This window comes from Eleutherodactylus coqui, chromosome 1, assembly GCF_035609145.1.
Source record: "Eleutherodactylus coqui strain aEleCoq1 chromosome 1, aEleCoq1.hap1, whole genome shotgun sequence".
In the NCBI taxonomy this organism is placed as follows: domain Eukaryota; kingdom Metazoa; phylum Chordata; class Amphibia; order Anura; family Eleutherodactylidae; genus Eleutherodactylus; species Eleutherodactylus coqui.
Window position 1 is genome coordinate 393,030,444 of NC_089837.1, and position 53,537 is coordinate 393,083,980.

General features: G+C 42.3%; 1 protein-coding gene across 1 annotated transcript; it reads right to left on the reverse strand.

Annotated features, from left to right (window-relative positions):
* Window positions 1–6,858: 6,858 nt before the first annotated feature.
* TNFSF13B (TNF superfamily member 13b) lies at window positions 6,859–31,696 on the reverse strand. The gene is made up of 6 exons (XM_066579987.1): window positions 31,223–31,696; window positions 19,738–19,819; window positions 17,495–17,551; window positions 11,655–11,767; window positions 10,221–10,371; window positions 6,859–7,022 (listed from the first exon to the last, which is right to left on the reverse strand). The coding sequence occupies exons 1-6, from the start codon at window positions 31,694–31,696 to the stop codon at window positions 6,910–6,912; spliced, it is 990 nt and encodes a 329-aa protein (XP_066436084.1). The 3' UTR covers window positions 6,859–6,909.
* Between the last annotated feature and the right edge of the window lie 21,841 nt (window positions 31,697–53,537).

The window sequence follows — 53,537 nt, forward strand, 5'->3', positions numbered from 1 at the left end:
CAGCACAGCAGTGGGCAAGCGTCAGCAGGCCGTGCTGAAACTACTCAGCTTAGGAGATAAGAGGCACACGGCCCACGAACTGCTGCAGGGTCTGACAGAGCAGACCGACCGCTGGCTTGCGCCGCTGAGCCTCCAACCAGGCATGGTCGTGTGTGACAACGGCCGTAACCTGGTGGCGGCTCTGCAGCTCGGCAGCCTCACGCACGTGCCATGCCTGGCCCACGTCTTTAATTTGGTGGTTCAGCGCTTTCTGAAAAGCTACCCACGCTTGTCAGACCTGCTCGGAAAGGTGCGCCGGCTCTGCGATGGTACGCCTATGGTATTGTTCCATCTTCATTATTTGCATATATTACCCAGAGGAGCATGCATTGCCTTGTAAGTCTCATCACCCAGCTCCTAGTTGTCTCCACACTAGGAAGAGACAATGCCCCACATCTGTCCCATTCACCTACTAGGTGTCTCCACACACTTTATAGGTGTTCTCCTTAAAGAGAGACGAGACCCCTTCTGACTCGGGCAGCGAAATGATGAACAGCCCCTGGCCGCAAGCAATTCTTCACTAGGTCACATGTGGCCCACGGCTATTTGTTGCACAGGCTTGGCCTACAACATTTACGCATACATTTGTGGGGATAAAAAATGTATTCAATACCATAATAAGAATGATGGTGTGTATGGGGCTTTACTAATGTTCCAGAGTTATATAATACCTGCAGCTCAGTTGCCTCTGAGTAAGGGCTTGAAATAGCAATAACAGTGGAGATCCAATCACTTTCCTCCATCCCCATACGAAAATTATAGGAAACTGTTTTGTTAGCATTTGAAGAAAGCTTGACTTTGGAGCTTAGAGCCTCACAGGAAATGATTTTGGTTATAAATGGAATAATCATGAGAAGTGTGGTGGTTTATCACTTTCAATGAAATATTAATGCACAGACACAGAGGTCCCGTCTTCATGCAATATTAATGTGTGCTGGAGAAACCATTGTATATTTATATATTGTATGTTGAATCTATAACTCTATGGAAACTGGTAATTTGTTCTGAAGCCCCAAAAATGTCATCCAAAATTAATAAATCGGAGACCTCTTCATAGATGAATGACTGTCTGTTTAAACAGGTCTTAGATGCTTCGTTTTTTAGTGAGCTTTAAACCAAGCGACTACAACAAGTGAGCGATTCTCACTCACTTGCCCTGTCGGGTCCCATGTTTGAATGGTATGACAGTCACCCGCAATCACTCTTTAGAACAATTACTCAGGTGATTATTCGCCTTTGTAAAATTACCTTTGGATCCACCCCTTTACCTGTGTCTGTCAAAGTATTGTGATAGTCTAAACAAGCAGTTATGGGAAATGTTCTTGAATCAGAGACAGCAGGAAGTAGCGAGAATGTAGATATAAGATATTAATGTGAGAGGTAAGTCACATACTGTCCCTAGGGAATGAGCTTGTGGACAGCCAAATAGTGAGGTAATATTGACAGATAAGGATATTTCAAGTGTCGGAGATGATTGTAACAGGATTGAAGACTAGCTCAGTTTTAGAAAGCAGAAGGACAGGCGATATGGCTGACAGTCAGGCATACAAGTTGGCTGAGTAACTAGGTTGGGGATTTACTATATAATTCCAAACCATAAGTATTACTTGGCCTCCAGGCCCTCCTTTTAGATGCTGTAACAACTTCATCCTTCTTGGAAAGGTTCCCACTAGATTTTCAAACTTAGCTAATTGTTTTTTATTCTTCTGCCATAAGAATACAGTATTACTGTACGTAATATGTGTTCCTCTTCATCTCAAAGATTGCCCCTGAGACTGGACATCCTCTTCCATGACGAAATGTTATTATGGACCTTTCCTTAACCCCCTACTGATTAGGACCAGCTCCGTTTGTTCTACAGGAAAAGGAGGAAAAAAGGTCATTACAGTTTTGGCCAAACAGAACTCCTGCTATTTCAAATGGCGGTAGCTCTGGTTTTATCAATGCTCCTGACATGCTTTTAGTGTCAGTACACGCCCTGAATAAATTCGTTAAGGGGTCTAGTTTTCAAAATGGGGTCATTTATTGGGGTTTTCTATGGTTTGGGGCGCTCAAGAACTCTACATGTGTGCTATGGGGCCTAAAAGGACTTCAAGCAAAATCTATGTTCTGAAAGACACTGACTACTCCTTTCATTTTGGGCCCCGTCGTGCACTCAGATATAAGATTAGGGCCACATTGGGTATATTTATGAACACAGGACAAACAGAGGGATCCATTTTGGGGTCTAAATCCTCATTTTCATGTAAACTATAAAAAATCTTTAAAATAACATATTTGCAAAAATATGAACTTTAATTTTTCTCCTCTAAATTGAATTAATTCCTGAAAAAAACTGTGGTGTCAAAATACTCATCACCCCCCTCAGTGAATACATTAAGGGATGTAGTTTTTAAAATAGGGTCATTTGTGGGGGTATCTATTATTCTGACACCTATGAGCCTTTGCTATCTTGGCTTGGTGCAGGAAAATAAAGTGTTCCTCAAAATGCTGAAAAGTAATGTTAAATTTGTACGTCTGCTAAATGGTTAAAAAAACAAAAGTTTTTCAAATGTGCATTCAGAATAAAGTAAATAGATGGAAATATATATCTTAGCAAAAGTTTGTACAGTATGTTTGCACATATTTGATATATTACAATTGAAAATGTGGAAAAACGATATTTTTTTCAAAATTTTCACAATATTGGAACTTTTAATAAATATACACAAATTATATTGGACTATTTTCACCACCTAAATGAAGTACAACATGTGGCGAAAAAACAATGTCAGAATCACTTGGATATGCAAAACCTTTACGAAGCTATTCTATATTAAAATACACATGTCAGATTTCCAAAATTTGGCCTGGTCATTAAGGCGCAAACAGGCTTGGTCACTAAGGGGTTAAGGGGTGTTTTTTTTTTTTTTATGCGGTCATTTGTGGGGGAATCTATCATTCTGACACCTATGAGCGATTGCAATGTTGGCTTGGTGTAGGAAAACAAAATGTTCCTCAAAATGTAAAGAATCAATGTTAAATTTGTATTTCTCCTAAATGGTAAAAAAAAACCTAACATTTTTCCGATTTGCTTCCAGAATAAAGTAAACAGATAGAAATATATATTTTATCAAAAATTTGTACAGTATGTCTGCACATATTTGAGATATTGTAGTTGAAAATGTGAAAAAATGTTTTCAATTTTGGCGCTTTCAATGAATTTACACAAATTCTACCAGTCTATTTTTACCACTTAAGTGAAGTACAACAGGAGGCGAAAAAACAATGTCAGGATCACTTGGATATACAAAACCTTTACGGAGTTATTCTATGTTAAATGACACATCAGATTTCCCAAATTTGGCTTCATCACTAAGGTATTAACTGCGTGCGAGAAAGATTGGGCAGGACTATAGATGAGCGAGCATACTCAGTAAGGACGGATACTCGAGCGAGTATCATCCTTACCGAGTACCTGCCTGCTCGCCCGCAAAGATTCGGGTGCCGGCAGGGGGCGGGAAGCGGCGGGGGAGAGTGGGGGGAACGGGAAGGAGAACTCTCTCTCCCCCCCACTCCCTCCTGCTCACTCTCGCAACAAAGCGCTCACCCCCGCCGGCCTCAGAATCGCTCGAGTATCTGTCCTTACTGAGTACGCTTGCTCCTCTCTAGGCAGGACCTATCTTCCTGTGTTTTTTTTTCTTTTCTTGGGACGCAGCTGGAAAAAACAGAGAATATGAAAAAAAGCCGCATAGAGCGTAGTTGCACATACGGCCATCTGAAACTGCCCTCAGACATGCCTATACACTATAACAAAAATGGGACTTACAGCTCACTGCGATAACTATAAGGCCTCATGTCCACGGGGAAAATAAGATCCGCTGCAGATTCTCCATGTAGAATCTGCAGCGGGTCCCTCCTGCCCCGCGGACATGAGCGCTGAAAATAAGAATTTAAAAGCATTTACCTATCCGGCGCGGGCGGGGAAGATCAGCTGTTCCTCACGGCCGGATCTTCTTTTTCGGCCGGCGGATGAATTCGACACGCCGGCGGCACGTCGCCGGCACGTCGTCGACGTGCCGCGCGCATGCGCCGGGCACATCCGCCGAGCCGAAGTAACAAAGATGCGGCCGTGAGGAAGAGAAGTCCGCTCCGGATGGGTAAATACTTTTAAATTCCTATTTTAGGTCTCCCGCGGATCCGGACGGCTTCCATAGGCTTCAATAGAAGCCCGCGGGAGACCCGCACGAAAATGGAGCATGGTCCAGATTTTTTCATGCTCCATTTTTTTTTAAATGCCTTTTATTGACCATCCGCGGGTATTTATCTACCCGCGGGTGGTCAATGCATCCCTATGGGATGCGGATCCGCATGCGGGAGATCCGCTGCGGATCTTAAATCATATTTTGCCCGTGGACATGAGCCCTAAGGCCTCATGTCCACGGGGAAAATCAGATCCGCTGCAGATTCTCAATGGAGAATCTGCAGCGGGTCCCTCCTGCCCCGCGGACATGAGCGCCGAAAATAGCAATTTAAAAGTATTTACCTATCCGTAGCGGGCGGGGACGCTCTGCTCTTCCTCACGGCCGGATCTTCATTTTCGGCCGGCGGATGAATTCCTGACGCCGGCGGCACGTCGCCGGCACGTCGCCGACGTGCCGCGCGCATGCGCCGGGCACATCCGCCGAGCCGAAGCAAGGGAGATGCGGCCGTGAGGAAGAGAAGAGCTTCCCGGTCCGCTGCGGGTGAGTAAATGCTTTAAATTCCTATTTTAGGTCTCCCGCGGATCCGGACGGCTTCCATAGGCTTCAATAGAAGCCCGCGGGAGACCCGCATGAAAATGGAGCATGGTCCAGATTTTTTCATGCTCCATTTTTTTTTAAATCACTTTTATTGACGATCCGCGGGTATTTATGTACCCGCGGGTGGTCAATGCATCCCTATGGGGTGCGGATCCGCGTGCAGGTAATCCGCTGCGGATCCTAAATCATATTTTCCCCGTGGACATGAGCCCTAAGGCTAACAGCACACTTTTGTAAAAGAAATTCTGTGTTACGTCTGCAGAAAAAAACTGCCGTTTTTCTATCCGTGTGCATCTCTGTGTGGCCTCTGTATTTAGTTTGAGTGTCCAATTGTTTACTCCACTAGATATAAACGGTATTCGCTACGTGAACATAATATAGGTTCATTTACATTTGCGATGTTTTCGCAGCATGTCCTTTCTTTTTGCAATATCACCCATTCTTTTCAATGGCAGAACATGGTGATCCCCTGCTGCAGCTGTGACAGCTGCACTGTGGGATTCCTTCAGCCCTGCAGGGATGCAAGGTTGTTTCCATGTGAAAGCACCTTGCATTCAGGGGTTTTCATATGGATTGCGAGGGCTATATCAGGCCATGATTCGCAGCCCGATATCGCCCTTGCCAATGTGACACGTTGCAGTTCCCTGCGCCGTTTTCTATTGCTAAAGCCTATTTATAGGGAATGACCATATGTCCATTAGAGGTTTGTGAGGCTGAAATTCTTGGATTCACTATAAGGCCTTAGTCAGACGGGCGTTTTTAGCCGCGATTTGCGCATGCGTCCGGCGATTTTATAAAACCATTGCTTTGCAATGGTATCGGACACATGAGCGCTTTTTATGCGCTCGTCCGATAAATTATAGAACAAAAAATCGCAGATCGCACCTATCTGCGATCTGCGATTCCTGTTCTCTTCTCTATATGCGCTCAATGGGGCCGGCGGCAGCAGCGCCGACCCCATTGAGAACATATAGAAGACAAATCATTCTTCTCTGCCACAGCTGTAACAGCTGTGGCAGAGAAGAACGATGTTTGCCCATTGAATTCAATGGAGCCGGCAATACAGCCGCTCCATTGAAAGCAATGGGCTGCCGGCGTGCGCGGGGTGAATTGTCGGGAAGGGCTTAAATATATAAGCCCTTCCCTGCAATTCATCCTAAAATGTGTTAAAATAAAAAAAAATTGTATACTCACCTTTCCGCTGCAGCCGGAGTCCAGCCACGGCCGCTGTCAGTTCTCCTGAACTGCTTCTAGGCACTATTCAGCCGGCGGGGATTTAAAATCCCCGCCTGCTGAATGATCTGCCTCTGATTGGTCACAGCCCTGACCAATCAGAGGCAAGTTTCACTCACACACCCATTCATGAATTCATGAATGGGTGAGTGACTGCTGCCTCTCAGCGCTGAGCCAATCAGGGGGCAGGTCTGACTCACACCCCCTTCACACCCACTGCAGGACGGCCGCGCGGAGCTCCGGCTGCCGGGAGAAGGTGAGTACATATATATTTTTTATTTTTACATTTATTTATATATTTAAGCCCTTCCCGACAATTCATCCCGGGCTCGCCCGCAGCGCATTGCTTTCAATGGAGACGGCTGTATTGCCATCTCCATTGAATGCAATGCGCTGGACAGCTCCGGCCCGTTTCTAATGAAACGCGGCTAGGAGCAGATTTTTGGGCGATTTGCGGGCGACTTGCGCGCACCGGTCACGCGATTTGCGGATGCGCATCCGTCATGCGATCCGCAAATCGCGCAAAAAAACGCCCGTCTGACTAAGGCCTTAGAAGGACTTACAACCTTTTTCTATGTATGCCTTTTTTTCTAAAGTGGCTTTTTTTTCCAGCAGAGAGGCATGTGGCACTGTATACATCACGGATTTTGCCATATTTTTGTACTGCTGGGTATTTCTAAGTCACAGTGAATTGAAGCCATGTATCATCCTTCTGTCCTGAGAAATGTTTATTCCAAGCTGTGAAAGTGACTTACAGACAGCATCGTTCCAATAATTTCTATGCTAATAGTATAGCTCCTTACACTACACTACTGATTGCAACAAGAAAAAAAGATCTTGTGGTGTTCCTTGCCATTCACAAAAGTTTAATGGCTCCAAAGAAAGTACTATGTCCATTTAAAGAGATGTTTGCATTGCTTCTTCGTATAATAAGCTGAAGTTCATCACCTTCATCCAATTTTGCAACTCCTAGAAAATAAAAGAATGTATTGAAAAAATGGTTCCGACTGTATACATTGCTTATTTCAGGAGTCTTTAAACTGCATATCAAGTATAAACAGTAATGACAGTCATATAACTAAGACGTGGCTTAATAGAACAGAAGACAACTCATTGATTTACATTTACTGCTGTTATTCTGATTTTCGGGGTGCATAAAGTTGTTGTAATTCAGTTTAATATACCTAGAAATAAGTAATATTTCCTATTTATTCTGCTGTATGGCCTAGTATTTTATCCAAGGTTCACATCTCTGTATGATTTCATGTGCAGTCAGTACTTCTCAGTGCTACTTCAATGTTAATAACCTAGTTGTTCTGACAATAAGTGATTCATCACTGTGAAAGGCTGGAAGGTATATGTCTAGTAGTGATGCTTGTTGGTGTAATGGGAAAATAGAATTTACATAAAATCAAATTGGTATTGCATAAATGTAACATCAGACAATGTATTCAGATACTCCTGACACAGATAGGCAATAAAATCAGACGCTGACATCTAAGGTGAGTTTCATATTACTAATCCTATTAAAAAGGCCACTCCACCGAAAACACAATTTTCCATCCCTGACCCCCTCACCTGATTGCCTATCATACTCTAGAGGTCTCCTCTGTGTATTGCAGCCACTTCCATGTAGTGTAGTCCCATATCTGATGCTTATAAGCCAGCATCTTGATGGTAAGATTTCTTACTTTTAGTTTCAGATAAATCTCATGATGCATCAGCACAGCAATAGCGAGATGCTGTGCCATTTCCGCCTGCTGGGGTGCAGTTTAATTATCATTGCCTTCTATATGCTTCTAAATAAGCTGCAGACCATACGTATACAGTCAGAAGAATAAGCTGTGAACTTCTCTATTAGAATTGTGTGACAGGAGCTGTGTGATCATCATCAGTAACTGATAGGAATTTCTGTGTTCCCCTCTAGGCAGTTTCTGGGGTAGAGCCCATGTAACAGCATCACATAGACTGTGAAACTGACTAGTTTCAGACCACATAACGACAAGTAGATCTAGGCTTGTCAGAATTGAGATCACATGACCATCTGAGGAGAAAGGCCAAGAGTTTCAGATAGAAAGGAATAAGTAAGGCCAACTTCACAACTGTGTTGGAACCTCCGGTCAGAGGTTCCATCACAGATCTGACTCAAAATACCAGAAGAAAAAGCGCTGTTAGCAGCATTTTTTTTTTTCATCCAAAAACTGGTTAGAAAGCATACAAACCCCAGTGCCTGTCTGTAGTGACACCAGGGGGCTGGTTCTCCCAGTGTCCTCTGATTAGCTCCTGCCACTGCCTAACTCTCCGCCCCAATCAGCTGCTGGGGCAGGAGTTCTGACAACACTTAAAGCTGCTCAGTTTAAGCTGCTCAGTTCCTGGGAAGATTGCCAGTGTTTGCCTTGTCTCCAGCTGCACCCGCATACTTCCTTATTAATTACCTACTTTGACCCACTGCTTGGACTTGACTATGATTTGCCTGACCCTTCTGTACCGCGTCCTTCTCATTGCCATAGCTAGACCTGCGTGCTTTGTTTCTGTGTTTGTCTGTAAGTCTGACTCCAGCCCCGTGTCCCTAGTCAGGCTAGGGACTGTCGCCCAGTTGTCACCCTAGAGCTTAGCTTAGGGGGGCAATAAGTAGGGACGGGTTGCGGGCGAATTTCAGGGAATTTCTAACTGACTTTTTGAATGGGCAAAGGCAATTTTTAAGAAGATCTGTTTTCAGCTGCATTTTAATATCAGCATTACCGTTTCAACATCAGGGCACCCGTGTCACTGCAGCCAGCCGTACCTGAAGACGGCCGTCTCTCTGCAGCGCTGGGAGGAAGAACATGTGACCGGCTTCATTGCCCGGCATGTGTTCTTTCATCAGCGCTGGAGAGAGACGGCCGTCTTCAGGTACGGCCGTCTTCTAACTGTCAGTCACACGGGCGCATCGGCGCCGGTGTATGGGTGCCGATGTGCCCGTTTGACTGAGCCCTCAGAATATATTGCGGTTCTACTAAACTTAGATTTCCTATTTATGAAGAAAATTAATATTGTCAATAATGTATATAAGTGCTGAATGGTCTTTATTCCATAGTTTATCTCAGGTATAATACCCATATTTACATTACTTTCTACTTCTGACGGAAATGTATGTATTTTGTACAATATTACATGCTTGAATCACCTAATTTATTGTAACATGCCACTTTACGATAACTGATGGTCTGTAAAAATTGCAGCCTTCATCTACCATTTTAATAAGTAATTCCAGATTGTTCCTAATTTTTAGAAAACCTAAATTTGTCAGGAAAGCATCAGTATACAGCAGAAAGAACATCTGTATCTGAAGGGCCTGCAAATTCCTGCTATTTGCTTGGACATCTGGAAACCTTTAATAATCCTAAAAACACAATGCCTCTTTACAGATGGTTTTGATACAGTGTAAAGCCCCACTTACACGCAACGATTACCGCTCAAAATTCATTCAAATGATGGCTTTTGAGCAATAATTCTTGCATGTAAATGCTTCCATCTTTCACTCTTCAGATGAACAATGATTTTTAGGTGAGCATAAAATCCATCATTCAGCTGGAAAGTAGATAACACAGACCTGCATGTTGTGTTCTCCACAGGAGTGGCTGATTACATTGTATTCGAAGTGCAAAGACAATTCAACTGAGTGCAAAGTCCAGCCCACATGCTGGAGGCTCATTTCCATGCAAATGAAGCTGATAAAGTGCTAATGGGCACTAATGCCTATTAGTATTTTTTATTTTTTTTGCAAAATGATCACTAAAACTGTCAAATTTTTCTCAGTTGTTTGAAAGATTGTTTTGTGTGTAAATGAGCCGTAAGACTATAGGCAGAGTTGGGACACAAAGTTGTCTTAAAGAGGACCTCTGAGCTCTCCTCACATATCTATATTAGTAAATAATCTACATGAAACTCGCCAGCCTTGAAGCATCTTTTTTTAACTCAGCGTTGTGTCTTTCCTCTCTTAAATTTAAGAAGAAATTAACAACTTGGTGTTACTGGGTTTTATAAAATTTATTTTAAAATTTTTAGGTGAAATAGCAAAGGAATGGGAAAATGCAGAGTTATGAGAAAAAATACTCCAGAACTGATATTCCTGTGCAGGCCTGAGCTTCCCACAAATTAATTATTGTATCACCGTTTATGACTTACCTGCCGTGAAACATGAATTGTTTGGGTTAGACTCTGGCATATTTTGTATGCATGTAAACAGAGTAACCAAGCTTGGATCATCACCCACTGTATATATTTTTTTCCTTTGGATTATATGACCCATGGTAAACACATCATCCCTATACCAAACCTATGAAAGAGAAAACATTTTTATTAATAGTCATTCAATGCAGAAAATGTGTTGCTACAATAGTCAAATGGCTTTATTTCCAGAATGCTCTCTAATTTCCACCTTATTATATTATTTAAAGCTATGGAAACCGTTTGGGGGGGGGGGCTTTTTTCACTGAAATGCTTGCATTTTGGGCTGCTAATCACCTGTGCAATGGGCTTAAATCAGAACATTTTGGAACATTTGTCTTCTGCAGCTTTCACATACCCGTTTATGCAGACACTGCAGTCTAATAGGAGTTATAGTAATAGTCTCAATAGGAGATCCATCAGTGAGTTTTGACTGAGGGCTTCTTTCTCTGCTCTTATTTCTCCTTTCCTGCACTTTTTTCAGCTAATGTGTGACCACAACAAAGTGATAAGAGCTTGTTCAGTCTAGCACTGACACTCGTCGCTGTGATGCTTGCTCTGCACAAGCTTGACAAAGACCACGTGGAAAAATTGCACCCATTGGCATTCATTGGCGCTTGCTGAGCGTTTACGGAAACCGAACAGAGGATCTTGGCACAGTGAGGTGGTAGATGGCATGTTTCAACATTGGTGTCGCCGACATGAAAGCCAAACCACATTCCAGACAGCCATACATAGCTATCATAGCACAAAATGAAGAACGTCTTAATCAGCTAGGTCAGTGGATTACAACCAGAGAACTATGTGAGGAGCTGAAAATCAAGGATATTGGCAGGAAGGTTCAAACAATATTGCCACACTGCCAAGAGTTGCCTCTGACGTTTTGTGGCAACATAATAAGATAGGTGGCATGAGTTTTAAAGCAACCCTCCTAGAATAATTATTTTACTGAATTTGGTCTAAACAGAATCTGCTGCAGTCGTAATATAGATGTCTTAAAGAACTCAACAAGCCTTTATTGGTAACACATAAGAAAGCTGTTAATGAGCTTTAGAAGAAATAAAATTTAAAAAAAAAGGAAAATATGCATAATTTGGGTCACACTTTTCTGTCTCATGAATGCAGCCTCTGTTCATTTACCCTAACGGGGCATATGGACCTCATAGAGGAAAGTCCCTGCTCAGGACCCTCTTTATGAATCAGAATTGAAAGCTGCTCTGATAACTTGAGCCGTCCAATACTAGATTTCCCTTGTAGCAGACAAGTAGCTGTTTGTTGGGGGTCAGATTTTTGGCAATTGGCTGCATTCTGAGACTAACATTAGGATAAATCACCAAACATATGTGTCAACTCAGACACAAAATATATGCTTATGCATGTATTGTACCTTACCTGGCCATATATGAAATATACTCCATTTTCTTTTATCAACATTTTATTTTGGCTTTCTTCAATAGAAGTTCCTTGTTTCAAACTTAGTATCCATGGTATTAGGGTACTGTCCCCTGAAATTGGGAGAAAAAAAATCTATGTTGTTAGGGGATAACTTGTCATTAATGGAAGATCGTGTGCCCTTACAGTGTCAGACTTGTGTAGGTTGAACCCAGAAGCGAAACTTGAAGCTCCTGTGCCCCAATGCAGAACCTATAACAGGGCCCCCAACTACTATGCTTTTTTCAGAGTACTGGGCTCCCTATATGGAGAAGAGAGCCTTATGGGCCCCCTAAGGGTCCTGGGCCCGGGTGCAACCGCATCCTCTGCATCACCCCAAAGTTACACCAGTGCTTGAACCCATCAGAGAGAAATTAACCCCTTAAAGGGGTTGTCTCGCGAAAGCAAGTGGGGTTATACACTTCTGTATGGCCATATTAATGCACTTTGTAATATACATCGTGCATTAAATATGAGCCATACAGAAGTTATTCACTTACCTGCTCCGTTGCTGGCGTCCCCGTTGCGATGGATCCGTCTAATTCTGATGTCTTCTTGCCTTTTTAGACGCGCTTGCGCTGTGCGGTCTTCTGCCTGGTGAATGGGGCCGCTCGTGCCGGAGAGCTGGTCACCGCGTCGTCATCGTAGCTCCACCCCGTCATGTGTGCCAATTCCAGCCAATCAGGAGGCTGGAATCGGCAATGGAACGCACAGAGCCCATGGTGCACCATGGGAGATTACCCGCGGTGCACCATGGGAGAAAACCGAGTGCATCGCTGGGAAAGGACCGGCGGCCATCTTTGGGAGAAGATTTTTTAAAGTCCTTATTTCATCGGATCGGTGAGTAGCAAGCGGTTTAAAAACCGCTTTAATTTGCTATTTTATGCCAGGGGGGTGACAAGGGGAATGGGGTAAGGTAAAATTTTGAGGTTTGCCGCGAGACAACCCCTTTAATGATCACGCCTGTTTGTGCCTTAGTGACTAGACAAAATTTAGATAATATGAAATATCTAACTTTAACATAGAAAAACTCCTTAATAGTTCTGCATATGCAAGTGATTCTGGCATTGTTTTTCACCACATGTTGTACTTCATTTAGGTGGTAAAAATAGACTGATAGAATTTGTGTATATTTATTAAAAGCGTTAAAATTGTCTTTTTTTCACATTTTCAATTGCAATATCTCAAATATGTGCAAACATATTCTACAAATTTTTGATGAGATATATATTTAAGCATTTAGGAGACGTACAAATTTAACATTGGTTATTAAAGTTTTGAGGAACATTTTGTTTTCCTGCACCAAGGCATGATTTCAAAGGCTCTTTAATGTATTTGATGCAGGGTGTCATGAGTATTTTGACCCCACATTTTTTTTCAAGAGGTGATGCAATTTAGAGGAGAAAAAATAAAATTTCATATTTTTGCAAACATGTCATTTTAAAGACAGTTTTTTTTCCAGTGCACGTGAAAAAGAGGATTTCCACCCCAAAATTGATAGCCCTGTTTGTCCTGTGTTCAGAAACATACCCATTGTGGCCCTAATATTATGTGTGTATGCACAACGGGGCCCAAAACAAAAGGAGCAGCCGGTGGCTTTCAGGACAGAAATTTTGCTTGATGGTGATATTTCACACTTGTAGAGCCCTTTAGCTGCCAAAACAAAAGAGAACCCCCACAAATGGTCCCATATTGAAAACTAGACAGCTTAACAAATTCCTCTAGGGGTGTACTGTGTATTTTGACACCACAGTTTTTTAATAAATCTAAGCAAGGCAGAAGGAAAAAAATTACGATTTTCATTATTTTAAACAATTGTGTCATTTTAAAAACAGGTTTTTTTGTACAGCACACATATGTTTGAAGACTTTCACTCCAAAAATGGTTACCCCATTTGTCCTGTGTTTATAAACATACCCATTGTAGCCCTAATCTACTTACTGGACACATGGCTAGGCCTATAATGGAAGGAGCACCCTTTGGGTTTCAGGGCACAAATGAATTAATTCTAGGCCCGATTGCAGGGGGGATAATGAGTGTGGACCCACTGGACCAGCCAACCGGTTTGGCCTTTGGGATACTCCCGCTGTGGCTGGCAGCTGACCCCTGGTGGTCAGATAGGATATCTAGCCCTTTGTCAGTAAGGGAGATGGGGAATCCATGCCTATAAGTGGGTAGATGTCCTGATAATAACAGCCGCACTGTCTTCTTCCAGGGCCTGACTATCCCTAACAGGACACATGAAAGAAGTACTTGACACAGCACACACCAATACCACACAATAGGGCTGTACAAACCACAGAACCAGAAATGGTTCCAGGACCGGATTAGGCAGCAGACAGACATTCAAAAAGATACAAGAAAGGACAGGAGCAAGATCAGACTGTAGACAAACATACGCACAGCAATGGGTACAAGATGCCTAAGCTGGGTGACTGGAGTATGCTGACAGCAGGCTGCAAAACAAAGGTCAGGATGCAGCAAACATACAAGACAAAGGGCAGACCGAGAAGACAGGAGTGGGGAGGCTATGCAGGATGACAGAGCCAAACACACAAACGGGATAAGGTGCAGAGACAGGGAAGCAACCAGAAAACAGAATACAGATACGGGTACCAGATGAAACAGACAATAAAGATAGGTACAGGCAACCTAGGAAAGTTGGGTGTCAGAGACTGACACAACAACAATTCTCAGGCAAGGATGGAGTGCCTCAGCCCAGCTTAAATAGGAAAATAATGCTGAGAGGCAAAGAAATGGTTAACTCTTTCAGTACTGGGAGAAAACAGACATATGGAGTCCATACACAAAGAAGAAGCAAAGCGATGCTTGTGTCTGCCTGGAACCGCAAGAGGGGAGCAGACATAAGTAGCAGACTTAATAGAGCCATCAAGTTGTCACAACAAAGTTAAACTTCAATTTTTTAAACTTTTACATGATCGCTATTATGCCATTGCATAACGGTGATCACATGATAGGGGAATGCTCACCGGGGCTTTCGGTCACTGCTCCAGGCTCTCGGCTACCTTCAGTAGCCAGGAGCAATAAGATTTTAAATTTCCCGGGCCCTCCCCAGCTTCTGTGCTTATGTCCACTATTTTGCCAATGGGCCCATGCGCAGAAGTCAGGGAAAGGTCCGTTGATAAAGATCCCCATTGTTATCCATTGGATAACAAGGATCATGTGATCAGGGACTGCCCCCCGTGAAATCTCCAGGCTCTTGGCTACCTTTGATAGCCAGGAGCAGGCTTTAGCTTTGGGGAACATCGCCGAAGGCCTTATGTAAGTAATTTCATCTGCCCTCATGGATACAATCCATGAGGGAAGATGAAACTTTAACTATTTTTAGCTTTACATGATCATCGCTATCCAAATGGATAATGGCAATCAAGTGACTGGGAACCACAAACCGCGGCCTCCAGTTATATCTCTCTGCTCTACCCTTAGTACCTGGAGGCAGGGGATTTTAAATTTCCCGGGCTCTTGGGCTTCTGCACATGTGCCTGACACGTATGCGCAGAAGTCGGCAGAAAGACCTTGCAGGACCAGATCGTCACGGAGGCTAGGAGAGTAGTTTTATCTCTCCTCACGGATCTGATCCATGAGGAGAGATGAAACTTTACGTAAATTTAACTTTTTTTAACTTTTATGCGATCAACATTATCCATCGGATAATGGTGATCACGTGACTGGGGGCTGAATCTGGATAATGGAGTGACTTGGTGGCACCTAAGTCTCCTCTGCAGAGTAAGTTAGACTTTTAATTACTAACTCACCAAGCATTCCTAGTAGTGCAGGAATTTTTTCTATTTTCTGAATTCTTACACAATCCTTTTAATGTAACACAGGAAAATGAGTAATTGGAAGCCATTTCCATTTGGTGATAACAGCTGATCATAAGAGAAACCCCACCCAACTGGAGATATAAAAACCAGATAATCTCTTAAATTTTTCTGATATTTTATAGCTTTCCACTTGAATTCTTCTTTTAATCAAGAACTGTTTCATATTTGTGCTATTTATTGCAGTCTAATGCTTGGGGCCTTGGCTTCATATGATCAATCATTTCATGAATTTGTTTGCCCTTTGTTTTTCCCAATAAGTTCTGCAGTTTCAAGTCTTAAGAGTCAGACAGACAACACTAAGAGCAATAAAATAGCCAATATTAATCTGTGTTTGCATTAATATTTGTCCTTCACAGTTGCTGTTTTATGGGTGTCCCTGTGTCATACAGGAAGTGATAAGGTGAAGGAACATGCATTGGCTACTAAAATCAACACTTAATGTTCAGCATTCATAAATTAACCGCAAAGTAGAAAAAGAACAGGCATACATGAGAATTTGTCATAATGCAGCATAAGACGTAATCCAATAAAGAACTCCAACGGAATAATTCAATCTAACGCATCCTACACATGTTTAATTGAATTTATTAGTGCACATATTTTATTTAATGGACATAAATGAAACACAAAGTAATAACCTTGCAACATGGTTTTACCAAGACATTAAGTATCTAGCTTGAGTGAACTTAAGCTGTCAATGATATATTACAAAAGCACTTTTTTTTTTTTGAAGTATTTAAAGAGATCCTGTGACCATCTCTTTGCAGCCCTCACTACCATGTCACAGTATGTCTGCTGTGTAGATCTGTCCAGTAGTTTTGGAGAAAATTGCATTTAATGAGTAGCAGTAAAACTAAAAACGTTTGGTACCATGTTAGGTCTCATTCAGATGAGCGTGAAACGCATGCTGTATTACCTGCGTAAAAAATTTGCAGCTAATAGAACCAATGGATTCCTATGAATCCATTCTTATCTTTTCTCACGCGTAGTAATTGCAAGCGAGAAAATGATAATGAACCAATTGAAATCAATGGCTTACATACTCTGTTCAAACTGCAGGCAGAATATTATACAATTGGAGGCGCTGAGCAGATTAATATATAGTTTTATGGGAAAAGACTCGGTATAACCTGTATTTTATTCATTTAATTCCCTGCTCATTCTGGGCTTAGAGGTCCAATGGGCGGAACTATCAGTGATTGACAGCTATTTCTGTATGCAGAGTCATACACAGATAACTGTCAATCACTGATGGGACCGCCCACTGGACCTCTAAAATCCTAATGAGCAGAGAATTAAATGAATAAATTATAAATTACCTTGAAGCTTTTCCAACAAGACTATAAATCAATCTGCTCAGCTCCTCCATGGGGGCTGCATGTTCATAAACACAGCTTCAAATATCTAGCTTCACTCTCTACAAACGAAGTTCACACTTTGTAGTCTGATGGTCAGTGTAAGGCCATTAGCACACAAACGGATTTACATTGCGGAATCCGCAGCAGGTGTCCGCACTGCCATTCTGCAGCAAATACCGTTCGCAACATGCTATGGAACAGTGCTTCTTTCTTCATACGAGCGGAAATCAACTGCAATTTTTGCTCACGTAGGAAAAATCGCAGCATGTTCCATTTTAGTGCGGATTTCATAATTGACATTGCAGATAGATCGCGGGTACCCGGGTCATCACCTAGCGATGATTCAGGAAAAATAAACATTTGAAAAAGATTTGTCCTGCGCGTGTGCAATGGCTCACCATCCGGACCATCCACAGTACAGATAATGAAAAAAGAAGACAGGTACACTGGGTCGTTGGTGGGGGTGAGAGTTGGATTTTGCTACGGACTCCCGCATGCGGAATCTGGCCCTATCAAGTGCAGGCGGCCTAACTGGAGCAAACAACAATAACAATACATTTCTTAAAAAGGTTAAAAATTAGTACAATGTCCTACAAACCTTGATTTTCTGTATTTCTTGTTTTATCAGGAATTAGTTGCAAGCAGGAATGGTAAACTAAAAAGCAAAAAATAGTCTGTTGTGACTAGTAGATCAACCTTAAGGATTTTAGGAATATAAACTTAACTATTATCATTTACAAACTTCCTAACCCTATAGTTTTATCCTTTCTACTCAGGAACTTCTCGGTTAGCTGTAGTGGAGGCCCACTACAAATAACAGCTCCCATTCTGGAGCCTATGCTGTGACAATGGATTATACTGTTTACTGTTCAGCAGATTCCCAGCAAATCTGAATTTAAAAGAAAGGTTGTTCTTAAACGGATGCAAGTGTGAACATACCCTGAGTAAGGAAGGTCTCATAAGGAATGCTTTGGGTAGGAACTGTTAAGGCTCATTTACATGCAACGATTATCTCTCAAAATTCGTTAAAACGATGGAATATGAGCGATTATCATATAAATGCTACCATCGTGCACTTTTCGTCTGAGTGTTGATTTTTAGCTAAGCTTAAAGGGTTGTCCCGCGCCGAAACGGTTTTTTGTTTTTTTTGCATAGGCCCCCCGTTCAGCGCAGGACAAGCCCAAGGGATGTGGTGAAATTAAAAAAAAAAATTGTACTTACCTGAATCCCCTCTCTGCAACTTCTTCCTTCTTTTCCTCAGATGGCCACCAAGATGGCCACCGGGATCTTCACCCACGATGCACCGCGGGTCTTCTCCCATGGTGCACCGTGGGCTCTTTGCGGTCCATTGCCGATTCCAGCCTCCTGATTGGCTGGAATCGGCACACGTGACGGGGCGGAGCTACGCGATGATGCGTAGAAGGGGGCGGAGCCAGAACGCAGCTCGTGCCCGGACCGACCAGAAGGGAGAAGACCCTTCTGCGCAAGTGCGTCTAATCGGGCGATTAGACGCTGAAATTAGACGGCACCATGGAGACGGGGACGCCAGCGCAGGGAAGGTAAGTGTATAACTTCTGTATGGCACATATTTAATGCACAATGTATATTACAAAGTGCATTAATATGGCCATACAGAAGTGCTTAACCCCACTTGCTATCGCAGGACAACCCCTTTAAAAACGTTGATTCAGACCTCACACTGTGTTCTCCAAGGGATCAGGTGGCAAGGTGGGCTTTATACATTATGTACTGCTGCTTATATGCATAGATTCAATGCTCTGTATGCTTGATGTGTCATTAGATATAATTAAATGTTTGTTGGTATATAATTTTGCATACATGCACATTTTGAGCATATATTTAATTCTATGAACTTGATATGTTGTATGCCTTCCCCCCGCCTGTCTGCTGCACATTGGAGACTCATCTCTATTGTACTGTAACATCTTTTTAATTGTAATGAATAAAACATAGAGAAGTTTTTTTTATGGAAGCTTTGTGTGTGGACCTATAATTTTTGGATTGTAATCACTCTGCAGCCCCTGCAAGAAAACATACTGCAGGCTGTGTTCTCCACAGGAGCTAGAGATAACATTGCTTCCTCTAAGCAACCCATGCCAGAATAATGGAGCTAATTGCAGACTTTAGACCACCTGCTAATGAAGTACTAATTGGCATCAGTGTCCATTAGTACTTTATGCAAAACGGTCACCAAAGCTTTCAATCTTTCAATCATTTGAAAGATTATCTTTGTGTGTAAATGGGTCTTTAGAATTAAGTGTTTTTGAAGCAAGGCTAATCGCATTCATTTAGGACATGATGGTGCACAAAGGATGTGATGTTAGAGACAGCAGACAGACAATCGCTGGCGTTTTGTAGTAGTGAGGATTTGATGTCACAGGAAGAAGTGTATAATTGGGTATCAACAGGGTACTGATGGTACTGATAGCCAAATCTCCTGATAATTCGTCAAATAGGGGCTGCGTAGAGAAGAGGCCCTAGAACCGAACCCTGAGGAGCCCCAAAAGGAATAAGAGAAGAAAAAGGTTTAATGACTGCTTATAACCTACTGTATCAGATTGAGATTTTAAAAACCTTAGTAAAAGAACAACAAATTGTAAGTTACTAGTAAGTAGAATGCACAATGTAGATAAAGGGATGTATTGCTTCCGCTGAAGCTATTAAGCTGTATGTACACAAATGTCTTGATGTGTCAGTTCCCAGGGAACAAACTCTTCACTAGATGTCTGATATAAAGTTTCATCAGTTCAATCAATTGAATGCTGTTTCATAGAAGAACACAATCACTTTACTCTCAACCTGAGCACAATAACTTTGTACCTTTTCCATCAGACACATGTCTTCGTGATCGTGTGTTTTGTAGTAAATTGCCTTCTTTCTGGACATCTGAAGATTTCTCTCTCTGTAAAAAGTTAATTGTTAACCACAGGTTAGGCATTATGTGTAATAATAGTTACAACAACTGCCAAAGTTGAAACATTACATTAGCATTAAGCGAATATCTACCTTCTAACTTTATATACAGTCTATGCATGGATATAATCTGCACATACAATTCAGCAACTCTGTACATGCATTTAGAAGGGCTTAGAAAACATAACAGTTTTGTGTTGATACTGATGCTGTTAATTCAGCGATGTTCTATTTTATTGTTTATTCATTATTGATCATTTGGTGCATGCATGGGGGAGTGTGATGGTATGGAAACTATTATCTGACATTGGGAGTTATAGTTAGGAGCTGCAGAGAAAGCAGGTGGAGAACAGTGGTGTAGTAATAGGGATCATATTTGCGACTGGGTCTCTAAACTAGGGGGGCCCAGAGGCCCCCCTTACCACTAACATGGCTGAGCTGTTTCCCGGCTCCCCTGTCGCTCTGAGCATTAAGATCACAGTATCAGCCTGCTTCATAAACAGTTGTCATACACTCATAGTACTCACACTGCCTGTCATCGGGGTTATGCGGCTAGACCATAGGAAAACTCCTCCCCCTTTTCCATTCTGTGATCGGACATCTGAGAAGGGGAAGGAGTCTTTCCATTCTCTGGCCGCATAACCCTGGTGACAGGCAACCTGAAAACTGTAAATGCATTGCTGGTGTTTGTGAAGCAGGCTACCATTCTGATCTTCATGTTCAGAGGGATAGGGGGCGTGGGGGAGATATTAAGTATTTATTTGGAGGTGAGAAGGGCACAGGAATGTTCTGTTGCTTTATAGTGGCCTCTATTTATAGGAACTCTTTATTATTTTAAAAGGGCACAGGAGGGCTTTAAATAGGGGACAAAGGGCCCTATTACTATATAGGAGCACAGTGGGTCTGTTACTATATAGGGGAACTGTGGTGCTCTATTACTTTAAAATGGCACAGAAGGACTCTATTAATATACAGGGGCACAGGGAGACTATTACTTTAAAGGAATTGCTTTGTTTTTTTTCACTTCTTGCTCCCCATGTATAAGAGAGAGGTGAGAATATGGGCAATAGGGGTAGTGGCAGGATGAGGAAAGTGTGCAGCGACAAGTCATAGCTTTAAGAAATGTTCATTGGAGACTGGGCCGGATTGAGAAGAAAACTGAAAGTAGACGAGACTGATCAGAGAACATGCCACTTGTGATCACTGGAGGCAACTGCACTGTAATCACCACCACTGTGTAGGACTGAGATCTGACTATTATATGGTGACTGCTGCATAATAAATGTTCTCTTATAGATGTGCCATCTGATTATATAATGTATTTTTTGGGGAGGCTCACAGACAGTAGCCGTGCAAAGTGGCTTGGTGAGGGGGCAGTAGGAGGGCCAAAGCTGAACTGTTGCACCCAGGCCCATGAACCTTTAGCTATGCCACTGGTGGAGAATGGTTTGAATTAAAGACCGTTGATTGAAGTAACTGGCCACCTGACCAGTTGTAACCTGGATACGGAAGGGAGGCGCTTGAGCAGAGAGCTGGTATAAGGCAGTTGTAATTAGAGGAAGGAAGAAGTGTGCAGCAGTGGAGTATATCAGGGTCTCTGAAAAATGATAGTGCTGTGCAAGTGCAATTGCAGCATCCGAGGAGCAGACCCTCAGCCGAGGAGACAGTAGGGTAGAGAAATACCTTGTCACAGGGGTCTACCGTCTCCTCCCTAAGGGTAGCTCGGGACCCGACCCCGTTACTGCTATGGGAGTTCACGAAATGACAATCATGGTTACCTGTTGTCCAGTTTGTCACACATGATGCCAACATTCCATCCTTTGCGGTGGATCTCTCCGACATAAATTCTGAGATATGAATTCGTCCACACACAGAGTGTACTTTTCTGAACAGTTCGGTTCTACCCGTTTACTTAAAGGGGTTGTCCCGCGCCGAAACGTTTTTTTTTTTTTTTCAATAGCCCCCCAGTTCGGCGCGAGACAAACCCGATGCAGGGGTTTAAAAAAAAAACGGATAGTACTTACCCGAATCCCCGCGTTCCGGTGACTTCTTACTTACCTTGCGAAGATGGCCGCCGGGATCTTCACCCTCGGTGGACCGCAGGTCTTCTGTGCGGTCCATTGCCGATTCCAGCCTCCTGATTGGCTGGAATCGACACACGTGACGGGCGGAGCTACGAGGAGCAGCTCTCTGGCACGAGCGGCCCCATTCAGAAGGGAGAAGACCGGACTGCGCCAGCGCGTCTAATCGGGCGATTAGATGCTGAAAATTAGACGGCACCATGGAGACGAGGACGCTAGCAACGGAGCAGGTAAGTGAATAACTTCTGTATGGCTCATAATTAATGCACAATGTACATTACAAAGTGCATTAATATGGCCATACAGAAGTGCATACCCCAACTTTGTTTCGCGGGACAACCCCTTTAACTCTTTCCAAGGCAAACAGCAATACAACAGTCTTAAGTAGAAAAACACAATTCAGAATTTGTGCTGGATCATGGAGGATTCCTGGGGCATTACTCAACCGCAGTCCCAGTTATCTATCGGTTCTCTCTCTCTCCCAGTAATTCTCTCTCCTCTGCAAGTCATTCACAATTCTCTCACTTTCTAGCAGTTTCTTTCTCCCTTTACAGACTCATGAGGTTCCTATTAGAGATGAGCGAGCATACTCGCTAAGGCTAACTACTCGAGTGAGTAGTGCCTTAGTCAAGTATCTGCCCGCTCGTCTCTAAAGATTCGGCTGCCGGCGTGGGTGATAGGTGAGTTGCGGCGGTGAGCAGGGGGGAGCGGGGGGGGGGGGGGAGAGAGAGATCTCCCCTCCGTTCCACCCCACTCTCCCCCGCCGCTCCCTGCCCGCCGCCGGCAGCCGAACCTTTAGAGACGAGCGGGCAGATACTCAACTAAGGCACTAGTAGCTCGAGTAGTTAGCCTTAGCGAGTATACTCGCTTATCTCTAGTTCCTATGTGTCTTCTCAGGTCCAGGTGCACTCACTCTTTTTTAGATAGTGGTCTTAGGGAGTCTCTGTTGAAGAGCTAGGCCCAAGCGGGGCAGCAGACCACCTCTCAGACTTTTCCATATCTAACCTCTCTGCACTTCAATCTCTTTCTTTTCTCTCTCTTCTCTCAGTAATTCTGATTCTGGACTTCTCATTCAACCAATCCACGAACAGACAAAACAATACAATTTTCAGACAACACTAGACATTACCAGACATTAACCCTTTCATGCCTGCAGACATTCAATACACATAACTCTGATTCATTCCACATTCAAGACAGTACACGAGACAAACATAAAACATGTATTTTGAGGTGCTGGAGGGAACGCCGAACTCTGGGCCACTACACAATGCTACATCAAAGAGACTGTATAATCTAGTGCTGTCAGTATGGGAAATTTTGTGTAAACTGTGGTGGATAAGAGAAGCTTTTCACCGCAAATGGGATTAAGAAATAGCAGTAAGGTCAGAGATTGTACGTCATCACCTCCTCATGAGTGGGTCACCTGAGTAAAGAAGTTATTCAGTTGGGAATCGGTGTCCAGTGCCATTATTAATAGATAAGAGGTATGGCCAACAACAACATTTGCAATCTGTTATTTACAAATCCACTGGCGGTAGAAGGATTTTCTTATTGAGTCGGAGCCTCTGGGCCCTGAGAGTTATGCAACCATATAGTGAAGAGGGGCTAACATTGCTTGCCTAGCATCGGTCCAGCATATCTTAAAGAGGACCTGCCATGTACTCATGTCAGAGGGACTAATTGCATAGTTTTACATCCACAGCCCCACTGTCTACAACAATGTCTTTATTTATTCCATCCCTCCATTCTCCTTTATGGACTCTTCTTAGATTTCCCTCCCAGTGCTATGAATGTGTCAAGTGGGTTTTCCCCACTGCTCAATGTCAATCAAATCTTATCACCCATTAACAATGCATAGTGGGGACCGCCCATTTGACACATTCACAGTTTTGGGAGACAATTTTAAGAAAAGTTCATATGGGGAATGGGGTTGAGCATAAACAAAATAAGGACATTGTTGAACTCTGTGGAGCCGCGACTGCAAAGCGAGGTAGCTGGTCCTGCTGACCTGGGGACATGACAACTCCTCTTTGAAAAACTAAAAACAAAAATATTTTCTTAAATGTGAAGTGTCACATTTACACAACTTTTGGTAATGTCCCTTACACATGCTGCTGCAGCCTATAAACTGTATGTCACAGGGGAGACACAGGGCTGTCAGAAGGGGACACGCAGGGACCTAAGAGATTATTAGCTCTTTCAGGATTTTCTGCCATGCGGACCTGTTTTTTTAATTGTCTTAAACAACCCCTTTCATTTTGCCCTGTGGGGATGTTGCAAAAAAATTGAACACTTAGGCTTCATGTCCATGGGCATTTATTCACCACGTATTATGCGTGCAATACACGGCCACGGGATATGTGGTAAGTGGATTCAATGAAAGTGAATGCACTTTCATTGATCCATGCATGTAGATGCGCGCGAGAAATAGATCGCAGCATGCTCTATTTCTTGCTGTACCACGCAGTGTAAGCCCTATACTTTTGGATATTTAGCATATGCAAATACTGTCCATATGCAATACATTGCATATTGGCAGCGATTCATATGCAACCTCGCTATGAAACAGGGTGGGAAATAAACAAAAAGACAGTTACACTGTGCATGACCTTATGTGTGACATACGTAGGCATGCACAGTACACTCACTGCTCACATGCAGTCTCTGCCCACTTGCCCACAGATTACAGTTGATTCATTAGGGTCACTGATACTGAAAAGGTCAAACCTTAGTAAATATCTTAATAGCGATATAATATGTTTATTAAAGCACATACCCAATCTTAAAAAAAAGATGCAAGTGCCAATAGCAACCAAATGCAAGGTAGGGTACTATCAGGAGACCGGAGCATGATAATGCTAATAAGAACATGCACATAGGACCAATAGTCTATTAAATTGACAATTTCCATGTAATCAATAGACGTCTGTGATACCTACACCCTCCAATGAAGCTGAGTGATGATCACCCCAAAAAGGGTAGCCCTATACAGATACCCCTGTAAAAACCCCAGTCAGCCCTGAAAGAATGACAACGGTCTGAATTCATTTTCCTTATTATGTTTAATCAGGGAACAAATATACTAAAGAGGAGAAGAAAAGCAATACAAATAAATACAGCCAAACTATCATATGTTACCTGTGGGGTCTAACTCATGGTGACCGGCTAGATATGGTTGGAGGTGTTTTGCTCAGCATCACACTCCAGTGGCGCTAGGCTCGTCCTTGTATTTGTTTGAGGTCCCAGTGTGAGGACACTTTGTGATCTTTTTTCTAGGAAACCATTCCAACAAGATTGACTGAAGCAAAATACTGTTTTAAATGAGCAACTAAACTGCAAAAAAACTTAAGTGCTGCACATATACTGGGGCAACTGCACCTCAGTAATGATGGGGCGCAGTGCTCTGCTTTATGGCTGTTCCCTTCATTTAAATTCTTTCTGCATTATCTGTGTTTTACAGCGAAGTATTATTATTTAAGGAAACAGTAACCCTGCCCACCTTACTTCTGCTCTGTTCTTATTTATAGTAAAATCCATACTTGCAGTTTCTGAACCCAGTAGCCATGGTTTTTTCTCACTGGCTTTGCTATACTTCCTCTTTTCATTGCTTAGTGCCGTGGGAATGAGGGTCAGGAACGCTATATTTTTTCCTTAGAGAGAGCTCCTAGAAGGTGAGTGAGTGATGAGACTTATAAGGCCACTCATGCTCCTCTGGTTAATATGCAAATAAGGGAGATAGAACAAAACCTAAGCAGCGCCACCTATTGGAGGGCAGCATTCCTGTCAATGTTAGACTCTTTACACAAGCCTTGTAACAATGACAGGGAATTGAAAGCTAAGCCAGAATCCATACAAAAAAAGCTGTTTCGGGGTGTTTGCCCCTCATCAATGTGCAGTAGGTTTCTGGCTTGGCTAGCGAGAGGCCTGTGATGTCACTCAGTAACGCTATCTTTTCTCCTAGAAGGAGAACACCTAGAAGGTGAGTGAGTGAACAAATGAATGAATGAAGGAATAAGAGAGCCTGCAGTGTATAGCTCACCATGTATGGATGATAAGGATTAGAGATGAGCGAACGTACTCGTCCGAGCTTGATATTCGTGTGAATATTAGGGTGTTCGGGATGCTCGTTACTCTTAACGAGCACCACGCGGTGTTCGGGTTACTTTCACTTTCCTCTGTGAGACGTTAGCGCGCTTTTCTGGCCAATTGAAAGACAGGGAAGGCATTACAACTTCCCCCTGCAACGTTTAAGCCCTATACCACCCCCCTGCTGTGAGTGGCTGGGGAGATAAGGTGTCACCCGAGTATTGAAATCTGCCCTTCCCGCGGCTCGCTACGGATGTATTCTGACATTAGTTCAGGGAAAGTGGTATCGTGTTGGAGTTACTATAGGGAGAGTGTTAGGTGTATTGTAGGCTTCAAGAACCCCAACGGTCCTTCTAAAGGCCATAAATCGTCTCTATATGCGCTCAGTGGGGCCGGCGGCAGCAGCGCCGACCCCATTGAGAACATATAGAAGACAAATCCTTCTTTTCTGCCACAGCTGTAACAGCTGTAGCAGAGAAGAACGATGTTTGCCCATTGAATTCAATGGAACCAGCAATACAGCAGGTTCCACTGAATGCAATGGGCTGCCGGCGATCACAGGATGAATGGTCGGGAAGGGGTTAAATATATAACCCCTTCCCTGCAATTCATCCAGAAATGTGATACACTAAAAATATATACCGGCGTATAAGGTGACGGGGCGTATAAGACGACCCCCCAACTGTCACTTTATACGCCGGCAATACAGTGGAGCAAAGAATAAAAAGCATTACTCACTTCTTCAGACGATCTGCGCCGCTCCTGTAGACTGTCACTCCTTCCTGGTGTTCTGCGGTGCTCCTGCAGGCTGTCGCTCCCTCCTGGTTCCCGGCAGAGCATTGCTTTCTCTACGAATGGCTTTAAATCCACGCCTCCAGAAACACACGTGCCTTCAGCCAATCACAGCCAATGACAGTGATGTCATTGAATTGCTGTGATTGGCTGTGTTTCTGGAGGCGGGGATTTCAAGCCTTTCATAGAGAAAGCTTTAGTCCGTGGACCAGGAAGGAGTGACAGTCTGCAGGAGCGGCGCAGATCGTCTGAAGAAGTAAGTAATGCTTTTTATTCTTTGCTCCACTGTATTGCCGGCGTATAAGGTGACAGTTGGGGGGTCGTCTTATACGCCCCGTCGCCTTATACGCCGGTATATATTTTTAGTGTATCACATTTCTAGATGAATTGCAGGGAAGGGGTTATATATTTAACCCCTTCCCGACCATTCATCCTGCGATCGCCGGCAGCCCATTGCATTCAGTGGAACCTGCTGTATTGCTGGTTCCATTGAATTCAATGGGCTAACATCGTTCTTCTCTGCTACAGCTGTTACAGCTGTGCCAGAGGAGAACGATCTTTACGCTGACAGTGCGGGGGGGGGGGGGGGGGCCACTCTTGCCGCTATTGTGGCTTAATAGTGGGACCTGGGAACTTGAGATGCAGCCCAACATGTAGCCCCTCGCCTGCCCTATCCGTTGCTGTGTCGTTCCCATCACTTTCTTGAATTGCCCAGATTTTCACACATGAAAACCTTAGCGAGCATCGGCGAAATACAAAAATGCTCCGGTCGCCCATTGACTTCAATGGGGTTCGTTACTCGAAACGAACCCTCGAGCATTGCGAAAATTTTGTGCCGAGTAACGAGCACCCGAGCATTTTGGTGTTCGCTCATCTCTAATAAGGATGTACAGCTGTCTCTAACATTACATTACACTTAGATCTAAACACAGAGGTGGCCATCTTGTTGTCATACGGGTATTTCTATACGATGGTTCCAGCAACTATAAGAGTATATTCTTATGGAAAAAACAACAAGAAGACAACACTTACTATGTACAAGCATTGTACAAAGTAGTTGGGACTAACAGTATACTAAAGAGATGAAAGTAATGACTTAAGGTCTAATTTATTTTACAAATTTAGTTTTTTAGTACATGACGTGTCTTGCTTTTGCTGAAATTAGTTGCTTTGCCCTCTTAGGCATCAATTGCACTAGTCTTCTGCATATCTCTTTCACTTCTTGATTCTGGAACCACATTGTGATCGCACATGCAATCATCTTAGTTTTTGTTGCACAATCTATGTTTCCTATTTGTGACTTCATAGGTTCAAAATCAGTGAGTTTCCAGGCAACTCCATTATTGCAAGCTTGTGCTATGCCAACAACTCCTTGGTGTATCTGAAATTATGTCACAGAGCCAGGTGTTGCTGAAACATGCCATTGATACTTGGAAATAAGGAAGATGGAATAAATCCTCCACAGTGCCACCTATTGAAAGGCAGCATTCCTTCAAGCCAAAGTCAGACTTTTTATACAAGCCTTGCTACAATGATCGGGAATTAAAAGCAAAGCCAGACTCCATGTACATACAGCCAGACTCCTACTGTACACTGATGAAGGGCAAAAACCCTGAAACAGCTGTCTGTACATGGAGTCTGGCTTTGCTTTTAATTCCCGGTCATTGTAACAAGGCTTGTATAAAAAGTCTGACTTTGACTTGAAGGAATGCTGCCTTTCAATAGGTGGCACTGTGGAGGATTTATTCCATTTCCCTTATTTGCATATTACCCAGAGAAGCGTGCATCGCCATTTGAGTCTCCTCACTTAGTTTATAGTATAGTTGCTCTCCCTAAGGAGAAAAGATAGCGTTTCTGACCACCGATTGTCACTTGGAAACCACCTCTGCAGTGTTGACAGCAGTTTTGTCTTTAGAAAGGCTATGTATTTTTCACTACTTATCATGCCCTCTAATAGGAGTGACTCTGGTTCAGCAGCTGCGAAGCACCCAAAAATACACCATTTTGATTGGCTATTTTGAGGGTTGTTGGATGTGGTAAGGTCACAGAGGTTCTCCTGGTGAGCGATGAACAAACTTTTAATTTTGCCCTTGTGTTTCAAAGTTAGTTTTGTCAGGAAAAAAACAATCACTTTTTTTTCCCCACTTGTCCGCAGTCCACTCTGGATGTTTCTTTGCCCACAATTATTCTTTCTTCATTGCGACATTTAAAAGATGTTTTCTGAAAGCTTATCTAGCCCTGCAGCCACATTCTAAAAGTCGGCAGCGCACTTTTGAGGAATGGACATCGACGCCATTGATCCCATTTCTTTCATGATATCCCCACTTCACTTTGATGATGCTTATTCTTCAATTTAGAGCATCAATTTGTGGAGTTGTTTTTCTTCCACAGTATCCTTTCGGAAAAGCTTCTGTTGTACCTGGCACTTTATGCAGTTTCACACTCAAACACTCAACAGCAACTATCTTCGAAATTTCCCGAATCGTCATTTCAGTATTTTTTTCAGAATACTAATTTAGGAATGCTTTTGAGTGTATATCCATCTGTACACCAGAAGGTAAAAAGTGTGGAAACTACAACAACAATCTAAATGAGCAACGACTTTAGTTAGACTAAAATGAAAAAGCAACTACTGTCACAGTGTAATCTTATTGTAGACAAGTCTGGACATGCACAAGATAGCTCATTGACAAGTCCAGACATAGCACCAGCCAATGGCAGGAAGGATAGAAGAACATTCACTTGCATGTCCCAATGAATTTGCACACTAGTTGTAGGTGTGACTAAGGAGAGTTATATTCTGATATGGATAAAATATTGTCTTCTGTAAAATAAGTGTAACTTATAATTATCAGCAAACAGTAAATCGAGAGGAAGCTCCTCTGTGGAACCATGTGCAGATCTTGGCAATGCCTAATCAGCAAACATCCACAAAATGCCAAGACAGCATGCAAAAGTGTTTTTCAAAAATACTTTCTATATATCAAGAGTTACATAAATATGACAACTATTGGATACAATACCTGAGGAACAGGGATGTCCTCTGAAGCATTGGTGGCATGCAGTCAGGCTGTTTAGCTCCTCTCCATGTGGTTGTTTTCATTATAGGCTATCAGTTGGCACTTGGGTGAATATATACAACTAGTAAAAGCCCGTCCCAGGCTGGCGGCTGCACTCTATCTATATAAGCTTCATGCTCAGGAATATGTTTCAGTGGAATTAAGAATAATAGTTATAATGTAAAGGCATCAGCTATTTCGAATACATGAAACACTCAGGGCAACCAATATGGAGGTCCCTTCCCATGTTCCTCACTGGCCTACTTTAGTAGACACTGGCAGAAGTTTTCAAAAGCTTCAGCAAACTTTTCCTTTATTCTTAGCGCATATAATTAATATATTTCCCATTAGACAACATTCCAATGAAGTTTGTAATACAGGACTACCACAGACAATTAGCTCAGCGCCACACTCTTATGAAAGCTGTATAAAAGACAATCTTTGTTAAGGTCCATTTAGGCACAACGATGATCGCTCAAAAATCACTTAAACGAGTTTGAGAGTAGTTTATGCAAAATGATCACTCAAAGCTGTCAAAGTAGCTACTCAGCTACTTAGTAGCCTATTAGAGTGCAAATGAAGCCTTTCGCTGAATGCAGATAATGGCTGCAGGTCTGTTATCTGCATTCAGGTCCATTGTTCTCCAGTTGGATAGCTTCTGAAAGAATGCTATCAACGCTACCCGTGGAGAACTTAGCGTGCGGTCCTAATAAGCAGGAACAACGTTTTTCAAGCTGGCTGGAAGTCAGCGTTGAATTAATAGTGCAAGATGGGTACCTGTTTAGACGCAGCGATTATCCCTCAAAAGATGGCTTTTGAGCGATAATCACTGTGTCTAAATGGGCCTTTACCCATAGCAACCAATCACTGTGCAGATGTCATTTTAAATCAGCAGTATAGGTAATCAAAGCTGCGCTGTGATTGGTTGCTATGCGCAACAAAGTTAGATATCTGTCAGACAGCTTTCATAAGTGTGTGGTGCCGGCTACTTTTCTGTGACCATCCTGTAGATGTTATGTGATGATGAGTGTGAGGTATAACACGTAGTACATAATGTATATACAGAAGGGGGGCAGAGTTGTTCTGATAACAAGCTACACCAAATCAGGTTAATCTAATATATATATATATATATATATATATATATATATATATATATATATACATACACACATAGTAAGTGTTGTATTTATACAATTACTTATAGTGTCTAGAAAAAGCACTTTTGCCTGCTGTTCATTCCAGAAGTGCATTAGGATGTTTTTTTGTGGATATATTCATTTTAGTTCATCTCTACTCATTTTTTCCTTTGCCTCAATATACCAATTTACATGTAATGTATATAATTGATAAAAGCTAGTACAAGCTTACCTGCAGATCTTCACCCCAGATTGGCTGTGCCTTACTGCTTGCTCCATTCTGATTGTTCTCCAGCACCAAGGTAGATTGCTGACTGCTGTCAAGTCTTCTGTATGATCTCAGCTCAGCTTGCAAGTTTTTAAGTTCTGTTTTCAAAGCAATGACATTATAAAGAAACACAGCTGTAAGGCAGGAGAAGAGAAGAATGATGAGAGGAAAACAGGCAGCTAACAAAAGTCCTCTTGGGTAGTGATAACAGTAGTAAATCCTTCTTTGTTCAACGATGGGTGAAAGATAATTTGTTGATGTCATTTCTTCATTCATTGCGTAGTTCTTTATAGGGTATCCAAACATTTTCTTGCTTGACCCTTTGTAATCCATGCTGTGCTTGATAATGAAGAGAGATTTTCCAAACTCACATCTTACTCCAGAGCAAGGACATGTATCTAGAGGGATTTCACTTGCTTTACTTGTATAGTTTGTCATTCTTGCTTTTAATTGTATGTGATCTATTTCCTGGAACCATTTTCACTTTACAGTTGTTTCTTTGTATTGTGTTATCACATGCTAATGTATTTCTGTTTGTAGTCTTCAGTAACTTCTTCTTTTAGAAAGGAAGTAAAATGTAATGATAATCTGAGGAAGGCATGCATGTCACTATAACAGTGGGGCACTAAGAAGACACTATTACCTTGTGGAGGAAATAAGGGGACAGTATTAGCTTGTGGGGGCACTAAGAGAATACTGTTACCTCCTGTAGGCGCAAAAGAGACACTATTACATTGTGGGGTCACTCAGGAAACACTATTACCTTGTGGGGGCACTGAGCACTATGAATATGTGTGGCACAAAGAGAGCACTATGACTGTGAGACACTAGGAAGACATTATTACTTTATGGGGGGCACTATAGGGGGAGCATTACTTTGTGAGAGGGAAACTATAGCTGTGGGGAACTATTACTGCATAGGGGACAATAAAATTGGCATTGGGCGCAGATAGCGAAGAAAGAGGAAGGTGAACAACTTCAGTTATAGAAGAAGCTACCTATGATCATTGGAGGTAACTGCACTGTAATCACTATCATTGTGTGCCGATAATATTTGACCATTATATAGTGTCTGCATTATTTAGAGCTGAGCCGCTGTACAGTATCTTTTGGTGACAGCACAGAAACTGTAACAGGTGAGCATCTTTTACTTAGGTGGGGTACTATTTTCAATTAGGAGGTGCAGTGTTTAGTTTTTTAATTAAAAGCAGCGAATGCTTGAATTAATTGGGAACTGTTTGTTAGGTTGTGTTTCTGGGACTTGTAGTGCTATGGATTGTTGTAGCACTTTTCCACAGGCATGGCAAGATTGAGCTGGCTAGGTGTGGTTTTCTCCTGCTAGCCAATCACCACCAGTCTGTTTACATATAAAAATTTCGCTCTCTGCCTGGGAGGAGTTGGTTTCCTCATTCCCCTTTGTGTTTTCAGTCATGCTTGTTGCTCTGTGGGTGTGAGCTGGTTGCCAGACATATGGTGAGTTCAAGGCTGATTTGGTGTGAACTGTGTCCTGTCCTCCTGGATCGTGTATCATCTCTAGGCTGGTGTGGCCCTTAGTTTCCAGTGTAGGCTGCCCTTATTAGGGCGATCGCCCTGCTTGCAGGCAGGGAGGGTTCTGGGGGATGTTGTCTTGATAGTGTGGGGACCCACAAGACAACAAGGAGCCTTGTAGTGGCTTGCGGGCTTTAGTATTTTGGCCAATATACGTACCAATACCTCATACTTTTATAACTATAACATCTGCTTATGCATACGGGGAGGTTTGCTGAGTGTTTTGGGTGTTGTCAGTTTCTGGTTTGTGTTTGTCTATCTGTACCCTGCATCCAGGCACCAGCATTTCTAGTTTCCACATTCGTTCTGGCTGCCCCCTGTAACAAGGTTCCTGTTGGCAGTCCAGGACGAACGTAACGCTGTTCTTGCATTAGCAACCTGGGTGAGTTTCTAACTCTGTACATACTGACAGTGGGACTTATGTCTAACCCTGACATATTGGTTGCGTCCTATAATGCCAAATATATACACAGCATAAACACTGATAACATAAAAATGTAAAAAAAAAAAAAAACCTGTGAAGATGGGTATTCTAAAGTGCCTTTTCCATGGAACAATGATTGCTCAAAAAATTGTTCCAACAAGCAAAAACAAATGATAATTGTTTAGTGTAAACTCGAGGCAATCATCAATCGGTGAACAATAAATCATTTTCTTCTCATTCATCATTCATTTTATGCCGGTATAAACTCATTGTTGCCACGTTCACTAAATGTTTGGTTAAAATACCGATCGCTCAGCCTTTCTCATTCACTTATACAATGAATGTGAATGACTGGATAATTTCTTATTTGAACGAGCCAACGATATGTTTACCTGTATGAACAGGCTGTTCGAGTGAGGAAGCAAACTCTGACATCATTTGCTTGTGGGTGGAGGTCTCAGCAGACCCTCACCAGTCAGACTTTTATCAGCTATCCAATGGACTGTAGTCTCTTTTTTAATAGAATCATAGAATGGTGGAGTTGGAAGGGACCTCCAGGGTCATCTGGTCTAACCCCCTGCTCAGTGCAGGATCACTAAATCATCCCAGACATATATTTGTCCAGCCTCTGTTTGAACACTTCCATTGAAGGAGAACTCACCACCTCCTATGGTAACCTGTTCCACTCATTGATCACCCTCTCTATCAGCACCATTGAAAGCATTTAGCGATATTACAGCGTTTTCTTTGCGCTGCGAGGCGTGTGTTTTCACTCACTCTCACAGCGCAAGAAAAAAAATGCTAGTGGGTAGGCACCGTCACTGTCAGAAAGTTTTTTCTAACATCTAATTTGTGTCTCCTCTCTTTGAGTTTCATCCCATTGCTTCTAGTCTTTCCTTGTGCAAATGAGAATAGGGCTGATCCCTCTGCACAATGACAACCTTTCAGATATTTGTTGACAGCTATAAAATCTCCTCTCAGCCTTTTTTTTGCAAGCTAAACATTCCCAGATCCTTTAACCGTTCTTCATAGGACATGATTTACAGACCGCTCACCATCTTCGTAACTTTTCTCTGAACTTGCTCCAGTTTGTCTATGTCTTTTTTAAAGTAGGGTGCCCAGAACTTGACACAGTATTCCAGATGAGTTCTGACCAAGGAAGAGTAGAGGGGGATAATTACCTCATGTGATCTAGACTCTATGCTTCTCTTCATACATCCCAGAATTGTGTTTGCCTTTTTGGGTGCTGCATCACATTGTTGACTCATGTTCAGTTTATGATCTATTAGTATACCCAAGTCTTTTTCACATGTCCTGCTGCTTAGCCCAATTCCTCACATTCTGTAGGTTTTTTCTTAATTTTTCTTGCCCAGGTGTACAACTTCTGTTAGTCGCTGCCCACTGTGCAAGCTTTTCTAGATCTTTTTGAATACTCTCTCTCTCTGCCCTAATGTTAGCTATCCCTTCTAGCTTTGTGTCGTTGGCAAATTTGATCAGTTTCCCATCAATTACCTCCTCCAGATCATTTATAAAATTGTTGAACAGCACTGGGCCTAGGACAGAGCCTTGTGGTACCCAACTTGATACATTCTTCCACTTAGATGTGCAGCCATTTATGACCACTCTTTGACTACAATCACTCAGCCAGTTGTAAATCCACCTAACAGTTGCCTTGTCAATCACATATTTGGTCATTTTTTCAATAAGTATAGTATGAGATGCTTTGCCAAATGCTTTACTAAAGTCAAGATATACTATTTGGCGGTAGGATGTAAGTAGAGGTTTTGCATTTCCTGCTGTTACAAGACAAATCTCTGATGGTGATGAGAGGGCACATAAGATGAAGAGATTCATTACGTTTAGTGGCTGTTTGTATAAGAGATGTAAATTTGGCACAAGTCTATTGTGATTTGGAATATGGGTTGGAGATCAGCAGTGATTTTCCTTTTGGATGTTCACCTGGGGGTTAAATTTGACCCCTAGGGGCATTCTGCTTTGAAAGGTGCTTTGTCTTCCTCCTGCTTGTATTCCTAGAAGCTGCCATGTGGAATCTTTGTGTTGTTGTGGTCATGTATAACTGAAGGATTGTACCCCTGTTGTAGGAATGTATTCCTCAGAGATGACAGATGTTGTTTTTTGTCTCCACTGTTTGAACAAATCTGAATATATTGCAGAGCTTGACGGGAGATGATGGACTTTATGTGTCGTGGATGGAAGCTGCTCCATCTTAGATATGTTGGACAACCTGTAGGTTTGTGGTAGATTGATGTTTGTATGGTATTGTTTTTTATGTCTATGGTTCTGTCCAGGAAATGTGTTCGAGATTGTGAGTGGTTGAGGGTGAGCCTGATAGTTGGATGGAACTCATTGTAGTTCTTATGGAAGGTCAGGAGCTCATCTTCTGCACCTGTCCAGATTGTAAGCAGATCATCAATATAGCGAAAGTATGCTAGAGGTTTAATTATACAGGTAGACAAAAATGTTTCCTCTAGTTTGGCCATTAGCATATTGTAGTGACATTTTGCTCCCCTTGGACCTATATTCCAACATTCCACACAAGGATAACTTCCTCCGAAAAAACAACTGTCTAGCCATGGAGTCAACCATGCAACTGATTAGGTTTGTACTCCATCATAGTTAATTCACATTTGAGAAAGACTTTTTCTGTACATCAGAGTCCTGTGCGCGTGCTGTGATATAAAAGTCTGAGAGAGCTTGCCTACAGGATTCTAAAGAGAGTTAGATTTTCATGACGCGTACAAACTTTAGAGGGAGACATTACTGGCTCACGGGAGCAAGTGAGTAAAAAAAATACACACCCGCCTACCTGTCATGTCCCCTATTAGGCTCATAACTTAGTTTATGGTTCTGTGGGGACATAACTGGTTCCTATTAATTTCTTCGACTTCTGGACAAACCTTTAACCTAAATAGTAAATATACTGGACTTGGGTGGATTTTGATGCAAAATTAAAATGACTTATTGAGACTTGCAGGTTTTGGTGCAATGGCAAAATAAGCTGCAGATTTGGGTGCGGAATACAGAATAATTTGGCCCTGTATCAAAGCACCCTAAGGGTGCCTTCACATGGGTGGAATATTTCTACAGGACACAGTATAACTTACAGTCCTGCAAAAAATGCCACTCCAAAATCCGCTTGGCTAACGTGTGGAATTGAAAATGGCAGAATTCTGCCAGCAAATCTGCATCAAAATCGACATTGAGCTGTACAGATTTTGTTCTGGAATTATGCGACGGCAAATTCCACAGTGTCTTGCTGAAATCTTGCCATCCGTGTGACGCACCCTCAGGCCTCATGTCCACGGGGAAAATCAGGCCCGCATCGGATTTTTCATGTAGAATCCGTAGCGGGTCCCTCCTGCCCCTCGGACATGAGGCCTAAAAATCAGAATAAACTCACCTGCTCCGGACGATGCGGATTTTCCTTCCTTCACGGCCGGATGTTCTTTCTTTGGCACATCTGCTGGGCCGAAGAAAGAAGATCCGGCCGCGAAGAAGGGAAGAACCGCATCGTCCGGAGCAGGTGAGTTTAATTCTGGTACGGGTCTCCCGCGGATCCGGATGGCTTCCATAGAAGCTTCAATAGAAGTCTGCGGGAGCCATCCCCGCAGGAGACCCGCATGAAAATGGAGCATGTGCATTTTTTTTCCCACACGCGGATCCGCGCCTGACGGGAAAAATGACATCCGCAGGTATTTAACTACCTGCGGGTGTCCAATGTATCCCTATGGGGCGCGGATGCGTGTGCGGGAGAAAGGCTGCGGATTTTAAGCCCGTGGACATGAGGCCTTATAGTTGTCAGCTCAAGGACTTAGTTTAGAATTTTTCTAAAAAATGTCTGTTGTCAAGATCAAAAACATTTACCTTTTTTTTTTTTTTTTTTTTTTTTTAAAGTGTGGTTTTAGAAAATTTAGAAACTGTTTCCTATATGATAGTGGGGGCATGTTACATCTGTTTCCTTGAGGTACACTGTAAGAAAGTCACTTCATATAAAAGCCAAGTAAATTAACTCATGCATGATGAATGTGCAAATACAGTAGCAAAGGTCATTATGTCACAAGAAAATTCTGCAATATGTACTTTTCCCAAATCCAGCCATTATATAAAAAGTGTGCAAAATAACATATTCACTTTTACGATGACACTGGCATCTACACTGGGTGTCCCATTAAAAGATGATGGCATAGGGCAAATCAATAAGAGAAGAGACAGCAATGCACATGGCTTAATTAAAGATGTGAAGTAGGCAATTCTAAATGCAGGACTCAGAAGATAGCAGTGAGGCTCATAGAATCATAGAATCGTAGAGTTGGAAGGATCTCCAGGGTCATCAGGTCCAACCCCCTGCTCAGTGCAGGATCACTAAATCATCCCAGACAGATATTTGTCCAGCCTCTGTCGGAAGACTTCCATTGAAGGAGAACTCACCACCTCCCGTGGTAACCTGTTCCACTTATTGATCACCATCACTGTCTAATACCTAATTTGTGTCTCCTCCCTTTCAGTTTCATCCCATTGCTTTTAGTCTTTCCTTGTACAAATGAGAATAGGGCTGATCCCTCGGCAGTGTGACAGCCCTTCGGATATTTGTAGACAGCTATAAAGTCTCCTCTCAGCCTTTTTTGCAAGCTAAACATTCCCAGATCCTTTAACCATTCCCCATAGGATATGATTTGCAGACCACTCACCATCTTGGTAACTCCTCTCTGAACTTGCTGCAGTTTCTCTTGGTCTTCTTTAAAGTGGGGTGCCCAGAACTGGACACAGTATTTCAGATGAGGTCTAACAAAGGAAGAGTAGAAGGGTATATTTATCTCACATAATCTAGATGCTATGCTTCTTTTAATACATCCCAGAATTGTGTTTGCTGCTGAATCACACTGTTGACTCATGTTCAGGCTGGTGGCACCCAGTTTTTTTTTTTGAAAAGTCATTTTTGCCGTTATTGTTGCTGATGCTTTTTGTCGACCATTTCTGCGGTAAAAATGCAGCATCCAAATATTTGCTGTTGGTCTACAATAAAATCTGAAATGACCTACAAACACTGCATTTTTAAGGTTGGAAGGGGGTATTTTTTCCAAAATAGCAGCATGCTCTGCGTCAAGCAAGTTTCTTTTTTTCCATATTAAAAAATACCAAAAAAACTGTGCGACCAAAAAAAGCCACCAAAAATCCTGAAAAAAACACTGATAATTGAAAAATCACATGTTTTTTCTCGGATTTTTGCATTTGTACAAGAAATTAAAAATGCCAGAAAAGAACGGATGTTAAAAATGTGGTAATAAAAATCTACACTCAAAAAATGCTTGTAAAAATTCGTAGGCCTCGTTCATATGGCCTTAAAACTGTCAGAACTATGTGTGATTTTTCTAATGTGGATTTTAAATGTTAATCTGTGGCAAAACTCTGAAACTAAGGTTCAGAATTCTGCTGCGGATTTTCATGTAGGTCCTAATGTGGATTTAGGCCCAGTAAATAGGACAAATTTGACTGACACATTTTCCTTGTTAAAACAGTGCCAACAATTGACGTCACTGCTTTTGTTCTGCAATGTGGATTTCCAAATCTATGTGCGAAAAAATTTCTGCCATCCGAACTACAGCATTGATTGAACTTCATTTGCCATTTTTTTACCTGAGCCCCCAGCTTATCTAGGTCCATTTACAACCGTACATAGTCCTCCGTTGTATTAATTATATTGTATAATTTTGTGTCATCTGCAAATATCAATATTTCACTGTGCAGTCTCTCTATCAGGTCATTGATAAATATATTGAACAGAATGGGGCCTAGTACTGAACCCTGTGGCACCCCACTAGCAACGGTGGCCCAATCAGAGTACGAACCATTTATTACCACCCTCTGCTTTCTATCTCCGAGCTAGTTCTTTACCCAGATACACATGCTTTCGCCCAGACTGAGCTGTCAAATGCTTTAGAGAAGTCCAGATGTACGAGATCCATAGACTCTTCCAGGTCCAGCCTAGAACTTACTTCATTGTAGAAGCTGATCAAGTTGGTTTGACATGATCAACCCCTCATGAAGCCATGCTGATGAGGAGTTATGCCGTTGTTTTCCTTGAGGTATTACAGGATGGCATCACTCAGAAACCCCTCGAATATTTTTCCAATTATTGAAGTGAAACTTCCGGCCTGGAGTTACTAGTCTTTCTTCTGGGGCCCATTTTACATATTGCAACCACATTGGCATTGCACCAATCCACTAGCACAACGCCGATCTCAATAGAGTCCCTAAATTTAAGAAATAGCGCTCTAGCTATCACATCACTCAATTCCCTTACAACCCTTGGGTGTATTCCATCTGGGCCCGACGATATATCCATTTCAATCTTTTTTAACCGGCTCTACACTTCCTCCTTCATTAGGCAGGTGATATTTATTGGGGGTTTCATTTTATCCCCCTGCATCTTGTCTGACTTTTCTTTTTTTTTCATGAATATACTTGAGAAAAAAACTATAAAATAGATTTGCCTTCCTCCTCCTCATCTTCTATGGTTTTTCTGCATTATTTGTTGAAGGGCCAGTGCTTTCAGTGGAAATTATTTTTGCTCTCTTTGGCAATCAGTCTCTCTGCCTCCTTGTTTGCAGTTTTAATCTTTTCCTTACAAATTTTGCTTTTGTCCCTGTTTGTTTTTAGCGTTGGGTCTGATCATTTTTTTAAGAGAACCTGTCACCACCAAACAATGCCATAAACTAAGTTATGGTGCTGTTGGGTGAGATGAAGGGGGTTGAGAAATGTATTTTTTATACTCACATATGCCCCTGTTCCCATGGTATCCACTGGGGAAGTCCATACACAATCTGAAAATCTGACTCATTTGAAACTGCTGTGCAAATGCTCTTCCGGAGTGCGCAAGCACAGCAGCACCATAAGTTAGTACCGTTTGGTGGTGACAGCTTCTCTTTAATTACAGTGGTCTGAGCCTGGCCTGTGGCATTGGGGTCTGAGAACTTGGGGAATTCTCCGTAAGGCTACCTCCACACAAACGAGCGCTACATTGTGCTCACCAGTCTGCGCTTTCCCAATGCATTTTACTGGCAGAAACGCCTCCCATCACTTCTGTGAAGTAGTGATCATCCAGCATGGCTTTCAAGTGCGTTAGAGGATTGGCAAGTGTTTCCCATTGTTTTCGATGTTAAACCTGGTGTCACACTTGCGTGCACATTGCACGGTGTGCAATGTGTTTTACTGTCCCATTAAAAACAATAGACAATGTATTCCAAGGGATGCGAAAAGATAGGCCATGACATGACTTTTTCCTGCACCCCATCGCTCACACATATGGCTCCATTCAAAAGAATAGGGTTAATATGCATGCGATATTTGTAGGTCTCAGAATGCACAAATCTCGCGCGAGATTCTCAGGTGTATGAAACCGGCCTAAGGCAGGTAACATATGAACGTATTATGGACACACTTATGCATCCATAATATGGACGAGTTTCCTGACCACCAGGAAATATCATAGAGTCCTAGATTTTCTGAGTTTTGTGTCAGTGTACCCACGGTCAAGCTGGGACACTCATCCATATTGCGGACACATAAATGTAGCCGTAATACACTGATATGTCATGGCCTGACATCTTTCTGATGTGGATTTCAACCATGGCAAACATATGTGTGCTTTCAGTGTGGATTTCTGCCGATTTGTGTACGCATTTTAGCCTCATAGAATAAGTAAACCTAATGCATAAACTGTGTAACATAGTTACATGTGAATCAAGGTACCCTTCATTACAGTAAACACCATAACAATGGAGGATTGCTTGGAACAGTAATAGCAATAAACAGAATGATTTAGTAACAGATTCTCCAGTCTTTATTGAGTCACAGGTTAGGCATGAATGGTCTTCTTTCTCTCCCTTTGGAAGCTTGCACCCTAAATCCAAGTAGACGTATATTAATGTTTTTTCCGAGGTTTCCCTGATATCCAGTCACCTGGAGAGCTGCAGACCAAGCGATATCCCGCTCCTTTAACAAAGGCCGGGTGAAGATGAAATGAAAAAAGTAAATAAACTTTTCCTGCGCTTCTTTAGGAATTGCCTAGTTTTCCAAAAGCTCCGGATAACCCAAGTCCAAAAAGGAAATTTATTTACATATATAAAAATCATAGGTGATCAACCTCTCTTTTACAAAAACAAACAAATAAAGCATCCAATCTCCATATGCAACGCGTTTCGGCATTAACAAACACCTTTATCAAGCATAATAAACACTAACAATGGTTACTATATATAATAAATTCAACATACCATGTGAGCTGTTAGAAGAGGATCAGCCTCCATTCCGCTCCGTCATGCAGTGCCATTTTGGGTGGTTGCTGATGACGTTCACCTTATCGTGATGTCATCGCTATGCTGCTGGAACGCTCGATGCGTTTCACAGAGCGTTTCACGTGACTGCATCACTCCGTGACACGACCACTCCCATTCAATCTTATGGAGCGCACACTGCGTTCCACCTGACTATAGCGCAGGACTCTAAATTTACACGTGACTCCTCGATAATGAGGACGTCACTATACTGATGGAACGCTCCATGCACTTGACGGAGCGTACCACGTGAATCTAAACAAGAAACAAATGAAAGTTTTGAAAAAAGTAACTGAGAATAGATAGTTTTCAAGAGTGCTGATAAAAGAGGTGTGGTAGTAACTATGGTCCCAATCAGGGGCTGTAGGGGGTGCAGGGGATGCGGTTGCACCCGGGCCCAGGAGCATTACAAGGCCCCTAAGGCCTCTCTTCTCCATATTGGGAGTCCAGTACTATGAAAAAGCATTATAATTGAGGGCCCTGTTATAGATTTTGCATTGGGGCCCAGAAGCTTCAAGTTACGCCTCTGGTCCCAATATATTAAGAACAAGACGTCCTAAGGATATTGGGGAACACAGCTTACTATAGAAGGGTTAAAGATGACTTGACACCCTAGATTAAGAAAGCACTTTTTGGGCTAATTGAAACAGCTTTTCATTGTTTAACCAAGAATGCAAAAAAGTACATATGTTTTCTGAATCCTGCAGTGTTGTACTTTTATTTTACCCAAAGATACATAAATCTACCACCCAGCCTCCAAGCTGGCCAGTTATACCAGGGATGGGATCCATCCATAACTTGTAATTTACCAAAATATTTAGACCACCAATGACAGAGATATATTGTGACCCTACCTGCGTATATTAAGGACACCCGATACTTTCTCACACTTTTAAAAGATTTTGAAAACTCTTGATACTTATGGGCCTCTCTTGATATGACTGCCCTGTATACCAACATCCCACATAAAAAGCGGTGAAACAAATTTTATGTACACATCCTTATAAGCTTGAGAGTGGAGATTTTATCCTATAAGCGATTAACGTTATACTTAGGAATAATTATTTTAAGTATGATGGTCATTTTTATATTCAGGAAAAAGGTACTTTGATGAGTACGCGTTTCGCACTTAGTTATGGTGACCTCTACATGGGAGCTTTTGCAGATTATTTTTAATGATTTGCACATTAAATTTTATCTTAGATTTATAGATGATATACTATTAATTTGGGATGGATCAGAGATGGAGCTTAAGGCATACACTGAAGTTTTAAATAAAAATAATAATTGTGGTATAGAGTTTACCAGCCATAACAGTTGTAAAGAGATACCATTTTAGACCTTCAAATTGTTATTAAAGATGGAAATATTTTAAGAGAATCTTTGTGAAAAAACAAAAGTTGACTCTAATAGCTATTGAGTCTTAAAAGTTGCCATCTAAATACTTGGAGAACCAACATCCCATGTGGACAATTCAAGAGAATTTGTAGGAACTGTATGAAAGACAGTAGTTTCAAGGTACAATACAAAATTTGGATATCTAGATTTTTTGAGAAAGGGTACCCCCCCAAAAAACGATTGAATCAGCATTTAGAGCTAGTACCCTTAACCAGTTTGACTGACTATCCAAAACAAGACATAATGAAGAATGAGACAAGTTAAAGGCCTCATTTGTTATCTGATACAATATACAAGATAATGATTAGAGTTGAGCGAGCATACTATGCCGAGCTTGATGCTCGTTCGAGTATTAGCGTACTCGATGGTGCTCGTTACTCGAATGAGCATCAAGCCGTGTTCGACCCGACCCCAGTTTTTGGCCCCTCCCCTCCGTGACACAGCGCGCGTCATTGGCAAATTTTGGGGGGAGAGAGAGAGAGAGAGAGAGACGAACCTAGAAAAAAAAAAAAGCTCGGCACCCAGCGTCTCACATCCAAAAATGCTCGAGTCTCCCATTGTAGTCAATAGGGTTCGCTACTCGAGTAGAGCTCTCAAATTTTACGAAAAGCTCGACTTGAATAACGTGGACCCGAGAATTTCGGTGCTCGCTCATGGTATCAATAATAATTTCGGTGCTCGAAAATGGTATCAAAAGCCGCACTAACGCTTTTCCAAAAAGCGCAGTCTGTTAAGCCACCTGTAATTTTGTATTTCGGTTTTCTGAAACTAAAACAAATTCTTTGCATAATTAAAATGTTTACAAGTTTTTATTATACTTTTTGGATCAGTTAATAGGAACCTTCATTGTTTACTTGCAGTGGATACAAACTTGTCACCCAGGCTCATGTCTTGTAACAACTAGGCCAAATCCAGGCATGTAAACTAAGAAAAACTAAGAAAAAGTCAGCTCACCCAATCCTGCAGTTCATGATTACAACCAGTTTCCAATGTTGGGCAATGCACATGGATACTCCAATGGACCTTTGGAGATGTCTAATTGTATCCGAATTTTCTTTAGACAAATCCCAGCACTTCTGTTAAAAATTAACTTTATTCATAGCTTCATTAAAATGATCCAGGTAGTGTGATCGTAAGAGCGCGGTTATCATCACACTACCTGGGTCGTTTTTATGATGCTATGAATAAAAGTTAATTTTTAACAGAAGTGCTGGGATTTGTCTAAAGAAAATTCGGAAACAAGTCCAGACATGGCAGATCCAACATTGACCTTGTGGTGTTTCTTTCTACGTACATATAAGGGACATTGCTTAGCATTAGAGATGAGCGAGTATGCTCGCTAAGACACATTACTCGATCAAGTAGTGCCTTAGCCAAGTATCTCCCCGCTCGTCTCTAAAGATTCAGGGGCCGGCGGGGGAGAGCGGGGAGGAACAGAGGGGAGATCTCCCTCTCTCCCGCCCGCTCCCCCCCGCCCCGCTCACCTGTCACCCGCGCTGGCCCCCCGAATCTTTAGAGACGAGATACTCGGCTAAGGCACTACTCGCTCGAGTAATGTGCCTTAGCGAGTATACTCGCTTATCTCTACTTAGCATACAGTACAAGACCTATTCATTAGTTAGAGCGAAGGACAGCTGGATGAATAGAATGGATCAATCACAGTTATAGTCACTCTATTAAGGCTTGAAAGTTCTAACGAACAGGGCGGTCCTGTCCCCTTGTATCTCCTTATCAGCGGATGTTTGTTTTCAGTTGTCATTTTGTATACTTTTCCTGGTTAAAAAATGCTACACAATATGGTTCTTATGGTCTTCAAAAATGCTCTTTCCATTGATTCTCCACAATCGACACTAATGCAATGTTGGTCCTCAAATCTCACCAATTAAATCTACTAACTCTAGTTAAATGATAAACATTTATTTAAGGATGCAATATACACATTTTCATCAGCAGATGGCAGCATATTGTAAGATGTTGGTCTAGAAATGTATCACAACACACTGGAGTCTTGGTAAACCCGTTAACTAGAAATGATACGGCTAGAATTCTCTTGTGTATCAGTTAAATCCTATTTTTTTGGCACTGTGATTGTTGAGCTCTTTTCTTATAAACTCAAGCTCATTTCCTGTGGCGCCTGGACGTACATGATTAGTGAGTAGAGGTGCTTAAAATATTTCATGCAATTAGCAAAGGAATGCCAGTAATTAATATGAAACTGTATGTTGTTCCAGTCTCCGGACTTCTGACTCAACTTATTGAGAAGCCTAAACACCTGGAGTACTTCTGATCCCCTTGAACTATCTTTAACCCAGTAATTCCACCAAACATCTTAAAAAGGTTATCCATAGTTTAGCCGTAAAAGGAGAGATTGTGAGTTATTGGATTCTGACAGAACCGTAAATACATCAGACCAGGAAATATATTATAAGTAAATGCTGGATGAATTAAACAGGATGACAACCCCTCTCCAAGTGTACATATTCCCAGTAAGAGCGTATAGACATTATAGATGGGGAAGACTTTCACATGGGACCCCACTCTATGTCCCAGAAAGGAGAACTGCTCTGTTGGACCCAGCAGGTACATGTATCATGTGGATGGCCATTCATTTGAATGGGAGCTTTGTAATACTTCATTATAATTAGAAATAGCTTCCCACCCAGTAATAACAGCTGACTGACGGTGGAATAGAAGCTGAAGAAGCTGGATCCATTGTTGAATCTTCATTCTAAAAACAAGTTGTCTTCTCAAGACAATCTTTTCAATCGTAGCCCATCCTCCATTCAGTGCTACTGATTCACCAGACAGTCTGTTTTCCAGGAAGTATAGTTTGTACAAGAGCTCATTGGGTACATTCATCATTCACATGAACTAATCATGAATTGATTTCCTCCTTCTTCTTGCTAGATTCCATTTCTTTAGTGCAGAAAGACAAAGGAAAAACTGTTTTTCATACTCAGGTAAAACTTTATTTCCACCTCTTCCTGACAACAGTTCACATTTTCATCCTAAATAACTTTCTTTTTGCATACTAATTTTGCTTTTCAATTACATGTCAAGGGAGGAGCCTTACTTAGCCTGCTTAATTGTTTGTTAATGCACTTTTACATGAGCCAATGATTGGCTGAACAAATGTTTACTCCCAATCACTGCCCAGTGGTTCAATGACTGCCTTATGGTGAGTACCACAGCTAACCAGTTTCCCTGAAAATAAGACATACCCTGAAAATAAGACATAGCATGATTTTCCAGAATTTTTGAGGATGCAAAATGATTTTTCAGGCTTTTTGAGGATGCTTGAAATATAAGCCCTACTCCAAAATTAAGCCCTGCTAACAGTTAATTTTAAAAGTCAATTTAAATAGCGTCCATGCAGCTATGCATGTAAAAAAGTTAAACCTTTTTTAACAAAAAATAATATAAAACACTGTCTTATTTTTGGGGAAACACGGTAGAACAAATAGGTTCACATACACAGGCTAAATATTAATAAAGTTTACTTAAAGTGATAAATAGTGGATTTATATACAAGATATCAAAAGGAATAGCGATATAAAGACATTCAATATCTCCAAAAATCTATAGTCAAAAGAGACATCTAAAAGCAAATGATGCAAACATTTTATATATAGTATATTAGCAAAGCAAAACACATAGTATACTTTGCTTGCCACATATCATGGATGCAGTGAATGAAGTTTGGGGTACACATGAATTCTGGTTTGTAAAACAACTGGGCCTAAATTTCACAGCATGTAAACTATTTTTGGAAGACACATCCACAAACCAGGGCTTCATCCATGATGCCCTTCCACAGCTAAGACGGGGGCAAACTATAGAAGCCAGTCTGGCTTTCTGTACCGCTGCATCCCAAAGAAAATCAGATATGTAAGGGATTATTTAAAGGTACAAGCTTAGATTTTGCCAGCAGCACTCAGCAATAAACCAATATCAGGTAGAGTGAATCATCGATGCGCGCCTCATAGGGATCAGACCCAGATACAAAAATCAGTCCAAATGAATCAAGCGCCGGCAGCGTTAGTAGTGCAAATCATCCTTATAGATACAATTTTTATTCCTCAAGATCCATATACAGCGATGTTTCGGCTCCTATCAGGAGTCTTTATCAAGCTGATAAAGGAGCCAAAATGTTGCTGCATATGGATCTTGAGGAATAAAAGTTGTGCTCCATCTTTAACACATCCGAAACCCTTTTGCTGTGGTAAATATGCATGCACATCTAGTTACCCCCAAATGTTTGGGTGCTTCATGTGCCAGAAGATAAACTACGCCGCTTTTGTGAGAAAACCAGCTGACACCTGAAGAAGCTCCACGCCTTCAAAAAAAGGAGCTAAAGGGGGCAATTTTAGGACAGTTGGTGGCATAGTTAGAGGTAGAGACAAGTGGCGAAGATTAGCTTAAAGTGATGTGTGTGGCCCCATTCGCTTGCTAGGGGTGTGGTAAGGGGATGTCCAGCATTAGACCTAGCAGAAAATGGAGAAGAAGCAAAAGAAAATGAATCAGATTAAATTGATAGTAATGTAACACCCCAGCAGAAAATGATGGTGCACAAGAGAGTTCTGCTGCCACTGTGGTGGTGTCTACAAGCCGAAGTTAGGTAGGGTGCAGCTTGAAGGTGTTAGCTGTGAGATGGCCCTTGAGCTTTGGAGGTTGGGTGTAGCTTGAAGATGCCATAGTCCTGAAGCCTTGTGATCTTGTGAGTTCAGTGAATTATTGTTGTTGACCTGCTTCATTATTGGAGGAGGGAAGTTCACAATTAAGAAACTGTGGGTGTATGCCTCTGTGTACTGGCAAGGGTAACCCTGAAGCTACACCACGATGCAAGGACTATGTTGCCCATTTATAAAAACTGAACCCGACAGACAGTCTACTTGTAAGATTGTAATGTTTTATGTTAAGAAATGTAAAAAGTGAAGTGCCCTCCAAAGTAGAGAAACTGTTGAGGATATGTTTGAGTATTTTTTGCTGCACACATATTGCTATATCATCCGAACATCACCTGTACTTCATACTTAGCAGCTGAGATAAGACAAGAAAACTGAAAGAAGCCAGGCTCAGAACTAAGCCTGTGTCACCCTTGTGCTACTGCACACCACAGGATTGTTTTTTTTTCTTATCGGATCCATTGATTTTATGTAGAAGTTATAACATTTGTGTCCTGCTATAAAGACATAAAGGGTTTTCCTACTAAAGACATTTATCACCTATCCTGTGAATGTATGACTAGAGGACACCCCACTTACTGGAACTTAGGTCTCAAGTCCCTCATTCCTCTTCACTGCACAACCAAGGTAAGGAGGAGTTGGAAGGGAATGTTGGTCAATAATGCATGTTGCCACTTTATTCAAAGTCTACTGGACTGAAAAGTAAAGCCCATCACTGCATCTTACGGTATCTTTAGGTTCGGGATTTGGGCTTTTAAAAAGGGTTGCACATATAACATTTTGGATCTCCGATTGACGTTTACTTCCTTGAGGGCTGGGACAATGTTATCTTAGACGACATTATTTTTTTTTTTTTAATTTTGCCTTTTTGCATTCTAGTGAACATGTTTTTTTTTGGTTTGACAATAACTGTCTAAAGCTTTGCTTTATGTGTTTAAATATGTAATTTACATGCAGTACACATTAGCATTTCATTTATAACGTTTTCTATTTTAGCAAAAATGCACAAGAAAGCTATATAATTAATAATTCTATGTCAGAATTAACACGGAGTTGTGGGCATTCAAAGGGTTAAGCAGAGATTTCTCTGATGTCTGCTGTTTGAGCAGGGTAGAAGCTGTGTATCTCAGTAGCGGTGCCTGTGTGATCAGCATGACCACTATATGCTCATCATTACTAGGCTACTGCTTGCCTCTACTTGTCATAGGACGTCAAGCAGTTAATTGTTGGAGGCAGCCTACAAACCGTACTGTGTAAATTCACCACTGCTGAGGTTGGCCATCTGCTTTCTGAATAATGGTTTACGTTTTGGAAAGATCTTGCTGCCAGGTTATTCAATTGGTTTATCTGTGGACAGATCACTTAAAGGGGGTTGTCCCGCGAAAGCAAGTGGGGGTATACACTTCTGTATGGCCATATTAATGCACTTTGTAATATACATCGTGCATTAAATATGAGCCATACAGAAGTTATTCACTTACCTGCTCCGTTGCTAGCGTCCTCGTCTCCATGGAGCCGTCTAATTTCAGCGTCTAATCACCCGATTAGACGCGCTTGCGCAGTCCGGTCTTCTCCCTTCTGAATGGGGCCGCTCGTGCCGGAGAGCTGCTCCTCGTAGCTCCGCCCCGTCACGTGTGCCGATTCCAGCCAATCAGGAGGCTGGAATCAGCAATGGAACGCACAGAGCCCACGGTGCACCATGGGAGAAGACGTGCGGTCCACCGTGGGTGAAGATCCCGGCGGCCATCTTCGCAAGGTAAGTAAGAAGTCACCGGAGCGGGGGGATTCGGCTAAGTACTATCCGTTTGTTTTTTTTTTTAAACCCCTGCATCAGGTTTGTCTCGCGCCGAACGGGAGGGCTATTGAAAAAAAAAAAAACCCGTTTCGGTGCGGGACAACCCCTTTAACTATGGGGTTTCACCAGAATACAATATGCAGCACTTTGTACATTTCCTGGCACAGGCCACTTGAACAGAAAAGAATTTGTTACAAGTTAGTCAGTTTAACAAAATGTTACTGAGGATACTTAACCCCCTAAAGTTTAGGACGAGCTCTGCTCCTTCTGCAGGGACAGGACATAGCAGTTTTGGATGAACAAAGCCTGTTCAAATGTAAATAGCTATCAAGATTCTCATCTTCAAAATAACAGCAGAAGCTTGTCTGTAACATTGATAGAACCAGAGCTAAAGCCATTAGAAGCTGGGTCAGGAATACTGAACTTACAGCTGTCACTTTTCAGTATGTGAGCAGAGCAGAGAAGGAGGGGGGCAAGCAGGCATCATAAAAGCTCTGGGATTCTCCTGTCTCTGCCCCAGTGGCAAGATAACATGGACTTTTCTTCATGTTATCACGCCCCCAATCAATCAGAGAGCATATTTGCTCTCTCAGGGCTCTTTCACACGACCGTATATCAGACGCCGTTTTCACGTCCGGCCGATATACACTACGATGTGAGGAGTAAAAACTCATAAAACAGGTGCACAAATCTAATGTTTGTGCGCCTGCTCAGATGGCATGGGCCCCGATGCATATACGCTGAGGCCGCCGTGTCATTGCCTCTTCCCCTTCCCTCCCCGGCTCATCTTCTCTACTCCCCGACGGCTGATTGCAATGGGAGGGGGTAGAGCTAAGCCCGCCTCCTCCCATTGCTGGCTGTGGACAAGGGGCTGGAGCTTAGCTCCATCCCATCCCTTGTCCGCAGCTAGCAATGGGAGGAGGCGGGATGGGGTGCTGCGTATTCCAGCCTAAAAAAATAGTTCCAGAACTATCTTTTGGGGTTGACATAAAAATGCCCGCCGCTATATTGGCTGGCCAGGCGCTTTTACGTCGCAAGAATATAGCCATGTGACCTGATGCATTGGAATCCAATGCATCAGATCACAGCGTATATCGGTCGACGTGGAAAATGGCGGGCCGATATACGCTCATGTGAAGGAGACCTCATTATCACACATGGTTGGTGTTTTCCCCAGGAAAGGAGTAGGAGTAAAAAGATGAGGACTCACTCATCTAGTCAATCTAATCACTTCTCTACATCATTTAACCCTGCAGATGCTGCTATCATTACTAACTGCATCTAAAAAATTTTAGAGCAAATTTAAATTAAAAAAAAAAAATTTCCTTGTAAAAGATTAATAACAAAAAGAGCCAGACTTGGAATTGGTATCGCCACATCCATAACATCTTGTGCTCTAAAATATTACATTATTTATCCAACACAGGAAATTCTGTAACCTAAAACAGAAATGGTCGAAATAGCCATTTTCTGTTCATCTTCTTTCAGAAAGGAAAAAAAAAATCATATATAAAACTTAAAATAGTACCAATGAAGCCTACAAGTTGTCCAAAACAAAAAAAGAGCCCTTATACACCCCCATCAAAATAAAAATAAAAATGCTCTGGTCTTAGAATGTGGGAATACGAAAAGTATTTTTGGAAATGTAACGTATTGTCAAATTTAGTAAAACATGAAACCTCTATAAATGTGCTGTTGTCATAATCATAATGACTCCTAGAGTCATTGCAAAAACTGGAACTTGTCCTACAGAATACAACGTCTTAGACACAGTGATGAAAAAAAAAAATGATGATCTGTCTGTGGAGGGCACAAGCACATGGGCAGATTTCCTGTCTGTATTTTTTAGGAGGTAAGCCGGACATAAACCCCATTGATTTGCATTGGGCGAAAAAAAAAGTGACATCAACTGAGCCTAAAGTTTTTTTGTTTTTTTTTTAAAGAGCGATGCTGCCTTCACACGGGTGTCGAAATCATGTGAGATTGGTGCGTTGTGAGACTCACAAATATGAACCCCATACACATGAGCGATGTTTTCTCACATCACACCGCCCATTGTTTTTAATGGGGCCAACGGCAGCATCGCATCACATGCTACGTGCACAAGATACAATGCGGGGTCTCCCATTGAAAACAATGGGAGAAGCATAGCAATCCTCCATGGCAGGAAATTCCCTTCAGCCCCTGAAGTGATGGGGAGCAGTTTTGACATGCAAAAAGCCTCCCATCCATGGGGAATTTGCATGATATAAGGGCTGGATTCACTGCCCCATATCGCCTGTGTGAAGTTAGCCTGAATGAAGATGCAACATGCCATTAAAAACAGCATATGCAACAAAAACACACTAAATAAGCACAAACAAGCGCAATGAAAACAGTGCAATTTTTGTGCACCAAAAATATATGAACGTGCCCTAAAAAGTAATAGGAGTTAGTATATGGCTGCACGTACCTTTACTAGGAGTGCGATCAGAAATCCCCATTCTGGGAAAGTCACAAAAGGTGAGAAAAAAAAGCTCAAAAGGCATAACTTACAGAAAAAGAGGCCAGATACAAGATAAGTACTACAGGAAATTCTCAATCACCATTTGACCTGATAACATGCAGTAAGCCAGATTGCTATATAGGGGAGCAAAAATGTTCAGGTGCAGACTAATTGATCAGCCACTCAACCCAACCCAGGGTGGGGGGGTGACTGCCAAGAACTGATACCAGGAAGACCGCCATAGATATGTGCGCCACACATACAGGGGTACAATCCGCACTGACTAAGCAGTGGATTGCCCTGCATTAAAAGTGTGCCACATGAGCATATCAGCCTGGGCTCCTCCAGCATCTATAGAAAACCGCATGCATAAAAACACACACTATAAATGCGGGTGTAAGTATTATAGGCCCAAAACATGGAAGCTGGCGCGCCACGGCAAGGCCACCACGCATATGCCAGAACCTATGCTATCTCACAATTAACTACATAAAAATCAGAGGAGAGAAGAAATGCTCAAAGAGTGAGTGGCTGCTCAATCAGTCTGCACCTGAACATTTTTGCTCCTCTATATAGCAATTTGGCTTACTGCATGCTGTCAGGTCAAATGGCGATTGAGCATTTCCTGTAATATATATCTTGTATCTGGCCTCTTTTTTTGTGAGTTAGGTCTTTGAGCACACAGGTGACATACCTGTGCGGCACACTTTTAATACAGGGCAATCCACTGCTTTGTCAGTGCGGGTTGCACCCCTATATATGTGGTGCACATATCTATGGCGGTCTTCCTGGTATCAGTTCTTATGGTGCAGACTGGGTCTGTTGGCAGTCACCCCTCTCCCACCTTGGGTTGAGTAGAGTGTAGAGATGAGTGAGCACGCTTGGATAAGGCAGTTACTCGAGCGAGCATAGCTCTTCTCGAGTAACTGCATTCTCGTTCGAGCAGATTCGGGGGGGGGGGGGGGGGGGGGAGGGAGCGGGGGAAGAGTGAGAGAGATCTCTTCCCCCCCCCCCCCTGAGAACCTGCTCGGACGAGAATGCAGTTACTCGAGAAGAGCGATGCTCGCTTGAGTAACTGCCTTATCCAAGCGTGCTCGCTCATCTCTAGTTGAGTGGCTGCTGAATCATTCTGCACCTGAACATTTTTGCTCCTCCATATAGCAATCTGGCTTACGGCATGCTGTCAGGTCAAATGGCGATTGAGCATTTCCTGTAATATATATCTTGTATCTGGCCTCCTTTTTTGTGAGTTAGGTCTTTGAGCACACAGGTGACATACCTGTGCGGCACACTTTTAATACAGGGCAATCCACTGCTTTGTCAGTGCGGGTTGCACCCCTATATATGTGGTGCACATATCTATGGCGGTCTTCCTGGTATCAGTTCTTATGGTGCAGACTGGGTCTGTTGGCAGTCACCCCTCTCCCACCTTGGGTTGAGTAGAGTGTAGAGATGAGTGAGCACGCTTGGATAAGGCAGTTACTCGAGCGAGCATAGCTCTTCTCGAGTAACTGCATTCTCGTTCGAGCAGATTCGGGGGGGGGGGGGGGGGGGGGGGGGGGAGGGAGCGGGGGAAGAGTGAGAGAGATC

Coding starts and splice junctions, on each gene's coding strand:
- TNFSF13B (XM_066579987.1), bottom strand. CDS start 31,696: ATGACAAACTATACAAGTAAAGCAAGTGAAATCCCTCTAGATACATGT. Junction 19,820..31,222: donor TCTGGGGTGAAGATCTGCAG/GTAAGCTTGTAC, acceptor AACTTTTTACAG/AGAGAGAAATCTTCAGATGT. Junction 11,768..17,494: donor AAGAAATACAGAAAATCAAG/GTTTGTAGGACA, acceptor TCCCAATTTCAG/GGGACAGTACCCTAATACCA.